Here is a 72089-nt window from a genome sequence, read left to right as displayed (position 1 = left end):
ATGTCAATTATACCTCAACAAAGTTGTTAAAGAATGAAAAGTCAAGTATATTCCATTAAATCAATAGATATTTGCTGAGCAGCTGCTCAGCACTGTGAACTATTCAAGATACTGGTGATAAGAGTGGTGAATAAGGCAGAAGTGGTTCTGATGACACAGACGTTTTGTTGAGGGATGGACTTGTTATAAATTACAATGAGGAAAGGGGTGGAGGGATATTTTTTGGTGGGGTAGGAGTATGAGAGGAAATCAGAAGTTCAGTTTAGTGTGAGATTCGATTAGACATGTAAATGGAGATACTGAGTGTGTAAATCTTAAGAATAAGAGAAATCCTAGGTGCAAACATACATTTGGAAGCTATGAGTAAGTAGATAACTACTTTAAGACATAAAATACAATTAGATCATTCAGAAAGTGAGTGAAGATAGAGAAAAACTGCAAGGAAATGCTTTGGAACATGCAGCTGTTCAACCTTTCAAGAGGTGAGAAAGGAAAGGCAGAAGAGTGAGAATGAGGGGCTAATAGTGTAGGAAGAAAACTGGGAGAGTGTAATGTCCCAGAAACCAAGGAAAGAGTATTTCAGGGAGGAGGAAGTAATCAGCAGTGCCAACAGATTCTGTTAAATAAGTTAAGGAATGAGAATTGACTATTGAGTTAAGCAATGTGGAGGCCCCCAGCAAAATTCTATTTGGAGTGGTGAATTTAAGAGAGAATAGGACATAAGGAACTGGAGACAGCCAGTCCAGATAATTCTTTCAAGGAACTTTGCTTTAAAGAGACCAGAGAGCTGAGCTGTATGATACCAAGAGGGGGGACATGAAATCCAGAGTGGTTCATTAGTGATAAAATGAGAGAAATAATAGTGTGTGTCAATAGGACTAGTCTGGAAATAGAAAAACATGATGCAAGGGACAGAAGGCAACTGAGTGAGAGGCACTCTTGAATAAGTAGAAGAGAACAGGCTCTAGCTCAGAGAGAAAGGGGTTATTGGGCTTAAGTAGGTGTATGGACAGCTCCCTGACTATAAAATAGGAGCCATGCAGACATTAAAACTTCAAAGTGGAGAGATAAGAAAGTAGGAGTTTACAGAACTTTTACTTTGAATGACTCTATGGAAGGCAGTGGTATCTGTTCTTGCTCTACAAAGGCAGAGTTGAATAGTTGTGATAGAGACCATCTCACCCACAAAACCAAAAATATTTATGATATGGTCCTTTTCAGAAAAAAGACTTGTGGAAGAGAGTGGAGCTTCTGAGTTCCAGCTTAGTCGTATATTCAACAAATCTTTAATAAGTGTCTACTCTCCACCATGTTCTTTGAAAAATAGTGGGACAGAAAGAGCTACCAAAGTTGACATTATCTCCCATTCCTTCCCTTGCTCATGATGTCTGATGATTTTCCTGAACACACCATTGAAACAACTCCTGCCAAGATCGATGATGATAACTTAAATGGCACATACAAAAGAGAATCTCTGTCTTACTTATTCTCTTGGCCAATTTTGAATATATTAACACATATATAGACCAGATGGACCCGTATTCTCAAGACTAGAGTCATTCTTCCATCCTCGTTATGTGAAGTATTTCAGATCATCTTTCAGGAAGCCAGGGATAATCACAGATAACTTGAAAATTACTATTTTGGGAGTTTGGAAATCATTAACCAAGTTGAAATAATGGAGGTATTAGGTCCATAGGAAGAAATCAAAAATAGTAATTTGGGCTAGAAAGAAATGCAACCTTAAGAATAATTAACATGCAGATGATAGTTGAACCTATGGGAGTAGGAAAAAAAATGAGGAGCCTATGGGTTAGCCAAGGAAGTTAAAAATGACCAGAAGACCAGTGGAGTATAAGTCAGTCCCACTCAATTCGCTGACTTTTCCCCAGGGCTCACTACTTGCCAGGAAAGACATGGAATTTGAGTATGGATAATAATAAAAGAGGGATAAGGAGCCAATTCCAACATTCTACATTACTTGGCAAAAAGAAAAAGAAAAAAGGTATAGAGTAGTACTTCACTGAATAAATTTAGAAAACATACTGTATTCAACTATATTTTGAACACATTTCTATGACTATACATTATTTAATGCCTTGTCACGACATTACCACAGGCAAGCCACTCAAGCCACGTTTTTATTTAGGGTTTTTACACAATTTCATTTTTTTTGAATTTTTGTGCAATATATCAGAATATCACATTCTTTTCCAAACCCACTGCTATTGGACATTCCTCAAAAGCGGCATCTTGGCTTCCTTCAAGCCACTCTTCATATTTTACATCTGACTCAGCACATGTCAAGAGTGACTCTCTTTGCTGAGTGATGACCTGATTGGTTTTTTTAAGTTTACTACTTTCTTTTTTTTTTTTTTAGATAATTATTATTTATTGAAGGGTAGTTGACGCACAGTATTACATTACATTAGTTTCAAGTGTACAACACAGTGATAAAACATTTATATACATAATTCTAGGTTCCAGCTATCACCCTACCAAGCTGTTACAATATCTTGACTATATTCCTTATGCTATACATTACATCCCGGTTACTTATTTATTTTACCATTGGAAGTCTGTCCTTTTTTTTTTCTTTTTTTTTTGTGAGGGCATCTCTCATATTTATTGATCAAATGGTTGTTAACCACAATAAAATTCTGTATAGGGGAGTCAATGCTCAATGCACAATCATTAATCTACCCCAAGCCTAATTTTCGTCAGTCTCCAATCTTCTGAGGCATAACAAACAAGTTCTTACATGGAGAACAAATTCTTACATAGTGAATAAGTTACATAGTGAACAGTACAAGGGCAGTCATCACAGAAACTTTCGGTTTTGCTCATGCATTATGAACTATAAACAGTCAGTTCAAATATGAATACTTAAGTTTACTACTTTCTATAACTTACCTCTTATTTTTTAGTCTTAAAATATTGTTTCCCTTGATTTAAGACTAAATCAAAGCAATGTTGCCCTTGTGATATTCTTTCCATCTACTTGCTTCAATTTATAATGAGCAATAAACCTGTCAATTTCTTAATTCTTCCTTTCCCTACCTCTCTCTTTATGACCCTGAAATTTGTTTATAATGGGGGAAGCTGTTAGGTGCACCACTGGCAGGCTGGGTTCTCAGAAGCACACAATTTCACAGAAACTTTGGGTATTTCTCTTGTTTTTATTTTTTAAAAGTTCTTCTTTTAAATAAAGGCAAGAAAAACAGCTACATGTGTGGCTGATCTAATTAGAAAGTTAAAAGCCATGTGATACTGATTTTTTTTAATTGTGTAAAATAATTTAAACTAAAAAATAAATTTTTACTTTGGCTAAATGTGTTTTCTAATACATTTCAAAACATTTCTAATACATATAAGTAATTTTATAATTTATTATTTTGGCCCCAGATTCTCAGTGGCAGTATGGGAGGACAAATTGCTGTTCTACCAAATGCAATCCCTCTCTAAAATGCTATTAATCTAGATCAGGGCTTCTCAATCTAGGCATGATGGACATTTTGGGCCAGAAATGTTTGTTTGTGAGGGGCACTCCTGTGTATTATAGGATGTTTATCAGCATCCCTGGCCTGTACCCACTAGGTTCGAGTAGTAACCCCCAAGTTACGACAATCAAAAAAGTTTCCAGCCATTGTCAAATGTCTTGGGGTGGGGGGAAAGGGAGATGAGAATGTCTAATGTAAATTTAACAAAACTGATTTAATGGTAATTACTGAGGGAAGTTTTACCATTAAAATTGATTTAATGGTAATTATTGAAGGAAGAATTTAATGAAGAGGTTTTAGAGTTTTGGCTGGTTTTACTTCTGCTCCTTCCTCCTTTTCTTCCTCCCTTTTATCCCTCTTTACTCTAATGGATAAACACTATTCAACAAAAATGTTACATGGAAGTCCATTGTGTGAAAGTCTAACAGGTGGGCTCCACTTCTTGAAATGGTGTGATCTGGAGAATTATTATATTTATCATGATTTTATTTTCTGTATTTTTATGAACTATATTATGAACTATAACCAACATTTACATTTGTAGAACGCTTACCCTCTGGACTCTGCCTTATTGTCTAACTATCCAGTCCAGTGACCGTTCAACAGGTTCTGTCTATACCTTGGCTTCTTTAATCCTCACAAATGAATGAAGTATTAACACCCTGAAGTTACAGAAACTTAGCTATTAAGTGACTGCCCAAATTCAGTTGTTATTTTTTTCCATTGTAATATACTTTCTTAAACTGAATCTCAAATAAAGGTGAGCCACTATATTAGGCTTAAGCTCTGTATGATGCATACAATGCTAAAGATGAAATGCTGCCATCATTTATTTTATGGATTAGCTTCTACCTCATCCATCTAAGTTTTCCTTGCCATTAGTTTCCCTGGCATTGATGGCATTCAAACTATAAAGCAAATATAAATGTGTCAGTTTTGCTCAGAAACATAGGATGACCTCGCATCACTTACCATATGTGACTTAAGCTCCCTGAGGTAGCATACAGGGTTCTCCACGATACAGCCTCTGCTTGCCTCTTCAGATTTGTAATTCACTCTAACAGCATCCAGTCCTCAGGAGGAGAAAAGATGGCATATAATCTTTCCCTGTCCACTTCCCCCTTCTCATCTATGTGAGTGTTTCTGAAACAGGTGCTTGTACGCTTCTGTTTGGAAGAGACCCTTCCTGTTAGCTGATTCCTTTTCATCCTGTAAAACTTAATTAATGAATTGTCAGCCTTGGTAGAACCTTTCTTAATAACTCTAATCTTAACTCTGGGTTATATACCTTTCTAGTCTTAATACCTTTATAATAACCTGTTATCTATCATTACTCTTAATAGACAATAATATACTATCATCTGTTTTGATGCTTATCTCCTCTACTATCTGTTACTTTTTTTGAGAACAAGGTTGTGTAATTAGTTTTATTATCAATGCCCTGAATAGAGCTATGAGTAATCATTGTATAAATCTTTGTTGGATACATGGATTAATTTCATCTTAGGATCCTCAATTTACAACTAGGTTAAATTTTTATAATGATACTAAGAAAGGAGTTATCTTTTTAAAATAGGACAGTCTCCCTTGCTTTCCTAGAAAGCTCCATCGAGTGCAAATCTCAAGATAAGAAAGTACGGAGAGATCTACAGAAATTCATCACTTCTTTGGAAGGACAATTATACAGCACATTTTTTCCTTACTGATTGCCACAGGCAGAATCATCTTTGAGGATAAAAGATGGCATATAATCTTTCAGACAGTTTTAATAATAATCATAAATAGAACATGACTCATTGAGCCTTTAAGTGGAAGAAAGAAAAAACAGTTTCAAATTGCAGTTTTCAAACTACATGGTCAGAAGACTGCACGGGAAGCTCAAAGGGAAATTATGTCCTCCTTTAACCAGGTAAACTTCTTTCTTTGACTCTGGATATGAAATCTAAACTCTCTCTTGATTATACCTGCAAATTAAAGCTGATGTATCATTCATCAGGGATAAATGCTGGCTGGTCTATTCTCAGAAAGCACCTTTAGGCTAAAATCCCTAAGGCCTGTGTGCACGGTACTCAACAGTGATGTCATGTGTGAGCAATTATAAAATGAGTCACTGTGATCCTTTATCTTTGCAAAAGCATTTGTTTTTGTAAACTATGTTTTTCAAAATGATCTTTTCTTCCTCTGCTCAGTGGCATCCATGGCTCAGCATTCTACTGTCGACCTTCCTTGAGGTAAAAATAAGTGCCTGTACTCCCCCAGCTGGTCATGTTTGAACCTAATTGAAGGACACCTCTGCAAAATTATGTGAGAAATTTGGAACTAACATGCCTGAAAAGCCTATCAAATGTTAGTCATTGTATCATAATCCTATGAAGTAGAATTATTATACCCGCTTTACAGATGAGAGGAGCAAGTATTAGTACAGTCCTGTGAGTGCCTTCACCTACCTCCCAGAGTAGCCTCCATAGTACCTAACAGAAAGGAATGTTTCAAGGCCAGAGGACAATTAGGCCTTGCAGTCTACTCAGCAAGAACTAGCAGGGATGGATGTCCAGAGCCTATGGAGGGCTCCCAGGAGACTCACAGAGTTCATTCATAAACCCAAGATCATATAGATGATAACAAATCAAAGAGTCCTTTTTATCTAGGCCAGTTTGACCATCTCTGCTTTTTCTGTTCCATCATATGAAATTCACTTCAGATTCTGCTAAGTGCATTCATACTTGCTTCATTTGATCCCCATGCAGAATATTATGGTCCATCGTTTACACTCTGTCTTGCTAAATCTCATGCAGCATGTTCTATTTTCCTTGTGGTTCTAATCACATTTTACATACAGACTACATTTTAATTAAATGTTCCCCAATGTTCTGCTTTGCTAGTTACATAAAAGTAAAATCACTGCTTCAGCCTCTTGCTTTGAAATTATTTTTATGAAAGATGTTATAGAAGGAAAAGAAGCTGTTTTTTCCTTCAAGGGTTTTGAAATCTTGTTGGGAGAAGCAGAACATAAATATCTAACAGAATAAGGGAAAATTATTTATACATACACACAAATTGGTGGTATGGATTTTGGAACTTTAGATACTTGGGAGTCTTTAGTAAATGGGATGGTTCTCTGGGGCTGATACTAAACTGATAAACTTACAAAGAAGGGATGCCTTGCCATCTGTCTCCTGAAAAAACAGATTTTTATTTGGCAGATGGAAAAAGAGTGTGGTGAGGACCTCTTGCAGTATCGGGGTGGGAAATGACTGGACACATCTGGGCTCAGTGTGATTAATGAAGTATGATTAAGACAAAATCCCAAATGTGTTCCAAATTGCATCCCTCCAGTTGTAACACCTTCTTTGATTTCTAGACTTATATATTCAACTGCTTACAAGACAGGGATATTCCATTTTTTTCAAAGGAAACTGAAATTTCACATATTCGAGACTAAACAGCTCATTCTCCTTTCCACACCGTGAAACTCCCTTGCTCCCAGGGCTCCTGGTGTTGAAGGCACCACCTCACCTCTAGGAGAACAAGCCAAGAGCCAGGAGTGAAAGCTGATACTTTTCTTTCCCTTCAGTCCTTACAGATGACCCAGTATTACTTGAGGATCCCATTGTTCTCCAACTACTTTCTCTTTTTCATCTCCCATTCATGTGCTTCCTAATTCAGTTTACAACCACAGGTTGCACAGAATACTGGAAACGCCTTCTAATTGTTCCTCCTATAGTCAGTCACACTTGCCTTCTTCTAATGTGTTACAGCATGGCAATTTTTTTTTGAAAGTAAAATAAATTTAACCCTGAAACATCTCTGCCAAAAAACACTTCAACAGCTCCGCAGAGGACACTGTAAAACACCTGTGAAGTCACAAATCGTCTGGTTAGGCTTCCATTTCCAGACTAGGCTCACACCACTGCTCTCCTGCTTGCAGGGCCCTCGTCTTCTCTGGCCTTTCATTTCCTCTAAGGAGAGGAGTCAAGGGCCTTCCACGTAAAGAATGCGGAGCACTGGGGAGGTGTCTTCTCCTAGTGACCTGAGGTGAACCTGTGGTTTTTTGAAGATCTTACTACAGTCATCGCTGCTTTTGGTCTATCATCCTGTCTTAAGGAAACCCTTCTCTACTCTCTAGATTAAATCAGGTTATATGTAGAATGACTTAGAGTCAATAACAGTAATAACAACAACAACATAAAAAGCAGAAGTAGATGGTTAGAAGTTTGTCTGGGGCTTAAATTTGATTTTAATTATTTTGACATCATAGAAGAGTTAGAAGAAACCTATACACCCTTTTCCTAGAGAAAAAAGAAATATTCACACACACACACAGAGACACAGATTTGTATAAGAATGTATAAACCCCTTCCTGAAGATCATATATTAGGTAAACCCAATTTAACAATTCTGACGACCCTTCACATTCTGTGGTTAAAATGCAGTTTCTCAATTCCCACCACAGAAACCTGGATTAAAGAGATATACAGTGCACTTCAGGAATTGCTACTTTTATTTATTTATTTTTTAGACACCTACATGGTCCCAGTACTGTGACCTTCACACTAGATTTAAAAAAATGCTACTCTAGAAAAATCATCTGATGATTGAAATATAAACAATGATACATTCTTTGAAAGTGTTCTGGTTATAAGATAACTATGGGGAACTATAGCTAAAATATTGATTTGTATATTTGAAAGTTGCTAAGAGAAGAAAGAGATCTTTAAAGTTCTCATCACAAGGAAAAGAATTTGAACTATATGAGGTGACAGCTTTTAACTAAACTTATATATACACACATATTTATATACCTCAAATAACTATGTTGTGCACTTTAAACTTATATAATGTTGTATGTCAATTATATCTCAATAAAACTGGGAAGGAAAAGAAAAAGTATTCTGAATCAGGAAGAGATGAGATCAATAAATTTAAGGTGTCATTCATTTGCTACTCCATGTGAATTTGTGGAAGAAAGCCTTGCATACCAGCCTGCACACAGCATAAAATACTGCTTTGAAATATTCTCATGTTGAGCTTCTTTCTTTCCTTATGCACATCTTCATTGTAAACCATCATGGGTTTGCTTTGATTAACTTGTTGCCTCTGGGTTCAATAGACCTTCCACTCTAATCAGTAACCTGACTTCTTTCTGCTCTGGCATGTTTTATTTAATCTCCAAAAAAAGGCACTGCTTGCAACTGATTAGCATCAGCTACTGGAACTCTTTCGAAATATGACTTTCAAAGCAATCCTATCTGTGAGACATTACTATGTCAGCTTCAAGTTCCTGATTGAGACATCTAAATTGAAACGAGGAGGCAAATTTATGGATCTTGTGAAACTATGCTGGTTGAATCTAACGTGTAAAGTCCTGAGGCGTTGTATTACCTAATCGCTGCCTTTATGACTAACTACCGTCATTATCACTGCATTCAGCACTGGCAAATTTTCAGGGCAAGAGGTACCCAAGCTTCAAACTTAGAACACCCAGTGTATTCCCACTTAGTGCAGATCTGGCACATAGTAGGTGTCTCAATATGTTAAATGATTATGTATGTACATTGAATACCCAATGAAGGAATCTAAAAAATGAACAGTGATTTTTTTTTTTCCTGCTTTCTACCCATATTCTCTTGCTCAGGCATCTGGAAATGAGTACGGCACAAGGGCTGTATAGTAATATCTGATCATAGTCTGACTGAGTGATCTGGATAAATCATTTCAGTTGTCTGCTTTCTCACTTATTATAAAACTTTCATCAACAGAAGTCTAACTAATTGGAAATGTCTATTGTGTAAACACTTTGGAGAAACTGGTTGTTCTTTTTATCCATTTAACCAACAAAGGAGAATTTAATACAAAAAGCAGGCAAATATATTTGAAAATAAACTTCAGTGCTCTTCCCTGACTTCTGTACATTTTAAATTCAGTTTCTTATGGTTTTATAGCCAATGGCTGCAGGCCTGAATGAAAAGCTTCAAGTTCAAAATCGTGATCCTTCCTCCCACAGATCATTGTAATGTATCTACAATCATTCCACAAAGAATCACTTTTAGTCACCACACTCTGCCTACTAAGGCTGGAAAGTGGCTGGCATATTTTAGATTTTTTCGTAACAGTAGTAGAAAAAGTAAGTTCTCAATAGTTCCTTACCTACATTTATTGGGTCTGCCAAGTGTGAATTAGTTTTATCTTCTGTCTTCACACTGACCACTAACTCTCTTCATCTTGTACCCCCTGTGGGAGGAGGTCTCACTTCCCTGCTGCGGTAGGAAGCCTTGATTCTCACATGCTGCCCCATTTTCTCCTCTGAACCCATGTCATCCTCTCTTCTCTTGCTCTGATTATTCATGATACTGCCCTGTCCCACTCTACCTTGAAATATACACACATTCCTCCTATGTGAATAAATGACAATAACCACTAGAAAAAAAGTTACTGCTCTACTCTTCAAGGTATGCCTTAAGGTTTTTCTTTCACTACCATTGTACACCAACTCCTGTGTCTATTCTCATCTTTACTTTTTCATCATTTATTTTGATCCTTTAAACTCTGTACTCTTAAATTTCTAGGCAGAGTAGCACAGTGATTAAAAGCACACATTCTGGTGACAGATTGCTAGATTTTCAATTACATTCTCAACTCTTTACAGTAGGGTCATATTGGGCACTGAATATAAAATCTTGATGCTTCAGTTTTTTTGCACCTGTAAAACAGGGATTTAGAATGCATAACTCAAAGAATAATTTGGGATTAATTGAGTTAAATCAGACAACACAACTAGAAGAGTGCTTGTCACACAATAGGCACTCAATATGCCTTAAATCAGTCATGTTGCTCTGGTCATAATCCCCATACCACCATCACCATCACCACCACCATCACCAACACCACCACCATCACCATCACCACCATCACCATCACCATCACCATCACCACCACCATCACCACCACCACCACCATCACCACCATCACCATCACCATCACCACCACCATCACCACCACCATCACCAACACCAACACCATCACCATCACCACCATCACCACCACCATTACCACCATCACCACCACCACCACCATCACCACCATCACCATCACCACTACCATCACCACCATCACCACCACCACCACCATCACCACCATCACCACCACCACCACCATCATTGTCCCCATTCTCATCATTCTACCAAAGCTGAATTATCAACAATGTTTAGATAACACTTAAGTTTTAAAATCAATAGAAATTTGGCAATCTTTGTTCTTTGCGATTTACATTTGCAAAATGTGGTCCTGTTGACCATTGTGTCAGTACAAGTCCAGCGCAGAAACAGAAACCAATCTATGTATGTCAGCAGTATGGGCTTGAATACTGGGAATTAGTTGCTTACAAAATTCTTTGATGGGTTGAAGGTGTGGAAGTCAGAAAAGACACCACTGTACTATTGAATCTAAGTGCATGTCATGGTTGATATGACTTAGAGATCAGGAGATGGCTTCTCCTCTTGCCTCTTCCATCATTAGAAATACCATTCCCACTCAGGAAGCTAGGGTTTAGCTCCTAGAAAAGTAAATCCTATGACTGAACTGTTTCTAGTCATATTTCATATTATTGCTTGTTGATAGAAACTGAAGCAGGAAGGAGATCTTATACCTCACATCATCCTTGCAAACCCCAGGCAAAGGAGTTTGAGACATAGTTTTCAGCTTCTTTTTTTCTTTTTCTTTTGTCCAGAAAGTTCTGTCCTGATTAACTTCAACTGTCACTTCTGTATAGCTAACTGCCACATTCCTATTCACAGCTCTGACCTTCTTTCTCTAATTTCAAATACATAACTTCAAGAAATATTGGAAATTTCCATATGTATATTATATACCATAACCTCAAACTCAATATATTTATTGTATAACTAAACAAAACCAAAACCAAACACAAAACTCAACCCAACTGTCCCTGTACATACAATTTTAAGAAGTGATATATTTTTTTCCAAGTATTCAGGTCCAAAATCTATGTTTATCACAATGTCAAATTTCTCCTACTCTTTTTTTGATACATGGCTAAGTGGCAGAAAATCTAAAAGAAGGAATAGATTACATGGTCTTAAAATGACCTTCCATAAATCCCAAATCTCTTATTTTGGATTTTTCTTCTTTTTTTTTTTACCATTTTCTTAGAAATGGTCAGTAACAGCTGGAATTTATATTCCTTATCATAACATGATATCACAGTGCTTTGTTTTTTTTAAGCTCTGAATTACAGTGGATTTTTATGTTTAAACATATGCAATTGGGAATGCTGACTTCTTATAATATGGAAATTGAAGAGTCTAACAAAGGTCACTGGATGGAGAAATTATTACAAAATATGATGTAAATTTACTGGTTAGGGGTGAGATAAAATCAGATGGATTCAAAATTCATCTTTGACACTTTCTAGATCTATGACCTGGGGAAGCTACTTCAAATCATTAATTCTGGGTTTACTTCACCATAAAATAGGAGTCAAAATAGTACCCACATCACAGAGAGATCATTATGAAGGTTAAATGTGATAGTGCTACAATAAAGTTCTTACATGTGGTTCCAGGCTCAAAACAAAAACAAACAATAAATTTTGGTTAATGGTAATGTATCACTGCTGATATTGATGCCATCCTCCTTTCCTTTGAATATATTTTCAATGTTGTAGTTGGTGTTCGAAAGTAATTATTATACTTTGTAGATTTACAGCTATAAAACTGATTAGAAATGCTTAGGGACCTGGGGTACAATTTAGTGTAAAATCTTAGTTTCATGAAGGTAACAGATGCACACGTTGCATAGACTGGATGATGATATGAAATCAGCGGGCCTGGCTCTAGTCTCCACAATCAATTAATAAATAATGGTCCTTAAGGTGATTATCCTTTGTGTGTGGGGGCATGTGGTGGTAGGTGGGGAGATTTAGGTGCTAATCAGAATTGAAAACCATTAGCCTCAGTCACCAATAAAAATTGTTCTCTTCTACTAAACATAATGGTAGACTATGTTGATAATGATTACTAAAATGTGTTATTTTTAGTTTAGCTACACACTACAAATATGTGAAACTGAGTAACATAAGAAAGTCTTAGAATACTAGAGAAAATGTTAAACTTCCCCTTAGACCTCTATTTCTCAGTTTAGATAGTAGCTTTGATTGTTCATTGAAATAGGACTGAAAGGGCCCACTAATGTAATTTATTACAAATCACCAGGGATTATACAGACATGCGCTTTGTGTCAGAGATGGTCTTACAAAGATATTGCAACTGAGAAGGAGTTCCCTGTAACTCCATACCTTGAGTTGCCTCAGTAAAAATCTCTTAAGTAAATGAATTAATTTATTAATTACCTACTTAATTTGAATTTAATTTGCCATTAAAACTTTCTCCTCCAATTTCAATTCTGAAAAAAGAAAACTCTATTTTTTACATTAACTTTCAAGTAACTGAACTTTGTCAAATGAAGGCAAGTTCCTTCCTGTCTAACTCAGCAGCTTTCAGAAACATTTTTGTCTATCAGCAGCTCCTAGGTGTGCCCACAGCGTACAACTGCCAAGGAAATCTGGGAGGCCACAGAACAGGGTTGGAGAAATGAGGACGTCATAGGGAGGAGGAAGTCATCACCAAGGCCTGAGCACATGCTGTTCTTCATCACGCCCTGGGACATCCCACCACAGACGTCCTTCTGCCTTCATCTGGGAGAAGTAACAAGCTGACAGTCTCTGCTTCCTCATGGCACCGAGAGACCTGCTGAAAACTGATATCGTTTGGGCTTGTCTTTCTGAAGGACAAGAAGCATCACATCCAAGAGAGTCGAACATGTTCTCTGCACTGCGATGGGGGTTGGGAGGCACCAGTGGTGGGGAGGCTCTGCCTGCTTGGCAGAGCCAGCTCCTTAACGGGAAGGCAGCAGGGTTTTTGCAAGGCAAGAGAGCTGGGGGAATGCTCTGAAAACACCACACCTCTGCCTTTTGGCACTTTAAATCAGCCGAAAAACATCCTTTGGGGACTGGGTTTGGAAAACTTTTATCCTTGCAAGTTCTAACAGAAGGTGTGCCACATAGTTAGGGCTTAGGAAGTAAGCTGCAGGAGGACATTCTTAAGGAAACGCCGATGCTCTAGGGAAGATGGAAGCCACTTGGAAAAGACGATGAAGGCTATGATGGAGACACACACCAACAATATGGAGTTGGCAGTAGAGAGGGAAGGTAGAATGCACAGAAAAGAAAGCCTCATGGGAATTAGTACAAGCTGAAAGAAAGGTACAAATAAAATGCTCATGGGTCAAAGAATGGAAGAACAATGACATCCCTTTAGGAGAAATTACCAAAAGCATGATAGAAGAGGTGCAAGCTAGAAGTAGTACTCAGTAAAGCAAAAAGATGGTCTACTTAAAATACCACCACCACCACCACTGAAAGGGTAAGTTTGAGGCTTTCCCTCCTTATGGAAAACAATTATGTGTCATGTTATTTCACTTTATTGAATTAAAAGTAATTAGAATCCATTCAGCTAAAATGTCCTACTGGAATTTTAAATGGGATTATATTACATTTATAAATTAACTTGTAGAGAATGGATATCTTGCAAATATTTAGTCAGTCTACAGGCTTAACCCACTGAATTAACTTTTTTCTCTTTTTGACCAAGAGGAGTATGTTGGATTTTTGCTTTCTCATATAATATCCATTTCCATTTTCCATAGAGCAGTTATTGGAGTATGGGGATAAGATCATAGAATGACCCTGTTCAAAAATACTGTCTGCTTCTGGGGTGAGTATAATAAAAACTATGTAATCTCAAGACAGAAAATGTATTTTTCAGTGTGATTCACTCTTGTGTTTTCTTAACCTTTGCCACACTCATTGTTCTATATACACTCTCTGCCTTCTAAAGTCGGAAAACAAAAAGCTAAGACTCCCTGATTTAGGGTGGATTAAAGGGATAAATTTGTGTTCAGAAATGTATTCCCCACCAAGAAAATATGTTTCTACCTAACTCACAGGGGCATGGCCTTTGAGACTAGCCATTTCTGTGGGAAATAGCAATTACAATCAATTTTTAAAATTTTAACTAAAGCATGCTTAAAAGGTAAAGCTATTTGTCTCTGAACCAATAAACTCTCTCTGAATTAAAACACCATTCCCAAAGCATTATGGTCTCTGCAAAAGGAGTTAAAAGTCATCTCCATATAGCTTAAGTATTGAATTAACATAAATATTTTAATAGATTAACTGTTTCATGGACACTTCAGAAAAAATGCATGCATATCGGTGGTTTTGGATTCAATTTGAGGGATTTTTTTGAGATCTGGATGTCTCTTCTTGGACCAAGGACGATGGATGCCAGCTCAGGAAACCATGATCTATATTGTCCAAGATTACCTTTCAAACTGTCTGGTACAGGTACAAATAACAGAGATAAGCCCTTCCCCAGTGTGAGATGGTCAGAGCATCTGATGAAAACTGGACAGAGTCTGGAAATAAGCAGTATCTATGATTAAGGACTCAGAAGATAGTGTTTTCCCAAACCTCCCCCCACAAAAAAGAGATAAAAAGTTTTTAAACAAGTTGCTTAAGCCATAGTCATACACTCTGAAAAATGAACATTTATAAAACAATGAAAAATTTGATCAGACCAGCTATTTTATGTGTCCAAAACCTAGATAATCACAGACAAACGTTAATTTTGACTGAAATAATCAAAATTTTATTTTATAAATTCAACAGTATTCATCATCATATCTTGCTCAATAGAAGCTGGTCCCAATGTATCACAGCTTCAAAAGAATGTGATGTGAATTACTATCAATTTTACTTACATATTTTTTAAAAGTCCATCTATTTTATTTAGAGATTTCAAGTCAACTTTTATCATTATTATTAACAATCAATCCTATACCTTTAACTGAAAATGACTACATGTCCTAGTGAGAAGTGACAGGCAGAATTAATTGTCAGGCCAGAAAATTAAGTTTCTAAGAGTAAACAGCTTGGAAGAGAGGTTTGGGTTTGGCTGACAGCTATGATTTCCTATGTGGGGTAAGACTAACGCTCAGAGAATCACTTTCAAGTCTTGCTCTCACACCCTTTCTTGTCCATCAATTCTAAATTTACCTTGCCTTCAACTGTACCGCTACAGGGCTAGGTGGTTTACCTAGTGATGTGACACAGATCCTTACCCCTGAAGAGTATGAGCCTCCGGTCACCATGCCATCCTGATGCTATAACTAATACCTTCCTTCATTTGTCATAAAAATTAGCCATGGGTGTAACAAGAGACACTAAAAAGGGTCATTTCTATGCCAAACAGCTCTTTCTTTGCTAGGATGGTGACTTTCTTCCTGTGTGTGCAACTCACATAGGATAAGGTATCCAGAAACACCCAGGCCATAGCTATCACTTAAATATAAACAGGATCTTTGCTGTTCCACCTGGCAGAAACATCACCCTTTAGGAACCAAGACTTTTAAACTCAGAGTCCATATTTGTGGGTAAGGGGAGCACAAATTACTCATGAAACAACTCATTAGAATCATGACACTGTGCGCATTCCTACTTACACACCTTAATTCCTACACCTAAAGCATTGTATGTGGTGGGGGCACGGTGCCATATCAAATTCAGTGTATATACTGAACCCAGGAGGATGGCTCGCAGTCCTCAGAAGGCATTATCTTTCAGTGCCATCAAGAGCCGTTCCTCCATTCTATCAGACCAAAAACTTACAGTCAGCAGTACTAACCATAGGGACACTAGATTCCATTGCCATGTGCTGAACTACAGAAGACATAGTTTCTCTCCAGAAAAATCAGGATCTGCATTGTGATTCTCCCATCAGGGTATTTTTTAACACTACAGATAAATCCAGTCCTCTAGCATCTGCCAGACTGATGGCCCAAACAGCAGGGCCACTTGTGCTGTAGCTTGGACGTGATACTAACTCCTTTTTCTGCTCTGGATCCCATTTAATCTTGGAAGAGCAATTAACCATATACACTTTCAAGGTGTTTCAGGGTCTTTCCTCTGAGAAGGACCAATTCCTATTCAATTAGTGAATTTCAAATCTGAAAATTGATTCGGGTCTGGAAAATTAACAAGGGACAGTGATATTTTGCTGGAGAGGCTGCTTGTGGAAAGGAAGTTGATTACTAATCATCCATCCATGATTTCTTGGGGTTATTTAGTTTGAGCATTGACTGTATATTCACCTTGTCCCTAATGATGCCATATCCATTAGCATCTCAAATATTATTCTGTGGGTCAACAATTCATGACGGAACTTGCTGCTCGCTGCAGTGATTTCATCTGCCTTATGCCATGTTTAAGTACTATCACATGACTTCTTTATCCTGAGGATCCATCACTCTCCCAGTTATGCGTGAGGCCAGTTCTGCACTGGTACTTATTACTGTCACCATTCTCCTACAGAGGAGAGCCACCACTGATTTTCTCAGTGAACAAAATGCCCCTCTTACCAGAAAATTACTTAGTTGCTTTGGAAAACAGGATATTTTACAGGTGTTCCTGCAGAATTTAGTTAGCTGGAAACTGAGTGATCCTTACATAGTCCGTTCACTGGAGCATGTCTACTTTTCTGAGCCCTTAGATCATTCACGCCATCATTTGTCATGGCAATTCTGACATTTCAGCTTGGATTACCATGAGTTGTAATCTTCTCCAAATTTTTAAGAGACATCCTAACAATGTGCAAAACCCCACCTCAAAGGATTTTTGCCAGAAATTAAATATGATTGCTCTCATATCAATAAATTCTTCCTTATCAAGTTTTATGTTCTGCCCTCTTCTTTGCCCACATATATTCTCTAAGTTCTCTCTGTATATAGTATAGATAGTTCCTGAAGTTTCTTTGGATATATTCCTATATGTCCATAATAGTCCCAGTACTTTCCTGTACAAGTTACAGTTGTGATTTAACCTTAGCTTTTGGTTCAGTAGCTGGAAGGGAAGGAGGGGGAGTTCCCTGGAGGTGGCTCACAGTCTTCTGCAAACAAAGAGGCATCTGCATCACGTTCATGTCATCATCAGGAGTGAGTCTCCAAGAGGAAGGGGTGGACCACGTTCGCCTGTCTAGAACACTGAAGAAAGAAATATGACCAAATCCTACTAAAACTCTTGCAGTAAACAAAAGGTAGAGGAATACTTCTCCACTCATTATAGAAAGCTGATAACGACAACCCAAGGAAACTATAAACCAATGCTTCTCATAAACACAGACACACACAGGTGCATTGATCTATAAATATAATAAACCCCATCGTTGAGGAAGAGTGTGCCCTCCATAAGGAAGCTGAGCCCAAAAGCCTAAATACATTTTTATAATACTGTGAGTTAAAATTAATATTAAAATCCTATAAATCTAAAGGAAACTGTACCATAACTACTTCATGTATCCTCACTTGTTTCATTAGTTTGGGTTGGTTTCACATACAGTTTTATGTTTTGTGTTATTCTGATAAAACTAAATGTCATCTGGCCATTCTTAATTAGCCACTGAATCCAAAATAGAACTACCAAGAAAGTAGCAGTATGAACCTGCTGTTTGTGGAATTGTGAAAGAATTGCCTCTTTTCTTTAAAAGGAATATGCAGTATGGTCTATTAAATACAAAATGAATCATGTTTTATTATGAATGATCTACCTTCAGAAGAGATAGACTTCAAGTTGCAAGATTTAAGCTCAAATCTCAGCTTTTTTGAATAGAATGTTGGGAATATTTCGCAGGTTTCCTGTTTAGGAGTATCTAACACAAGGTAAATTGTCCATGGATATCTGTTTATTATTTAACTGCCACATCATATTTGTTACTTCTTTCTAGAAACACACATTCAGAAAAAGATCTGTGGTAGCTTGAAAGAGCACAAAAATAGAGAGTTAGTCTTTAGCTATATTGTGGAATGATCTTTGCAGTATTTAATTTACAAAATAGTTTTGGTTCAGTGTCACCTACTACCTATACATCTGAGCAGTTATCTGAGTAACGGTTTCCAGGATCAGGGCCATCAGAAAATTCTCTAATTTATAAGTTTTTCTCTGGATACACTGCAGCTGTAGCTTTTAGAAACAGACAAGAAGGGAACCCAAACCAAAATCCTTGATTGTTTGAGTTTTCCAATGAATACTATTTAAGATGTTTCCTTCTGTTGATCCATTCTGTTTGGGACAACATAGCCAGACACTAGACTTTAGATTCTATATATTCCTTCATGATATTTAGTCCTTCACTTTAATTTAGGTGTGTGTGTGTGTGTGTAATCCTCATAGCTGAAGCTCCATTTAGATACAGGAAAGAACCAACTTCAGAATTTGCCAATCACAGTTCTGTTTTTTTGAATATTGTGTCTCAATTTAAATCTTGACTAAAACTTTTACTATTTTAAATACAAATCTGCAATCTGTCATTTCTCACACGTAACACTCACTATTCCCTTGTTTATCCCTGAGCCACAGATGCTTATGCATCTGCCTGTCTTTCCTACTTGCCTCTAACATCAAACTTGCAAATAAGCTCAACCAGGCTCCAGTTTCACTTCTGACAGTTGGTTGTAGTGTGACTTTGGCCTTTCTCTTGGTTTCTCTGAGTCTTACTCCCCTTCTGGGATTTACACTTCCCTGGGCCAGCCTCAGGCTAAGAGATAATGAGTCCTTTTTTGTAGGACAGAAATTCGGTATTCCAAGGCAGATATCTCTGCCAGCCCTGTTAATGAATTCTACTTCTCCAAGATATAGGTACTCTAGAGAATATATACATTTTGTGACAAAATTCTTAAGCATTTTTTCAACAGTTTAATTTTCTTCATATATATGTCTTTCTTTACCAGTGCATACTTATCTAATTGTTTCATCTCTTTTGTACACTTATATATTCTGCTAATAATTATGCATATGTATATTAAAATCAACTGGTATTAAACAATAAATGATTGTTTAATTTCCAATAACTCCCTCCTCTGTGTCTATTCTCTTTTCCCAATCTCTTCCTTTACATGCTGAGTACTCATCATTTTCTTTACTTTTCCTGAAGTTATTTCTCCTTTGTCATTTTCTAGATAAGTTTGTTTGGTTCAAAGTTTGTTTTTCTTGAGAAATCCACCATTAATTAACTCTTCCTTCTTGGTTTTTAACAAGTTCTTTAAATAAATTGTTATTCCTTTTTTGCAATAAATATGCCATATAAGAGATGTCCTTATCCTCAGAGTTTATAAATACATGGATTATGTATGAAATTACAAGGAACTAAATTTAAGAAAGTCTTAAATGGAAATTGAAGCTGTATCAATTAGAAAGAAATCTGCCTAGCTTTAAAAGGACTTCTAAAAATATACCAACCTATATTTCTCAAATATACGTGATTGAATGTACAATAGCTATGTGTACACACACTTGTATGTTCACATACATATAGCAAACTGACATGTCTTCGAAGGAATGGACATAATTCCTGTTACTGTGTTTTCTGTTCTGTATGTTTTATATTAAATTCACTGAACAATTACTTTATACTAAGAAAGAGATCTTAATTACTTTTTTTCAATAACAAAACTCACTTGAAGTAGCTTAGTAAAAAAAAAAAGAAAAAGCACATGTGTTTGTGTGCCTGCCTCTGTGTTTGTGAAGGAAAGATGGAAACTCTAAGTTGGTAGCTGTGTCTTTCTTTCTGTTGCCTCCCACTCATATTCTCTCTGTTACAACTTCTCTTTCTGTATTTGACTCCCTTTCTGTAACCCAGTTTTCTCTGTTCCATATCCTCTGCTGAACACAGACATCCTGTAGCTCCTTAATTCATATGTCTTCACCCAAACGTGCACTGCTTATGGAGACTAATTAAACTGGGATGTCCAGATTCCATACTCCTATGGCAGAATCTAAGTAATTTTAACTTAATTCATTCTGAGGAAACTCTGAGCTAAAATCCTTTCAACCCAGCTTTTCCAAGTTTATACACAACCATTAACGGCTCTCCTTGTGGATTCTCCTCTGACTACTGGCTAAATTAGTAAAAGCTGATCAGCATACCCTTTCCACAGTGTGGTAGATATGAATTTTTATTATTTCCCACAAATAAATGTGTGAAATGTAGGCTCTATCAAATGACAATTGTTAAGAACACAGTTACGCTAAGTTCGCTTTGTAAGAAAAAAGCAGTGCATGTATTCTCTGTGCAGCGGTTACCATTTCCTCCAGCCATACTGCTATGGCTGCACGTGCTTCGAAGTGGCCTCTCTCTTCTGACTGGAAGAAGGTTGAAAGGGTCCCCATGAGACTCAGGCATCAATGAGATGGATTCTACCACTCTTGCCCTCTGTTAGTCTGTGTCAGCGACTGAGAGAAGGGGAATTCTGGGTCTTCCCTCCGGGTAGCGAGTCCCTCCTACTGTCCAAAGTATGAAGTCTGGGTCTAGACCTTTAGCCATCACTGAGATATTGCATTTACCTTCTGTCCATACCTGTTCTGATGAGCAACAGGCAGAGGATCAGTGTCACTGACGCCAACAACAGCCCTTCTGGAAGGCTGTGCTTCGGTGAGTTCAAGGGGAGCTGCTTCTCAGAGAAATGGGGCCTGGATTTTTGGCAGACAGCCAAAGAAGTGTGTCTACTACTCACACAAGTTTGACACTAAACTGTAATTATTTCATGTATTTAAAATAAATCCCTAGCAGAAATGTTAAAATGTTAAGAAATCAACAGTATATAAAATAGTATATCCAAACAGCAAATGACCTCTACTAAACTCAACCTTCCTGCCAGAGCACTCCAGAGTTGGCCCAGAAAGATGTGGCTTTCCACGGTATTCGAATCCTTGAACCATACTAAATTTGTACTTGTAAAAACCGAGTATTTATTTCAGATTGAAGTGTTCTACCTTTCAATTACGTGTGTATTTTTTTAATACATATTTATGGGCATCCGCTAAATTCTAGGCTCTGTGCCAGGGAAGAGGGGATGGAGCAGTGAAAAAAAAATGAGAGCAAAGTATCACTTTCCCACATCCAAGGGACTCAAATTAGGATGCTGGTTACCGCCACATATTGGCAGGAATTTGGGAAGACAAGTCATTCTTCGCATTGCTGGTGGCAGTGTAAATTTTAGCAATTACACTGCTAAGCAATCTGGAAAAATTTAGCATAAATCAATATTTATTTATGAGGTCCAATGATAATACTTGTGACTTAAAGACACAAGTCTCCAAAGAGATGAACAAATATGTTCACTATGGCATTTTTTTTAAGTTAGGAAGTGAGGACTTGGAGGCAAACTAGAATTATATTAGTAGGCAAATGTACAGTGGTTGGAATACCAGATGTATATATAATGATAAACCAAAAAAAAATAATGCTGAGTCAAAAACAAGTGAGAAGTGTAAACTAAAATATTATTCATACATATTGAAAGTTATATAGATATAAAAATTTTTAATGAGAAAAGTGATATTATCACAGCTTTTCTGGGACTCTCATTATAGCAAAGTTAAATTCATTGACTCTGGGGATTGGAAGAATAATGTTACACAGCTGATATAATGGTTACTCATTCTTCCTGGAATCCTTTTTAAATGTGCTAGCAGAGAATTCACAAATAGAAGAATTAGGTACATCAGCCTGTCCTGCACCTGTACCTCGTAGGGTGAGAGATATTGGTTCTTTCCAAGTTCTCTCAACATGTCTCCTGCGGCCTTTCTTCTTTTTCTCCTGCCCCTTTTCTTTGAACACCCCTCAGGGTGGTGGTCTTGCATGAGAACAGATAAGGGTCTCAGCCATATCCACTACTAGTTGCCCGGAAGCATTTGGATAGACGTACTTGGAACCACCTTGGTTTATTTGGCTTCATGACAAGACACAGCAGTTTAGCTATTTATTAACATGTTGCTCTTCTGCATTGCCCTGGACATACTCTGGGAGCAGAGGCATCACCTCATCAATGCCACATTATAAACAATGCTGTGCCCACTGTATTATGCTTCCTTTGAATGGCACTCAGTTTGGAAAGCAACAATTGTTTGATTTTTATAATGCTTTAGAAAATATAACATTAATATCTGCTCCCTCATTTTAATTGTTCTCACAGTCCTCAGGGCTGGGGTTTTGTCTAAGTGACTTGCCCTAGCTTTTGAGACCAGTCAGTAGCCTAGTGAGAAAGTTTCTTCTCATTATCCTACCCTATCCAACAGAATCCTCTTTCTAGCCAAGAATTTCCAAAGTAGGATTCTCCAACATATCTCCACTAAGAAAATTGCATTTTATAACCTTTTGGACTGAAATGCTCAGGAGAATTTTCTTCTTTTTAGTTGTTGGTTTTTGTGTGTATGTGTGTGCATAATTCAAAGTTTTCATTCTAACAACAAAACCTATGCCCTTTCCTACTGTCTTCTACTTTTCCATTTGCCTGTTAGTTTCTGGGTTACTCTTTAGCTCCATTCATAGACCTTTTCCCCAGGCTTATCTGGAATCATGGCACCTCTTTATCATTGAGGCAGCTTATTCCCACCAGAAGGTGAGCTCAGGCTGCTTCCTGGGTGCCGAGAGAAGCCCAGGGTAACAGGAGGGCCGTGGCCACTCCGTGTGCTTCACCATTCCTCCGCCTGCCGCATTTGATCCTATGGGGACTTGGGGAAAGGGGGGCACTTTTTGGTTATCACATGGTGATTGAGTCCTGTAGTAACACAGACCCCAAAATGAGATGCATGCTCTGATTCCCCTCTGCTGAGTTAATTATTCCTCCTGTGGTTCCTGGAACACTTTCTACCTACATCTATTTATATTGCATTTATCACATCACATCCAAATGCATTTTTATCCACTTAACGTGCGCTTTTGATGAAAGAACATTAAGAATCATGGTCCTTTTTGAAAAGAGCAAGCTTCAGGCCCATCTGGGAATCAGGATAAAATTCCCAGATGCAAACAATGAGAACTCTAGTGAAGCTACAACCCTGAGCTTTTCCACAGCACCTCCCAAAGATTCTTTCATTTCTTCCTTAAAACAATCCTATCAGAAGCTTTTCCTTAATGTATTCACGTAGTAAAAAATGGGTAAGAGGCTCAGAAAGGTAAAGACACATATGGTGAACTTGAAAATTATTCTTGAAAATCAAATACCCAAAATCTGAACAATAGAATTTTAAGTGACCCTTCCAAAAAAATATTAGAAAAATCTGCCATGCTGCTCTGTGCTGTGTGACCTTAGATACGGATCATCCGGTAGGGTGGGTGATTGCCATTTCACATGGGATATACAGCCATATTCTCGTTATCGCCTTCCTGAGGAGGGGAACCAGCTCAAGGGCTTTCTTTTACTCACACAAGCAGCCCACCTCACTCCCACGCCCCACAACTCCACAAATCCCGAGGAAAAAGCAGGGACCACCTAAACATTAACATCTCTCCTAGGGCAGGTTCCTTAGGTAGGGATAAAACAGCAAAAGGTTGTGACTGGGTCTGAAACCGAGTATTTCCAAGCCACCTACCTGCCCTCTGCCCCCAGCCCCACTCCAGGGCTCATCCCGTGTAGGAAGGCAGAAGGCAGCATTAGGCAAACAGAAGCCAGGCACCTGGGGTAAACAAAGGGAGAACATATCCCTCTGAAGTGATCTCAGTAAATCAGCCAGTTCGTCAGACCTTCTACTGGGGCATCCTCGTGGCACCATGTGAATCGTGAGGTTTAGAAAAACCAGTCTGTGCATTTGGGGAGCACATAATATTTCTTCTCGGGGCCTAGCAGTTCTCTGCTGTGGAAGAACAGTTCTGGCTTTTCCTGCAGGGCCAGTCGCTGGCAGAAACACGCACCCCACAAGGTCCAGATGATTCTTTGTTGGGTGGTGCCTGAGACACCAAACAGAGCCCATGGGACAAGGTCTTTGGGGTTGGAAGAGCAGTATCCTGTGATAAATGGCAGATTTTGTAGAAAGCAAACTTTTAAACTTTGAGGAATGGGGGTTCCACCTGGAAATCCCAGCTCACACATATATCTTATTGATACAAATGTTTTAAACATACTGTCACCGCCACTGCCATCGGTCCCCTGGAGGGCTCTGCTGTCTCCTCCACTCTGGATCATCACCCAGTAGAGTGACTTCTCTTCTACATCACCTTGCTGTCTCATGGCCTTGACTGCAAACATTACCCTAACATAAAGTCTAGATCCTTTTGGTTTTCCTTATTACAAGATTATACATGGTCATTAGAGAAAATTTAGGCAAAACACATCACAACAAAAGGAAATCAGAACAAGAAATCATAAAATCATCCATATTATTAGAAATACCACTCATATATATTTTGGATGACAAAGAGACGGTCACTGATGTCCACTGTGGGATTATGAAGAAGGTTCTGGTTACCAGGCATCAGTTTTGAATACTGCTTTTTCCTCTTTCTCTAAATCAAGTATATATAGGTTTCTAATGATGGTAACATTTTACTGAAGGTTCAAATAATAGTACCAGGAGGATAGGGGAAGAAAATAAGAAATGAGGCCTCTGGCATAATTATCTTATTATCCTGTATCTCACAAAGTACAGAGGCTTATAGCCGAATCCTCGGAGGAGGCTTGCCCTCCGTCCTCCAACGGGCTCCCTGAGCTCTGCAGGGCCCACGGTCTCCTTCCAGTATTTTCTTTCCCGCTTGGAATCTCTGTACTACATCCTCTTCTGATGTGCCACACCTTCTTCCAGGAAAATAATATTCCAGTTGCCTACTTATTATCCATTTTTCAGGTCTTCAATCTCAAGAGCTACTGGAATTCTCTGAAAGTTGATGACTTCCCTTTCTACCCAGTTTCTGCTGGTTTTGTGATAGGAATGAGGTGGAGTGACGGCTAGTGTCTTCACCTCTGTGAGGAGAACCAGTGGGGAATATCCACTCTGGTAAGTGTTGCACGTTTTCCTAAGGTTTCTGAATCCTAAACCATATAACCATTAGGACTCATTGCCTTGTGAAATGTATCTATCTACTTAACATGGTGTAATTCATCACAGCTATTTAACATAATGCAATGCTTTTTTTCTGCAAAGTAGTGACTCTGACCCAAGGAAACATTTTTATCACCCTCCTCCCCTCACCACACACACCTCAAGGGAAATTCATATAGCTTTGTCAGTTTTTAATGGGAAGCACTTTTTCATAATACTTAGGTTTATGCCTGATTGGTTTGAGAACTTTCCAGGTCACCTTCTGTTTTCTCCTTCATAAACATTCGTCACAACTACCATTACTGGTTGCTTTCTTTGCCCCTTGTGTTACTTAATCACTCTTAAAATTCTCAACATGTTGATATCCTCTCACTCTCTCTCTCCTATTCCATTCTAAACAATGCTGTGATCACTCTCCTAGTAGCTTAACACTATCAAGGTTGGCATTTGAATAATGCTCTAGTATTAGAAATGCTCCATCAAAGGCTTCAAACTATACAAATCATTAATCCAAATGCCCAAATTTGCTTGGTGTCAAATTATATCAGTTTTTGCTTCTAACAGCTATTGTTTCTGAGTTTTGGGGACATTGGACATTTTGGCTTGTTAAAATCTTTGTCCATTTGGTAAGCAAAACCAGCATCTAATTGTCAAAAATCATGCATTTGTAAATAAAAGAAAATAATTAGGGTAAATTTGGTGAAGAGAAAATAGGAATCAAGTAATGAATGTGATAACATGTGTGACTAAGTAGAAGCATATCTTTTAAGAAATACGTATGATTTTTTAAAAAAGAACTCAGAGTCCAGGCTTAATACTTTCTCAAGCACCCTGTTTTTCTCAGATCTGCTGTTTTAATCTATAGCTTGTTATTTTAGAAATTCTGGTAGGCAAACTATATATTTTTATAATTTTAGTAAATGATAAAGCATATTTCTAGTTGTGCCACACTTGTTCGATGTATGCTGTGGCTGTTATCTTTAAATGCTGATGAGGATATCAGGGCCCCCCAAAAGTTCAGTGATGTCACGCAGTTATATAACCAGCAAGCGCCAGATCCAGGCTGGGGAGGAAAAGCTAAGAATCCGAGCCTCTTTTTGCTCTACCTCTTGGGAAATTCCCACATTAACACTGGCTCAGGGAGGAATGAATAGATTCTTTCAGAAATAGAGTTGTCACAGTCTGATCTAAGTTAGCAAGCTTTCATTTTGCGTGGACAAAGAAAACAAAATGTTCTGCTGGCTTCTCAGCCTGAGGGCCTCGGAGAGAAGGAGGCTGTCTAGAGCGGGAATCCTTTCCGCTACACTGAGCATGAATTAGCCAGCTAGAAAGTACACATTCTGCATGAATATGGGTACATCCGGGTTGTTATTTACCTTCACTGGAGGGCAGGTAACCCAATGCTACCACAGACTCTGTTGACTTTAACAGGCAGAGGAGAAGAATGTGGATTTGGATCTTATATTTGTACAGCATCCTTCAGGCGAGACGTTCCCAGAAGACTGTGGGAGCCAATAGTCAAAATTCCGATAGAGCTGTGAAACACTAGCTATCCACAGGTAAATATGCAGGAGACCTGGACAACAGCAATCCCCTCTCTGCTTTGCAGCTGAAAAGGAAATATCAAGAGGCAAGGCTCATAAATAACTATTGCTATTTGATTTGGGGGATAAAAGCTCCTGGAAATTATTAAAATTAAGACCTGAGGGCTATAATTTAGTTTTCTGAAATTTATTTGAGGAGGAAAAATATCCAAGGTGGTTCAGTTGTAGCCAGGATCCTGTTAGTAGTTCAGGGTTTTGTAGTTCAACCTGTCCTTAGTGTTTCAGACATTGATCACATATGCTTTATGCTGAACCCAAGCAGATAAGTAAAAGTGTCCCTATTTTACAGGACAATAATAGGAACTCGTGTTAAGTGGAAAAAATAATTGTTAAATAACATTACTTTCTAATGGAGGTAGATCCTGGCCAATGGGAAGCATTTTGTTTTAGTGTATACCTTGATGGATTTGGATATAAGGAGAAAACCATAGTGGTTGCCAGAGTCTGGGGGTTGTGGGAAATGGGGAGTTGATGTTAATGGGTAAAACGTTTCAGTTATACAAGATGAATAAATTCTAGCTATCTGCTGTATAATATGTACCTATAGTTAACAATATTGTGCACTTCAAAATCTGTTAAGAGATTAGATCTCACGTAAGTGTTCTTACCAGAAAACAAACAAATAAACCATGGGACACACGGAAACTTCAGGAGTTGTTGGATTTGTCTGTTCCCTTGACTTTGATGATGGCATTACGGGTGTCTGCATATGTCCAAGCTCACTGTGCACATTCAATGCGTGCATTTCTTTGTACATCAATTATACCTCAACAAAAGTGTTAAAAAGATAAAAGAAAAATGAAAAAGAGTAAACAGGAGAAGGAGGAGGAGGTGGAAGAAGAGGAAGAGGAGGAGGAAGGGGAAGAAGAAGAAAGAAAATTCTGGAAACCATCTGTGAAAATTTCCTCTGGCTAGTTGAAGGTGCTAACAAGCAGGTGACATTTATTTGTGTCTTTGTGTTGCTGTGATGTTAAACTGTCTTAATCTTTAGAAAACTCAGGAGATTCTTTGAGAGGTTGTTTGAGCACTCACAGATAGAAACCGGGACGCAACTAAATGATCAACTCTTTTCTCCCACAAAATTCATAGCTTTCTTTGGATCAGATTTAGGCTTCACAACGCTTTGAACTGGTTGTTCAGAACACTACTATCTATATCTCCAAAGACAAGAAGACCCCAGGAAAGAGCTAGGCTACCCTCAGAAAAGTAGTATGCGTGTATACGTATGATAATCTGAAGGAAAGAAAGAAAGAAATGGGCTGTTTGTCAGCTGTTCCTATGCCTCTGAATCTAGGGCTTTCATGTGGAAAGAAGGTAAAGAATAGGATGAAATATATATAGTGTCTAATTATATAAGGCCTAATTATAAATATAGCAATTAACACAATGGTGATGGATCTAGTATCAATACAGAAAGATAAACTATAAACTCAATCATCACCTCCACTCACCCTCTGCCTACTACCAATAACATCCAGCGCTCTGGATCTGATGGTTACCGACCATACAATATCATTTTTAAAATGACTTGGTTGTGAGCTGCTTTGAGTCTGCAGCTTCTGTTTGAATAGAGATGAGATTATCCTGTGGTATTCTTGCAACAACAATGTTTTCTTTAGCCTCTAATATCTGGAATTTGGGAAGATAGAAATAGGCCACAATTCAGATATTGGGACTAACCAAGAGATCATCTCTAGTCTGTGATGATCTGAGAAACGTATACGTAGACATATATACATACATATATATATATAGGGTTCAGTACTATCCACAGTTTCAAGAATCCACTGGGGGTTTTGGGACATATTCCCTACCAAAGGTGGGGTGGGGCTATGGTATATTAATTGATTCAGAAAATCTGACTAGGAAAATTTAGAAAATCTTCACTGAGGAGGTCACATTGAGTTGATGTTTCTGCCCTTTGAAATTAAATAAGGTTGGGCCATTTGTTGTTTGCTACTTGGTTGCAAACAACAGAAATAATACTTAAATTATTTAAAGCATATCCTCAAGAAACTTAACATAAAAAAGTATTATTTTCAATTCATTTCTCCAAATTATTAGCACAAATTTTCCAAGTTTAAAGGGATATGAAGAAGTCCAAAACCTTCTCTGGGAAAAGTTTGCATCTAAAAGTGGGATAGTTATAAGAGAAGTACAAAAAGTAAAATATTGGCTAATTCCTTCAAAAACTATCTATGGAAACTGGTTATGTATTTGAGCTTTCTCTAGATGCGAAGGATATACCTGTAAGTAATAATGATAATAATAGATAATATGTATAGAGAGTTTCTTAAAGGTCCCAGAAGAGTTTATATATTAGCTATAATATGTTAAGAATCCCTCAAGATCATATACCATAGGGGTTCAAAATAGAGTGAAATACGTGTTCCATTTAGGGCTTGAGAAGGCATTTAGGCATAGGACCTTTGATTTAGTTATTGAAGAATAATATTTATCTGAGAGGAAGAAATTGGAGGCAAGGCAACAATATAAGCAGAAGAATAAAAGACCAGATACCACCTGTATATCTAAAATGATTATTTCTAACTGATACCCATTTTCATTTGTACAAATATTGATTAAGTGAACTTATATTTGGGGCATTCTGCTATGTAACCTTCAAGGTATTTGTATTCAGTGGTTACCATTTTTAAACACTTGCCTATTCAGATATTGAGAAACTACACTGTGCTTGAAATTATGTTAGGGTGACACAGTGGTGATGAAGATATACATGATCTTGACCTTTTCTTATGAGGTCCCCTAAAGGAGCATCTAACAAAAGTATTGGGGGGATGATAAAAGACTTCCAGGAGAAAGTCGTATCTGAGCTGAAGTGTGAATGGTGAGTGAAATGAAATTGATGGAAGCCATTTCTTGGTAGATGAGTCAGATATTTCTTGAGTCTCAGTCCTGCTCTAGATCTGCCTACATATGTGAAAGACAGAAAAGTGTGTCCTGCTATTGGATTTAGATGATACATTTTCAGAGGTTATGATTTAATGCTAGAATTTTATCTATGCAATAGAACATTTTTCTTTAGAATGTTGTAGATTGGTAATGATGACAATGAAGGAAAAAAAGAAGACAAATAAGGAGGAGAAGGAAGAACAGGAAGACAAGGAGAATAAATCACTGAATTTCATCATGGAGAATGTTAGCTTTTGCAACCATGATTTAAGATTATTACCTTTAACTCCCCCAACAATAAAGTATCATCAAAGAGAATTGGCTGTCAAATTACTTCACAAATTAAACTGCAGTGTAACATATCTCTCTGGGAACTAAAGAAATGAGAGACCTAATTTTTTATGACATTAGAGATCATTTCATCCAACTTTCTCATTTTACATATAATGAAACTAGGGCTGAGTGGGTTTCAATGTCAGTTGCCAAATTCCACAGTGGATTTGCAGAAAATCTTATTGAAAAATAATAATGGTATTCTGTGGAGATAAAGTGGTAAAATACAATAAGAAATGAACTCTGAGAAACAGAAAATTCAATAGTATGTCTGCTTCCATTCTCCAATATTTTCCGGCAAACCACAGCATCTTTAAAAATGCTAAATATCATATATTTCCATAGTGCTTTTCTTGCTCTTTGTTTTTCTCTATTTTTTTGCCCAAAGTAATTTAGGATATAGCTTTCAGTCTATACCCTTTCATATCTTTCCCATCTTTGATCAGTGAGCCTCAGTCATCCATAAAATTTAGGCAACTTGCTTCACAAACTGTGATGTGGAGCCTATTGGATCTTGTAAATCACCGAATGTCAGCTGAGATAAAGGACACGGAAAACAGGTTATTTGTTCAATTTCTTGTAAGTGGTGCCACAGTGACTGAAAAGGAGTAGTTAACACAATAATATCTTAGTGTTAAAGTATTTGTAAAAACTTTTCTCTCTTAAGTGGGCTATAGCCTGAAATATTACCTGACTACCAAAGGTAATGCCATGCAGCCAAAAAAAAAAGCCCTAAGATTTTTCATACAAATTAGGTTGGCTTTTTTTTTTAATTATCATAGAATTATCTTAAAAATTATGTTTACTAAGCAAAATGATGAGGTTTGTTTTTAAACAGCACAGTACTACGCTAAGATTTTTACATGTCTTGTTTTATTTAAATCTTATATTGATTTCAGGGGAATGATTTTTATTTTAAATATGTAGAAGTTGAGATTCAGAAACAGAATCACCTTACCCTAGGTCACACACAAATTCCTTTCACATTTAAAAATAAATGTCTTTATCTTGGCCTTTGTGACCTGCATGATTCTAAGTAAATCTGGTGGTAACCCATGTTTCCCACTTCTCTCATCCCAGTATTTACCTTTCTTTCTGTGTTTCAATTACACTGGCTTTCCAGATTTCAGATATTTTCACACATTATGACCTTTCCACCTGTTCTCTCCCCTTGCCTCTCCTCTTTAGTTGGGGTGTAGCTTTTATGCCATTTCTTCAGAAAGCCTTCTCTGAACTTGGCTTGATCTTAATAATAAAATAGGTTGGAAATGTTTTCACCCTCTCAGAAACCTATTACTTAATACTTATCACAATATGTAATTACACATTTATTCTTTTATTTCACAACCTCTATGAGGGCAGGGACCTTAGAATAATATCTGGAATAAACCAGGTGCACAGAAAATGTGAATAAATGAGCACACTTATACATGGAAAAAATTAATAAAAGGAGTTGAAACCAGGTGTGTTTCAGAGTTCCCATGCCTCCACCCTTTTATGTTTTACTCCACTGCCCAGCTAAGCCTTACTCACATTTAGGCTCACTGGGATATCTCCTTTCTCTGAACAGTGTATCTTTCTGGAACTTACTATGAATCAATTAGACTTATTGGTCAATAATTCATGGGTTTATAGCTTTTTTTCCCATGTTGGTTGTAACCTACACAAGCCATAGTTTGTGTCTGTGATAGTGCCAAATGATCTCTCACCAGTGACTCCCTCATCTTTCACACGACACAGGATACAGTGCAATTATCAGAGAACCAAGAAGTGAAACCCACTCTGTCCAGAAAGGAGGAGAAGGAAAGAGATATTTGTGGATACAAGTAATAATTCCATGGGGATAATGATGGAAGAGAGAAAAGAGAGGAGAGGAAGGAAAATGAAAGAAAAGAGCTAGAAGAGAAGAGTGTAAATGGTGATTAAGGATTACAATAGTGATAGCTTTTGGATGTGTCAGGTTGGTTGAGCTAACATCCCCAGTGATTCACTCAAATAATAATAGAGACATTGCTGAGAAGAGATTTTGCAGATGTAATTAAAGCCCTTAATCAGTCAACTTTAAGTAAGGGATATTGATCATAATAATAAAAATAGCCAGTTGTTTTACCAGCAAAAATAATTTATTTGAATATAGCTAAATAATTGCAATTTAGAGCATGCAAACCATAGTCAAATACAAGGAACAAAGGAGAGGAGCATTCTTTTATAGAGAAAAGGGGGAAGTTGGGAGGGGTTGTTTTGAGCAAAAGTCCATTCCACTGAATCAAAATGGGAGTTTAAAGTGTAGTAGTTTCTCATTGGCTGGTAGGTGGCAGCTTCTCATTGGCTGAGCTGTTGTTGGGTGAGGAGAAAAATCTTCCTTCCTTGTAAGCCTTTTCCTGCCTAGGAATATCAAGTAAGCTACAATGGGTTAGCTGCTTGAGAGCCCAGTCTTCAGAGCTTCCTGACTCCATTTTCAATAAGATTTCCTTTTATTATTTTTTCACAAGCTAATTAATTATCTTAGATAATCTGGATGGGTCTGACTTAATTAATTGGAGAGTTTAAATGCAGGGCTAAATCTTCCTCTAATAAAAACTTAAGAAAAGTGCTTGAGTTAAAACCTTGTTGAGTAAAATAAACTGGCTATCTTCCATGAAGGAGACACTTTGAATGATATTTAAAATTTATGGAAATTTACATATTACATTAAAATCACTGAATGAATCTTAAGGACAAGAAATTAATGTTAATTGAATACTTGAGCAGAGTATTTTATGAAAGTAGTCAAATGCAGCACTATAGAGAAAAAAAGCAAAACTACAAATTAGAAAGGAAGGTGTGAGAACTTATCAGAGTCTGAGAAAATATTTCTCCCCATTCTCTTAAAAAACAAAAGCAAACAAAAGCAAAAAAACAAAAACAAAAAGGGTTGTTCAATAAAACACTAGAGAAAAACTACCAAAGTTCTACTTCCCACTATTTCCCATATAGAGATTTGGCTTTGGGGGACTAGAAGCTGCCAAATTTGGGTTCCTTTATCTTGGCAAGTGCCGTGGAGACAAACTTCTAAGACAGCAAATCCTACTGTTCTCAATCTAAAATAGGTTGTTGCATTTAAAGGAGACCTCGGGGATAACTTTCCCAGGGGTGTCATTAAGATGGGGTCTGAAATATCCCATGCCTTCTGAAATTCCAGTGTATTTCAGTGCCATACCACCACTGCATTTTATAATGCCATGAGAAGGACAAAAAAAATAAGTGCTTAGGGAGAGAGAAAGGATGAAGGGCTAAGTCAGGAAGAACTAGAAATAAAAGGACCTCAGAATATGGGAAATTCTCCTTTCAGTGAGCATCACACTTAGGAAACATGGCCAAATTACCCAGACCACCCATGCACCCTAATTCTGAGCAAAGAGCTCTATGACATACATTGCTCAAGGGACAGCAGCTGAATGCACATTCCGAGGTCTTGGCACCTACATTCATTTAGCGCAGGTCCAAAAATCACCACTCTCTGGGCCCTCAGTAGTATGTAGAAAAAAGCTGGAGATATATATCTATATATGGGTGTGTGTGTGTATATATATGGATCAAATAAGTATAGAAGAGGAGAAAGGAAAGAGGCCTGGCTCCAAGAGAAAGCCAGCTTCTTCCAGACACTGTTAATGTTGCTTTCTCCCCAGTCCCTTGCTAAAATGACAGCCTGGAAGTCTCACGGTGGGCGGTGAGAAAGCAGGGAGGAACATGGCAGGGCCTGTTTGATGAACACCCTCTCTGTGTCCCATTGTTTTTGGATAGCCCAGAAGACATTTGTTCTCCATTTACTCTTCCATTCTGTGAACTGCCTTCTTTCTTTGTAGTCTCAGACCCCTACCTCCTTCTCCTTAGTCCAGAATGACATATATAATGCCTCCTTTTCCTGACTGTCTTTGGAATCTCTCATATTTACTTGGATTCCCCTTACATACATAACTAAATTTGATTTTCTCCTGTTAATCTGTCTTATGTCAATTTAATTCTTTGACCAGCCAGAAGAACACTGACAGGTAGAGGGGAGTTTTTCTTCCTCAACGTATGTAACTAAAAAATAAATAATCAAAATATAAAAAGAACTGCAAAATAGATTAGAAAAAAACAACACAACAGAAAAAGAACATTTACAAAAGATTAAATTTGAGTGGTCACTAAATAAATGAAAAAGTGTTCAATCTTATTATTATTATTATTATTAATAGGAAACAAATTAAAACCACAGGAAACAGCACTATATATCTAGTAAATGGGTGGCTAGTTTGAAAACAATACCGAATGTTGACAAGGACTTAAAGTAAGAGAAAGACTCATGAATTGCTGATGAATATATAATTTGATAAGATCATTTTGAAAAGAGCTCAGCTTTATCTAAAAAGTTTGATAATATGCCTATTCTATGATCCAGTATTACCATTACCAGGTACATTCCCTACAAAAATGCCTCCCCATCTGTAGCACATTGCATGTATGTGAATGCTCATGGCAGCACTGCTTATTACAAACAAAACTGGAACCCAAATGTCCATCAATAAAAGAATGGGTCATTAAATTATCATGAGATTTAAGAATGAAAATAAATGAATAATATATTCATTTATATCAATTATAGCTAACAATATTCATTAACCTTAAAATATAAGTATAAATATAAATGTCAAATTGTGAGAAAAAATGTCAGACCCAAAAGGTTACAATATATAATATATAATGCAATTTATATGAAGTCCACATAATATCCTTTTCATGAATAAACAGGGTACCTCTATTTATTTAGGTGTTTTTAGTGTCATACATATATATATGTGTATATATATACACACACACACATGTATAATATATATATGTATTATATGTACATATTATATACAATACATATTTCATGTATTTTTATATATTATATATTATATATATAAAAATCTTTAGTTAGAAAATTATATATATACTATATATAATTATGTAAAATTATATATTTAATTTATAAACATTATATAAACTTTATATATAAAATTATATATACTAATATAGAAAATTATATAGTATATATAATATACAAATTATATACATTATATATAAAATTATATATAGCATATATATACTATAGACTATATATATAAAATTATATAGTATATATACTAAATTACGTATATATTATATATAAAATTATATATAGAAAATATAGATAGTATATATAATTATATAAATTTTATATAATTTTTATGAAGTATATATCATAATTTTCTATAATTATATATAGTATATATGTAATTTTCCAAATAAAGATTTTGCAGTTATTGTGCTATATTCTTTGAACATTTTTTATTTCTTTAAAATGTCATTTTAAAAATTACACTCACTTGTTCTTTCTTGATTTATAGGAATTAATTCAAATTTTGAATATTGCAACTCTAGTCAGCAATCGTATCTTATTAGTTCCAATTATTTTTATGTAGATTATTTAATTTTATTAAGTAGAAAGTCATCACTTCATAAATAATAGATGTTTTATTTCTTCATTTCTAATTTCTTTTATTTTGCTTTATTTATCTCTATCTCTTCTGAGATGTTTTGAATTTTGAGTCAATGTGGACATAATAAGTATTTTGACCTTCCGATTAAAATGTTTTTGTTTTTTAAATCTCTGTATTTAAAAACTCTTTTCCCTATCACATGTGAAAAATGAACTATATTTCTCATGCATTATTTTTATTTAATCATTGACAGCTTTGAGTAAACTTTCAGTTGTTTATTAGCTCTTTGTATTATATTCTAGGTGCCTGTTTTTTTTTCCCTTGTCCATTTTTCTTTGGGATTATTTATTTTAAATCTACTTAAGTATATTTTTCATTTGTTTGTTTTTATCTACAAATGTTTTGCCTACAAATTGTGCGGCATGAGAAATAAATATTGACTATATGATGATTTATAATACAATTGTGATTCATAATTTTATGGAGCTTACAGTCAGAAGGTGAACACTTAGACATTTTGTGAAGTTAGCAACATCATATACTTGTAATTTCTTCAACTTGCCTTTCAATGTTATGTCTTTCCCTCCCCATCCTTCCTCTCTCCTTACTCTTTTCCCACTACGCCTTCCTTCCTTCTTTCCTGTCATTATTACTTCTTCTCCCTCTTTCTCAACTCCCCTACCCCCCACCCCCTGCCTTTTATTTACTTCACTTACTCTCTTTCCCATCTTCTCCAATTCTTTCTAACTTCTTTCACTCCCACTAGCTCTCATTAATTTTTTTCCCTTCCCTTTTGGCCTTTCAGCCATTTGGGTTTCACATGAAAATGGAATTTATAAATATATTTCTCTATGAATTATGAGTTTAAAGTTATGCTTCAAAAAGTCTCCTCCTCTAAAATAAAATTTAATTGTTAACATTTTATGTTGATAATTATGATTAACAATGATTACATTGGAATATATATCTGGAATTTGTTCATCATATGTAGGTTCAGCTGTATTTTTTACAAATGACCAGCCGATCTTTCATAACATCAGTTACTGTGTAATTCATTTTTTAACACAATATTGGAATTCTCTTTTCAGTTTCCATATTTCTCTGAGTCTAATGCTTAATTTCAATTTGTTTTATTGATCTTACATGGATCTCTTTGTGCCATCAACTTACATTCAAAATTACTGAAGTTGTTATTATCTGGTGGTGTTCTTTCACTTTCGTTGCTCAGTTTTTCAAGTCTTCATTTTTTAAATTTCATATTTAGGGTACTTCAGAATAATAAGATTATCAAATGATTTGATACTGTCTCTCCAAATGCTTTGCTGCAGGGACTTTACTTTTTATATATGGATGAATGCAGAGTAAACTGACATCTTTACAAACTTGCATTTTCCTAATCAAAAACAGATAAATCCAATGGTTTTATTTTTTAGCAATGCAGAATATCAGATATTCAGAGAAATTTTCTAGGTATAGAATACCTAACAATGTCCAATAGATCATTAAAATATGGTTGAGCTAGCAGAGAAAAAGAGAGTTTTCAGAAAAAAAAGAAATGTGAGAACACACCAATTCAGGTAGGTGAACAATCCATAAAGCTTTTTGCACTTGTCCTGGATCATCCTCACGGCTCAGAAGAGTTGGTTTATATGGATTACCACCCTTGAACTAAAAGAGAAAGCCTGAGAGGCCCATGGCAAATGAGAGCCTATCTGATCCAAGAGCCCTGAATAAGACCTGAACCCTGAGAAAGGTAAGCCACAGGGAATGAACCAGGAAAAACAAGAACAAATACAAAGCAAATGCTTATACTCAGAAGAAGACGGGAATGTATTTAGGCATGTGTGAATAATGGCCAGAATAGAGAAGAAAAATTTCCCACTGAGGTTTCCTAACCACAAGCCTGATCGCAAGCCTGTTTGGAGAGAGAATTCCCTCTTCTTTCACAACCTCAAAATATGACAAGCAGATCATTTAGATTAAAAGGACCCAGCTAGCAATGCCTATATGATTCTAAAGAGGCAAATACAAACCATCCCTGGGAAAATGAGCTAAATAAATATAAATAGAGTCAGAATTTAAGGATAGAGTTTCAGGGATTATTAACTCACAATAACTATATAAGGAACAAGAAAACCAGACCAAGATTAAGCTTCAATATTAAATGATAGAACCAAAGACAAAAACACTGCTGATGTTGGAAGTACCATACGGATAGAGTGTATAGGATAATTGCTTCTAATATGTTTAAAAGTTTATGCAGAGTACTTACCAAATCCAAAGACTATCAGTAATAGCCTTTGGAAAAAATAAACAAAAAATTGCAAGAAAGTTTAAAATCACAAAAGAATTGAAATTAGAAATTCAATAGCCAGATTAAGCATCAAGTTAGACAAAGTCAAAAAGAGAATGAAGTAATTTGAAAACATAATCAGGAAATAATGCAACACTGAGGGACTAAGTGATACAAACCATGTAAGAAATATGAGCCAGATTATAAAATAAGAAGTATTCTTAAAATCATCTTTCTAGTTGGAATTCCAGAGGAGCCAGAATAATGAGATCAAGGGTATATTTGAAATACAATCAAACTTTTTCCACTCTTGAACAAAGATAGAAATCATTATATTCAAGAAGCTCAAATATTATTAACAAGGGACAACTAAGAATATTAGAGTAAAACCAAAGAATATGACATTAGAGATGAACAAAAAAAGCAACTAAAAATTTTAAAGTTTACTGGTCAAGAATGAGGTAGATGATTTTGCAACAGTTAAAAAAAAACCTTAAAACAGTGGAATAATATATACAATATGAGACAAACATCTTTCAATTAGAACACATTTCAAGAACAAATTAAGAATTCAGATATAACAAAAGCTGGAAAGATTTACTCAAAAGTATTAAAATGTACTGAAGGAAAAAGAAAAATCATGTCAGGAAAAACAAAGAAAAATGAAAGAAAAAAGTAAAAAGCAGCTAAGTCAAAAAAAATTAAGTTATTAAACAAAACAACAATCGTAGATACAATAACAATAAACCTAGGTATAGAATACCTAACAATGTTCAATAGATCATTAAGATATGGTTGAGCTAGCAGAGAAAAAGAGAGTTGTCAGAAAAAAAGAAATGTGAGAATGTACCAATTTTTGGACTTAGATTTTACAAGATGGAACTTAGTCAATTGCCATAGTAGTTCCTTCAGTACAAAATACAATCCACATTAATGTATTTTAATATCTTTGCATTGTTTGGAATAATAATATGTTTGTTCAACTACATATACATTTTGGTAAGCTAAATATTAATTTAAATATAACTAGTACCCAGTGCAGAAAGAGTTTGTAAAGACTTTCAAGCTAATAAGGAGAAAAAGTAGGGAAATGAAAAATAAAATGCCACATCTAAAGAAAAGGTGCATTAGAGGAAAATCAAGACAATTGTTTCCCAAATGTTTCAGCTGGGCTTCCTCCCTAACAGACAGACTGCCTCTCACCTTGTTCTATTTCCTGTTGCATTTCAGTCTAAATTAGGGCCTACAAGGTGTAGCCAGCCAGACCCCACCCATGGAGCAGCTGTTTCAGGAGTTTGAGTTTCCTTCCAATTCTCTGCCCAGCTCTTGGGTTAAGCTTAAAATTACTAACTTCTAAATCACTTGGCTTAGGTGTCACCAAGTATGATACAGAAAAGCCTAGAAATTTCTGGTTTCTGTCTATCTCTTTGAAACACACAGACCCAACTATAAAATATGGGTCCTATTGTAAAACCTTTGATAAAATTGCCAATGGGGAAATAATACCTGGATTTCCAAGAAGTGACAGTAGCATCTCTTTGAAGAGCAAATCTTCAGGTAGTGCCTGAATGTAACGATGAATCACATCTTTGTAACAGAATAAAGTGCTCGCTGGGTTGCATGGAGTTGTGTGTCTTCCAGAAGCAAGAAAACAAACTCCATGAAGCTCACTGAAACTCAAGCCCAGTTTCCCAAGTTTTTTTTCTTGTTCCTGCTTTTAACAGAACATAGTCATCCAAGAATTTTTGTACCAAATTGTCTTTGCTTTCCTTATTTCCTATCTAGATTTCTGACCAAGTGTCTTCTCCGATAACAGGTTCTGACGTCTAATCTATATCCTTGACTGTCTACCTTGGTTTAGCCCTCCTGTTCAACTTGATCTTTCTAGCTCCACAATATTGGTGGTATCAATAAAGTATTCAGAGTTCTGGAGACAGAGCCAAACTGCTCGAATTTAGACCTGACCTTTGCAATATACTAGCTGTGTCTGTCATATTAGGGCAAACACTGAATCCCCTACATGTCCATTTTCTCATCAGAACAATAGAGAAAAATAATCTGAATCAGAAAAACAATTAGAAAATGAAAAAAGGTCATAAACATGCAGTTCACAGGAGAAAAATTGCAAATGTATATACTGGAAAGACACAATTTTTTAAGAGATGCAGTTTTCTCCTATTTGATTATTAGAAGTGATAGATATTGGTAGTATCTCATGTGGAGAGATGAAGAAATAAGAACTCTAATAAATTCTTTCTGAGACCTGAATTCTGACTTTTTAAAAATAATAGTATCTCTCCAAAGAGGTATTTTTAAAGTGTACTTTAGAGAAATATTTGCACATGTTGACTGAAAATTTCATTATATTAGGAAAAAATTGAGAATTTACTAAATTCATCAATAGTAGAATAATTAGATAATTATGCTACAATAATTATCTAATCATGCTATATGTATTATTAATTTAATATTTTCCTAATAAATGAAGTAGAAAATCAGGTCATAGAACAATACATAACTACAATATATGCAACATAAAAGAACCATATACAAATAAGTATGCTCATATTTAGTCAATCTCAGTGTAAACAGCCACTTCCCTAAGCCCTGCAGATCAAGGAATAGTTGGGTATTGGCTCATGTATTTAAGTCAATGCTTCCCAAACTTGCCCTGATCAGAAAATTTCACAGACTAAATAAAGACCAAGATAGAGTTGCCAAATTTTATTTTGCCAAATTAAGTCACTAAGACACAAAAAACAATCATGTAATTTCACCATCAATTTCTTCAAAAAGTGTTCTAACGCCATAATAGTAAAATGAATATTTTACTCAGAATAAATAAGAAGTCTTCAAGCTGAAAAAAAATGATTTTCAAGAAAAATTGACAATTTTATTTTAGTTTCCTCTGTTCTTATAGCATAAAATTTGGTCATAGATTTACAGTTTGTCATTTAAGAAATACAAATTTAGATATTTCCTTTTTATTTCTGAATGTTTCCAACAAAGAGAAAGAAAGAAAAAACAGCATTTATGCAACTGAAGAAAAAGGTAGGCTGAAAATCAATCTTAGCTGAGAGAGAAATGTAAGCAACACTTAATTGAAAGGTGTTTTAGTATTAAAACCAAGAATTGCCTTGCTAATAGTCCATGCCAATGGTTCTCAACTCAGGCTGTCCATTGGAATTACCTAAACAGTTAAAAAAAGAAAAAAAAACACTAATCCTATCTCTAGAGATTCTGATTCAGTTGGCCTGGTGTAGGGCCCAAGATTAGGTGTTTTTAAAGAATTCCTCATGTGCTTCTAGTGAGCAGCTATTTGAGTCACTGGTAAAACTACTTTTTTATAATAGTAAGCAGTCAATAAATAAAGTGAACTATAAGCATTCACTTTGGGAAATATGTTTGGAAAAATAAACAAAATAAACAGGAAACATAAAAACATGAGTTTTTCATAAAGAATATTCAAACATCTTGTCTGGCCCTTGTCAACTAGGGGTCAGATAATTTAAGTGACTTAGAATCACAGAACAACATTAAAACATTGAAATCAATGTAAAATATATACATAAACTTCTGCCTTGCTGTTGCAGATGGTATTTCTTCTAAATATTATGATTATAAAGGTATTTATAATTATTATATAATTAAGTATAAAGATAAGTATAAATATTATGATTATAATTTCCTGAAATTAATGAGGCAATCTCACATACTGATTTTAAGGTTAAGAAATAAGAATTTCCTTTTAAAGTAGTATTCATTCCTCATGGAAGAGATAACATTAATACAGGTCAAGGGTATATTTCTTGAATGGTTAGAATTTTGGGACAAGTCTAAACCCTGGTAGAAAACATAGAGTGCAGTTGGGAGCAAATTTTCTATTTGAACAAAGCACTCCAGTTAATTTTTAGGGCAGTTTTTCTCAAAGTGTGATATTTTAAATTACATCTGATTTAGTGTTATATGATAGTCCAAAATGAAAATTCATCATCAGAGTTCCCTGTCATGAACTCCCTTCATGTTTCTTACTCAAACCAAAATTCAAGAACCATTGCTCTAGGCCTGCATCATCACGTGGCCCCAGGAGCAGACTTTGAAAAACATAGCTCTGTTTATGATACATTTTTAAAAAATTGTACACAACTTGTCTATTTTTCTCACATAGGAGTCGAATGAAGTATTCAGTACAAGGCACCATTTCTGAGCAGGGTTTTAGCTCAGCCCCCGCAGTGTGATTCATATTCAGAAGTGATGCCTTAGAAATCTCAGTTCCACTACATAAAGTATCTGGTGCTTACTGGGTAGGGAGATTAACAGAAGAAAACACTCTTTTAATCTTTTCTAGACTTCCAGACTCCTACCATCCAGAACTCCTGTCTCCTGCCAAAACAGAGATAAAGAAGCTTAATGATGCACCATTCTATTTCTAATTTTCCTGCGGCTTTTTAAATTCATATTAGGGCTTGGTCCTTGAGTATTTGTTCTCTAATCTTGTAGCTGATGTATTTCCATGGGAATAGTAAGAAATTTCTAAAGTTGTAATACTACTGCAGAAATAGCTATCTAAAAAGTAGGAAAATATTACTCTAGAAAGGTATAATTACAATGGCAAGATCAATCCTAATTTGACTGTAGTCTTGCTTAGAATTTGTGGAATACCTTTGTATCTATAATCACTTTTTTTTAATAAGCAGAAAACAAATCCTACAAGTTTTCAGAAGAAATTAATTTTTTTTTCTCAGGGTCAAGGCAACTTTGTCTCCTATTAATTCCCAGATCAGCTTTGTGTTTTTTTTTTCACTTCAACCAAGTGAATATCTACTAGGTCCTCAAATATCTAACTTTTATTCATATTTTCAATATTTTCTCTGCCTTCTTAAATTCAGCTTGTTCAGAGTCTACCTTGTTTTACAGCCTGGATGCAGCTTCCACTGCATTTTTCCACTAAAACTGGGAGATTGGTATTTGTGTTTCTTGGAAGGAGGAATCTACAGGAAAAATATTGAATGCAGAATATCTTACACACTTCCTTCCCAGAGTCAGAAATAGTAATGCGACGGGTGTAAGAGATCCTATCTTAGGCAAACAGAACTGAAAATAAAGTGGTGTTTTATTTCTGGAAGTGAACTTACTAATACATATTTATGAGCCTTAAAAATATCTATACCCTTTATATAACTAATTTTTCCTTTAAAAGCTGGTATTAAAGAAATAATCACAGAGGTGTTATAAAGGCCCAACATGGGGTCACTTCTGCTGGGCCAAGTCACCAAACTGGGGTTTCATACCTAACCTCATGGTAGTATCAACTTCTCCCAGAAATGTTGTCAGGAATCTTCTGGTCAGCTTCAATAAGATAATGTCGCATATGCCCTCTCCACCCGCAAAGGAAGATGAGGTAATTCATCTAATGAGACCCATACCCTTGCTTCCTCTCACACACACAGATAGCATGGGAATGTGTATAGCATCATCCTTTAGGACGTCTTAACTAGATGTATCCATGTATCCATATAGCTTGATGTATTGATAAATGTAACCTTCTTTCTGCACATATCCCCTGCTGTAGAGAAAGTATTGAAGATGTCTCCAAACGAAGGGGCTTTAGGACAGTTTATCAGAGCTCACTGATGGGCTGCTCTTATGTCACAGTCCTCAGTAAACTATGAATAAACTCTATCTTAAATGTAACAGTCACCTTGGTTGCAGTGGAAAGAGGCTATCCACACTGTAACTGTATCAATTCAAACTGATATTTTAATAGAAAGCTATTGAAAACACCTAAATATTCAGCATTACAAAATTTATATCAATTATGGTTCACTTACTTTATAGATGATTAACTTATAAAATTATGCCTTTAATAGTATTTGACTACTTGATAATTGCCCTCCATATAATAAATATGAAATAGAAAATTGTAAATATAATTTGTCCTAATTTTGAAAAAAATACATGTATGCCTGACACTATTCTGGGCTCTGCGAACACAGCAGAAAAACAAATGGACAACTAGACTCTTAGAGTATTTACATTCCAGTAAGATGGGAAGGCAGAGAAATGTTAAGGAACCACACAACCTTCAAATAAAACTACAAATAAAAATATAATTTCAGATATGAATAAATAGGACAATCTGATAGAGAAAAGGTTTTTGTGCACTTAAGAAATGGAGATCAAATAAATCCTACCTGACACGGTGATTTTTTAAAAATCTTTACTGAAGTACAATTTCATATAATAAACTGTATCCATTTAAAATGAACAATTTGATGAGGTACACTGTGAAATTACCACAATAAAACTATGGACCAAAAGTTTCCATGTGCCTCTTTGAACTCAATCCCTCTGCCCCAAGATCCATTAAGTCATTAATTAATTTTTTCTTATTATAGAAATAATAGTATTACATTATCTGGAGATTCATATAAATAGGGTCATACAGCATGTGCATTTATCATGCTGTAGTATGATTCAGTACCTCCTTCCTACTTAGTGCTGAGTCATGTTCTATGGCGTGGATGTGCCATAATGTTTGTTCATTCCCTCTTGACGGATCGCTAAGTTGCTTCCAGTTTAGGGCCATTACAAATAAAGCTCCATGAAAGTTCATGTACAAATATTTGTGTGGACATGTTTTCCTTTCTTTTGGAGAAATACCCAGGAAAGAAATGAATGGGTTGCAGTATAGTTGTAGGTTTAAATTTTTTCATCAACTTGTAAACTTTCTTCCAAAGTAGTTGTGTAATTTTACATTTCCATCAACAAGTATGGGAAGTCCAATTATTTCACATCAGGACATTAGAATTGTCAGTCTTTTCAGTTTTGCCCATTCTTGTCATTTGTTATTGATGTTAGTGATTTTAATACTTTTCCTGTGTTTGTAAAGGTGGGGCATTGAGGTTCAATTTGCAGTTTTTGATGACCAGTGATGTTTGGTATCATTTTATGTGCTTATGATCATTTATTTGTCTGTGCATTTATACAGTGAAGTGACTGTATAAATCTTTTGCCCTTTTAAGAAATTGCATTTTTCTTTCATAATCAAATTGTCAGGGTTCTTTATATATTCTGGATATATGATCTTTGTAGATATATGTAGTAAAAATATTTTCTCTGGGAATGTAATTTGCCTTTAAGCTTTCTTCACAAATCTTTACTCATTTTAAATGTTGAGGAAATCCAATTACTCATATTTTTTTTTATGGTTTGTGCCTCTTGTGTCCTATCTACATAAACTTTACAGAGATGTATTTAAATAATTTGAGAAATTTTATAGTTCTTCCTTTTCTATTTAAGTCTATGATCCATTTCAAGTTAATTTCTTTGTATGTTGTTTGATGATTAATTTTTTTCCATACAAATATCCAAGTGTATGCATCCCTTGTTGAGAAAAGTATTTTATCTCCTTTTAGTGGCCTTGACATTTCTTTTGAAAATCAATTGACTTCATCATATGTAGGTTTAATCCTGGGCCATTTTCTCCCCTACTTAATCTATATGTCTATCATTTTACAAATTAATTCCTATAGCTTTATAGTAAGTCTTGAAATTCAATTGTTTAAGTACTCCATTTTTAAAATTGTTTTGGCTATTTTAAGCCATCTGCCTTTCCACATAAATCTTAGGGTAAGATTGTCCATTTCTATTTAAAAAACTGCAAAAAAAATTTTTATGGGGATTGTATTAAACCTATAGATCTGGGGAGAATTGGCATAATATTGAGTCATCCAATCCATATTTTTCCAATTATTTAGATCTTCCTTAATTTCTCCCAGCAAAATTTCTAATTTTCTGTATAAAGATCATGTATGTTTCCTTTGTTTTTCCTACATATTTTTTTAGTTTAGTTTGTTTGTATTTTGTTCATTTCTGCTCATCTTCTCTCTATGATTTATTTTGCTCTTTTTTAGCTTCTAACCTTCTAATTTTGTCTTTGATTTTAAAACCTTCTTATTTCTTGTGTACTTAACTCCAACAACTGTTGAACTGCATTCCACACATTTTCACAAGTTATAATTGGATTATCATTTTGTTTGTAATACTATATTTTGATTTGTTCTTTGACCCATGAATTATTTGAAAATGCTTTGCTTAATTTTCAGAAAATGAGTTTTATTATTTTATAGCTATTAATTTCAAATTTATTTTACTGTCATAGGCCATATGGTTGGATACCATTACATTTATTTGAACTTGTGTTATGGTCAAGATATTGTCCATTTTGGTGAATTTTTAATATGTATTTGAAAAGAGTATATTTTGAAGTTGTTAAGTATATGACATCATAAACAACAAATAGGTCAACGTGGTTAAGGGTATTGTTGAGATAATGTATTTCTTTCCTAATTTTTCAGCCTTGTTTTTCTGTATCACTAAGGGACAGGTGTTAAAATCTACTATGACTTAATTAATTTATTTATTGAGTACTGCCACATTTTGCTTAATTTTCTGAGGTACTATTATTAAGTAACTTATGATGGGCAATTTTTCCTAATGAATTGCTCCATCATTAGGAAGTTCCTCTTCATTTCTAGTAATATCTCTTGTCTGCAGTCCATTTTATCTAATATTAAAAATGCCACTGCTGTAATAAGATAAATACTTACATGGTATATCCTTTTGCATTCATTTACTTTGGACACAGGTGTATCTTTATATTTGAAATGTGTGTCTTGTTAATAGCATATAACTATATTATGCTATTTTATTCATTAGTCTTCTTTATTCATTCTAAAAATATCTGACTTTTAGGCAGTATGTTTATTCCAATGGTATTTAATGTAATTATTGGCATAAGTCTATTTAAGTCTTCCAATTTATTATTTGTTTCCTCTTTACCTATTCATTTTGTTTTATTTTATTTTCTTTGCTATTGTTGGGCCTCTGATTTCCCCTCCTGACTTCTTTTGGACCATGTGAATGATTTCCTGAATTCTATGATAATTTTGGACTATTAACTATATGTCCTATTTTTAATGGCTGTAATACTACAACCTATGTAATTCTCATTATACCTCTTAATATATAGAAATATTGAAAATATGTAGGTTTGTTTACCCACATTCATGTTTCTTTGTGCTTTAGTTTGTAGTTCTTTTTTGTCTTTAGTTGAAATGGTTAAAATCTGCTCCTTGCAAACATGTGTCAGGAACAGCCAGAAACTAGGGCAGAGTTTACACACAAAACATGGGCTCCCTTCCTCTGGTTCTTTCTGTAATAGAATTCCCTCAGTTCCTGGTATGTGCCAGGATGTGTATTCAACCCACTTGGAACTTCAGCATTTTTTGTGCCATATTTCAACTGGTTTACTGAAGGGATAATTTTGAGCTGATCCTAAAGGGGAAATGGAGGCATTAACAGCAATGATGGGGAAGAATGGGGTCGCAAAAGGAACAATGAACAATATTTTAGCCTAAGAATCCAGAAACCCAGGAAGGATCAGCTACTGAGAAATCTTTCATCTTTTTATTATCTTTAAAAATGAAGATAAGCCCTCTGTCAGAGTTGCAGAGTAAAAATCCTTCCTATTTTAGAGTAGGATTTCTTATTAAGACATGTATTTAAAGAGGGAATTAGCAAAGATATATTATGCTAATCGTTTTAGGGGCTTAAGAATTTATTCATTTATTCATGAATTTAATAAGACGCATTGAAATGGGATAAGACTTACACTTGAAAGAATGAGTGATGAGTAAAAAGATGATTCATCATGGGCTAAATGGGCTGCTTTTAGGCAAATACAAGATCCAATCAAACCAGGCTCATGTCCTCAAAGATTTTAGGCTAGTTTAATTCAAGATATGTTTTTTCCTTCTAACCCATTTCCTTCAAAGTTTCCAGTAGACATATTCGACCCTTATATTACTAAGCTACACTTCATCTTTAATAATATCAACATTCATATTTTTCTCTGGCAGAATACATTCATCTGAAAATCACAGTGTCTAGAGTGGAAACAGGCCAAAAGTGTTTGTGTTTCGGAATTTGAAGTCTGTAAAAGCAGTTAGCATGAACTGCTACAGAGGTCTGAAGAAAACTACTGGAACCTCTTGTTCTGAAAAACACATGTATCCATTTGATACAACTATTTTGTCCACAAATTCCCTGAAACCTTTCTACAGATCCCTCGGGTTACCAGATTCTGAGAAAGCGATTCTAATTGTAGAGATTTTTACATCCTTTCAAAGTATTCTACTACTATTTTATGTCTGGATGGTCTCAATCTCCTATATTTTTGAAATTTGAATCTTGCATTATTAAAAATCTAGCACTATCCCTTAGAAATGGAACTTAATTTTTTCTTGCCTTTTAAAAACCTAGTTTTCTCTCTTTGATGTCACAGCTGTATTTTTTTTAGATTTTCTTTTTGGTTTGGCAGCTATGGCATGCTAGTAACTGCTATAATCCGTAATATTTTCTGCACACATTAATTTTAGGGAAAACATTGTCAACCATATTAAATTAGAGAAAGATCAAATTTTAAAATGAGAATCAATGAAAACTTCTGGAGTTTGGTAATTGAAGGAAGCAATATATTGCAAAGGATGATCCGAGGACAGAGAACCAATAAATTGAGCCCTTACTCAACTGCACTACCACACAGTAGCTAAGTCTGTTCAGAAACCATAAGAACTTGAAATATTTTCTCTTATTTCTCCCTTTTCTTCCTTTTTCTCAGCCTGTGGGAGTAGCCTTTAAATATAATATATGGAAGCCCCAAATATGAGGTGAAAGTAACATTTTCCTAGTATAACTTTATTTCGCATGTATACTGAATCAGTCACCATCCTAGAACATCAATTTTATTTATAATGAATATTTGAAATATAGAATTTTGGAAGGTTTAGTTTTATTCACTCTTAGAAATGATACCCTTCAAAGAAAAAGTTAGCAGATTCTCTGGTGGACTGATACAAAGGAATGTTCAATTTGTCAACCTTTTGCAAAACATAACGAAGGTGACTGACAGCTAAATCAAATAGATCTGAACCTAAATACAACTCTGCTGATTTTAAGTCATGTGACCTCAGACAAGTTACTTAAACTTCCTAATTCTTTGTTGTGTCTTTCAAATAAGGAAATAATACTACCTTTCTAGGATGATGTTAATGTTAAAAGTATCAATAGCATTTAGCACATAATAAAGAGGCAAAAATTAACACTTCCTTTTCTTTCTGAAATAGTCACTTTCTGTAGGTTGAAATTTTATGAGCTGTGAATGAATGTGTTGTACCAGACTCACCCCTCTAAGCAAACCCAGAACTACAACAGTGGGCTCCACAGCTCATCTGAGCTTTGGTACCTGGCCCGCATAGCTTGCCTATGTGCCACTTCCTTCAGCAAAGCAGTATCACCCGAGACAGAGAACAAATCCAGTTCCCATACATTTTATCAGAGTCTGTAAGTGGCAGGAAGAACTGCAGAAACTGATACTGAAAACTGAACAAAGGTTTGGTTCTTTAAATATCTATGTAAAGGAAGAAGTCATTGCAGAATCAGCACACAGCATTTTCCATGAATTTCCATCTCTCCATCATTATCTCAGCAACATTCCAAGTAACACCTAGCATTACTTACTACCAGGACTCAGTTCCCTTTGTGTTCCTGGGCTGAAAACTAGTTTTGAGCTTCAATCTCTGTCAACCATGATTCAGCTATGAGCCTGCCCTTTAGAAAGTCTACGAAGAATAGTTGCCCAATCCTGGAAACGAGAGAGGAGATCATTCAGCTGTGCCTAAGATGTGGTAAGAATTCCTGTGATGAAAGCTTTGTGGTCTGAAAATTGAGAATTTCATGTGGTCTTCGGGGTCTCTTTGCCTACTAATTCTTTTGAGCACACTATATGACTCATTTTCCTGATGGGACATTTCAAGCACTTTCCAAATAGTTGGTACCTAATGGGAAAATGAATTTAAGTATCATTATTGTTGCTTATCTCTGCCTGTTTTCTAACTGAGGAAGACTTCATGGGAATACAGAAAAGAATGGGAGAGGAGCAGTTTGTACTGCAACGTCCAAAACTTCATTGGAATAGAGCACACGCAGAACCTGGAACCAGCATGTCATTAACGGTACTGCTCTAGATGTTAGGCTGAGTATGGAAGATGAAAAGATAAGCACCACCCAAATCAGGTCGAAGATAATCTTCATATCCTAAACGAAGCAGAGGAAGAGGATGAGAGATGGAGTCAGGGAAAAATTAATGGTAGAAACTAAGTATTTACATGGCTGTGGGAAAGTCTCCCTCTTAGAAATAAATTAATGTTTTTTTATTGATTTCTAATCTATAAAGTAAATTTGAGAGATGACCCATGAGGGTTTTTTTTCTCAATCTGCTCAACTTCATCTTCTTTTAAGGCTTTACTACTCTGATTTAAAAATTATTCCTCTATCTAAGAATCGTCTCCTTTTATATTTTGCGGCTATGAGGATCAACATGGTCATTGCATTACCCTGGAGAGGCAATTTTGTAATCAGGAGACATTTTAGTCTCTCCCCCAGCTTGGCCATCAGCATGCACAGCATGTCCTATAGCCTGGGAGGCTCTAGTTTTCTCAAATGTGGAAAAAGTTCAACCCTCCAAAGGCTAATTCATCAGAGCTTCATTTTGTTGAAAACTAACTCAATAAATAGATCAATCTACCCAAATCTTACCTGATGATGATGAATATTCTCATAGATTCAAAACATTATTATTAAAAGAATGTTCTTGAATATATTTAATCAAGGCCAACTTGTAAAAAGACATTTTTAAAAGGCAGCTCCATTTGTCAAACCTGAAGATTACTGGATGATTTAGTTTTTCTCTTAAATTCCATTTTCTCAGGATTCGCCTAAAATTTCATCTCCTATGTGATGCCATTTCATACTGATTTCTTTTTAAAGTTGTTTCTAATTTTTCCAACATGTTCACATTTTTTTTTGAGGAGTCTTTCCAGATTTCGCTGATTGAAAAATTGTCCATAATCTCACATTTACTTACAAATAAAAACTTGTTCCTTTTAACTATTTGGGCAACTTACAAGGCTTAATATTAATCTAGATGATTTTAACTGTGTTTAAAAATTTCTGCAAGGGGTTGTTAGGCTGGTTTTTATATTTGCTATCATAGCAGCTAATTAGAAAGTACTCATTATTCCCTGCCAACTCTCTGGTACTGGATCTTGAAAACTGGTATAGAGTGAGGATCCCCTCTGGTGGCAGGAAGTCAGACAGGAGATTCAAAGTAGAACATGGCTTGGCCTGCCAATCCCAGAGAAGCTCTGGTACTAAGCAGGGCAGAGAGGCTGGCTAGCAGCAGGAGGAGGACTTAAAGGTGCCAGTGTCCTCAAATCAAAGCTCCACCTCCCTCACTTTAGTCTTACCAATCTATCCCACCTGAATTGCTAAAGACTTTAGAAGTAGATTAAAATATAGACGTAGATTAAAGTATGAACTGGTGAATTAACTGAACTGGTTTTTCGTTAAATGGTCCTTTGGGAAAAGGACCTCTCAGCGAATCAGTGTCAGGATATCAATTTTAGTCATAAAATAAAATGCTCTCTGAGACTTAAAAATTGTACAATTCAAATGAGCACTCCTCTTAGAAGAGATTGCATATTTTCTGAAATTGTAATTTCATTGCCTCCCCATTAATTATCTGTGCACTCAGCAAACATTGCCTGAGTACCCATCATGTGTCAAGTATTATTTTGGGCAATGGAATGCATTTTGTGAAGAAGTCCCCAAAGGTATTTCAATATTTCAGGTAATCTGACAAATCTGCACAAAATGCAGAAGGAGTGGGAAAGGTGGTGTTGGTTAATTCCACTCTGCCAGTAGAAGTGGAGTTAAAGGAGGGGGAACTGGTAGCCAGGAGAAGTTTCATGGAAGAGGCACCTTCTTATGTGATTTTTGGCTGGAAAGAAAGAAAGAGCATCAAAGTTAAAGGAAGTACACAACGTGCAGGTGGGTGGTTAAAGGGCAGAGTGCTGGGGATGATGTGGTGAGACAGTAGACTAGCAGGGAAGGAAGTAGTCCAATTAGAAAGAGTCATGAGCAGTTACGCAAGGTACAGAAAGCTAATAAACCATTTTGATGGTGGGAATGTAGTATTTTCGGCAAATGACTGGAGTGGGCTGGAGTTGAATTTCAGGCAGACACCAGTAAAAACACTATTGCTATAGTTATCAGGGATGAACTAATGCTTTCGTGCTGCCATGTGCAGACTGATGAAAGAGAGATTTAGGAGTTGTTCCAAGGTGGCTTATAACATGGTCCAGTATCACAAAGAAAGGAATATAAAAACAAGCATTATGGGGAAGAAACTCTGATTTGTATATGTTGATTATCAAGTTCTGGGATATACTGACTAAGTTCATGGACTATCCATTCATCGTGACCTGCCTATGGAACTATCTCAGACTTTTTCAGCATTTCAGCTGTTATTACTGAACATGATCACACTCTTTGAAGAGATAGACTTTCGGGTCAGTGTGTGCATTACATGCTTATTTGTATTGCTTACTTTTATTCCTGCCTCTCATCTACTCTTGATTAAGAAAGAAGAGAGAGGCAGATCCTAGCTAGAAGATAAGTCTTTACAATATTAGAAATCTTGAGGAAGTTACTTATATTATGCTAATAGAGGGGAAGATTAGGAGCTCATCTCAGCTGGTCTGTGAGCCAGTAAGTTAATAGGATGTACTTCTACATAAAAGAGAATCTTCACTTCTAGTGCAGATATTCCAAAAAGTTCCCAGGAGAGGAAACCAGTGAATTTGAGCAGGGCTGACCCTTTTCTCAAGCAAACTGTTAGTAGTTAAGGTTTTTGCCAGTCACCACTAACTACGTGTGTCTAGCTGGGTCTCTCTCCAGCCTATTCCAAACATCTTTAACTCTACACCTATTCCTCTGTCATCAAAACCAATCACTTCACTATTTTAGAGTTCTACTAATTTAATCAGTAGCTTAGTGCCCTTCTACAGGACACTTATTAAACTAATGAGAGCAAAGTATGCTAGGGTACCGGATATGATGTTATAAAACAAAAAAGGCAGTGCAACAATTACTCAAAAAGAGGAAGGTTGTATATTTATCACTCATGTAACACTCCAAAGCTGTCAGGGATGCATGGTGGCCAGGCAACTCTGCTCAGCTGTCCAGGGTTCCAAGTTGATTCTCTCTATGTTGCTCCCTTACTCCTCAGGGTTTTGGGCTTTGCTGCACATAATTGAAGCTGCCAGCCTCTCAGCCCCATGTTAAGTTCCAATATCATGGAACATAAAAGAAAGCCCATGGTCAGTTATCTAAGGAGATGACCGGGAAGTTGTGCACATCATTCTTGCTCTCACCCATGGTTCAAACTTAATCATATGCCACACCCACCTGCAAAGGATCCTGAGATGTGTTCCATCTAGCCAGTTATATATACCCAGATAAAATCAGGGAATTATATTATTAAAAATCAGAGAGAAAGAGGGGATACTGGAGTAAGTGAGCAAGGATAGTATTTATTAGAAGGTAAAATGAACTAGTGGCCAGTATTTCACAGCATTTTAAAAAATTCTTATTTGATATCTTTGTTTTAAATTTCAAAAGAAATCAATTATTGTAACCAAAGGAAAAAATAATAGAGTGCTTGCTTTGTTTTCAAAAGACTACCTAAGATTCTAATAATTGATCTAAACATTAACAAATTTTAGTATTTGTATGGGTTCACACAGTACGTAGTGTCTCTATATCAGAAAAGTGATGCAATCCAGAATGTGTAATTTGCACTATGTAAAGAAATTTATACATATAAATATATATATATGTATACATAACCAGATACATAACTACATGAATATGTAAGTGTATCTATATGTATGTGTGTATATGTGTGAGCATATATACATATGTAATGAAAAGTGAAACTGTTGGATCTAGTGAGCTCATCTATAGAGACTGTGTCAAGTGAAAAGAGCAGAACAACAGGTTCAGATGAAAGAAAACCGAACTTCAGACAGAGCAATCTGAGAAGAGACCAAGAAGAAACAAAGCAGGAGAAAAACTGTGATTCATGAAAATTGAAAGAAAGAAGTTTGAGACATCCCGGATGCCAAAAAATGAGGACAGAATCTAATCTAGTAGGTGCACCCATTAGGCGATAATAGGTAATCGTGGCAAAAGTTAGGGTACAGGATATGATGCTAAAAGTCAAGTCCGTGTGGTATGGAGCCATAATTCCAAAAGCCTGACAAGTAAATATGATTACATAGACCAAGCAGGTGGTGGAAAAGCTGAGGACTGAATGACATCAAAGTGAAAAACAATTAAATATACCAAGATGCGATGGCTTTAGACCTGATTTGTAACTTACAGAACCATGAAAGATGTATCTTGCTGGGTTTTACTACATTCTGGCACAGACTTATTCTGATGGAGTTAAATTTTCATATTGGAAACATAAACATGATTTGGAGAAATTTTCTGGTGAACTTAGTTCTTTCTCACACCTGATTGAGCTAGAAATGACTTTGAATCAAAAATGCCCATTCTGCCTTTCTGAATCATGGCTATCCTGTGAAAAGTGAGTGAATATATTTAACACAGGGTGAACTTTAATGGTATCATTTGAAATCAAGAATGAGATCACATAATAGGAGAGAGGCATAAGGTTTCAAAGGAGGTCGTTTTTTTTAAATTACTACTACTTTAGAATGAGAACACATTTATTCCCTAAGAAGAAAAAGCCAGTAGAGGAGAGACTGAAAATAAAAAGCAAAAGAGAAATGAACTGAGAGAAGAAGTAAGGGACCGGGGAGAGAGAACAAGGAAATAATCCATGTGCAGAGGGAATTCTCAGTGTTGAGTTGAAAAGAACAGATGAGAGAGAAAGTTTAAAAGTTTAAAAGGGAGAAGGGACAGTTCTTTGTCTAGGATGGGATGGATTTCCACACAAGAAAATCCCACCATTCATCTCAATGCCTTCTTGCACAGGTGAGAAAGCCAGCAACCAGCAAGTATCTGAAGCAAATCCTTGCGGGATTTTCTACTGGCGTAGGTGTGTTTAATAATTTTGTCATTTTTCCTATGAGTTCTTTCCAGGTCCTCCTTGCCCTATTTAAATTTTTGTGTCCTGAGTCAGTCCTGAGTTTCTAATGGAACTAATTTAATAAAATGTTATGGGACTAGGGGACTGTGTCCTTTGGCATATCTCCTAGTCATTTTTTTGTTTTGCTTTATTAATTTTTCTCTCTCATAACTTATTACATCTGTTAATCAGAAATGGTCTATCTCTAAACCTCTAAATCTCTCCCTGTTATCAGACAATATACAGAGAAAGAGCCCAGTCTGAGAAGCTCTGCATGAGGCACATGGCAGCATCTGAGTTAAACACACCAGGTATCATCACTCTAATTAAACTGAAAAAAAGAAATGTCCTCTGCATTATCAGATCAAATCTTTACTTGTAAATAAAATAAGAGATTATTTTCTCCTGCTCCAAAAAAGAAATTCAAGCCCTGTTTTACTGAATGCCAACCCACTGACTCAGGTTTTTACAGGCTTGCTCATCAGTTCTCTGTTGTTCCTCATTCACCAACATCTGAACATTCACCATTTACGACATCCAGAGGGAGTTTCTTGGTAAATATCAGGCAGAGGCAGATGGGATCTACTGGGACCCAACCCAGACTCTGCTTTTCCAGATCACTATCTATAAAAGTGTGAGTGTCATGGAGAAAGCAGAGATCTGCTATGTTTTTCTCAATGGGTAAAGATAAAACCATAACACAAAAAGGAAGGATACTGACCACAAAATACACTCTTCTAGCAGGAGGATTGTTACACCATCGGAAGCCATGAAAGCATTATCAGGAGAAAATTTACCACTGCTTTCAGGAAGCATCTAAGCATCTTTCTGGCAGAATAATATTCCATTGTGTATATGTACCACTTATTCTTTATCCATTCATCTACTGATGGACACTTAAGTTGCTTCCATATCTTGGCTATTGTAAATAGTGCTGCAATAAACATAGGGGTGAATATGTCTTTTTGAATCAGAGATCTTGTTTTCTTTGGGTAAACACCTAGGAGTGGAATTCCTGAGTCAAATGGTACTTCTATTTTTAGTTTTTTGAGGAGCCTCTATACTGCTTTCCATGATGGTTGAACTAATTTACATTCCCACCAGCAGTGTAGGAGGGTTCCCCTTTCTCCACATCCTTGCCAGCAATTGTTGTTGTTTGTCTTTTGGATGTTGGCCATCCTAAGTGGTGTGAAGTGATATCTCATTGTGGCTTTAATTTGCATTTCCCTGATAATTTGCAATTATGGAGCATCTTTTCATGTGCCTCTTGGCCATCTGAATTTCTTCTTTGAAGAAAAGTCTGTTCTGATCCTCTGTCCATTTTTTAATTGGGTTATTTGTTTTTTCAGTATTGAGGCTTGTGAGCTCTTTATACATTTTGTATGTTAACCCCTATCAGATAAGTCATTTACAAATATATTCTCCCATACTGAATGATGCCTTTTATTTTTGCTGATGGTGTCCTTTGCTGTACAGAAGCTTTTTAGTTTGAGGTAATCCCATGTGTTCACTTTTGTTACCCTTGCCCAAGAAGATGTGTTCAGGAAAAGTTGTTCATGTTTACATTCAGGAGATTTTTGCCTATGTTTTCTTCTATAAGTTTAATGGTTTCATGACTTACAATCAGATGTTTGATCCATTTTGAGTTTACTTTTGTTTATGGAGTTAGACAATAATCCAGTTTCATTCTCTTGCATGTTGCTGTCCAGTTTTGTCAACACCAGTTCTTGAAGAGGCTGTCATTTACACATGGTATATCCATGACTCCTTTATCGTATATTAATTGGCATATATGTGTGAGTTTATATCTGGACTCTCTGTTCTGTTCCATTGATCTATGGGTCTGCTCCTGCACCAGTACCAAATTGTCTTGATTACTGTGGCTTTTTAGTAGAACTGAAAGTTAGGGAGCGCAATCCCCCAGCTTCGTTCTTCTTTCCCAGGATTACTATATAGATACCCACTTGGCATCAATCAGTTGTAAGGAAAACCCAATACTCTATATGTGTGTGTGTGTATGTGTAGATGCATATATATATATAATATGTAATACTATATATACTATGTATATATAATTGTGTGTACTATTTATGCTCTTGATCAGTTTTACTTTTTTAACATAAAAATGTTTATACACTTTGATCCAGTAAATCCATGCTTAGAAATCTATTCTGAGGGAGTTCTTAAAGATGAGATCTGAAATATATACTCAAGCATACACATGAAAGCATTATTGGTAGTGGTCAAAATGCAAAGCATTCAAATAAGTAAAAATAAGGAAATAAGTGATGTTGTTAAAAACCCATCCAAAATCTGGTATGTTACAGCTTTTGCTTCTTCAGCCTTTTCCTTGCTGTAACCTATTATTTATTGGTCCAAGCTTAAAGAAACTGTGACTGATTTCCTTCTCCAAATTTTGCTGGCAATTTAATTTCCATCACTCACTCAAAATAAGGAATTTTCTACTGGATGAAGGAAGAAGTCCACCTCCAAATTTTAACCATTATTCATTGATAGAGCATTTCCCATGTGAATCAGAAAAAGACCCTTTCTCTTTTATTTGTCCTTATAGGCATCACTAAGAGAGAGAGAGAGAAGATTTGGTATCTACTACAGCAGAATCAACTTCAGCAGAAGCTTTGGAACAGGTGAAGCTTTTTCCGTCTCCTTATCCTTTACTTACACCACCCTCCTTTCTACAGCCTAATCTACAGCCGCCACCACCATGTCTACAAAGGGGCTTTCTGCCTTTATGTTGACTCATTGTCTTGACTCACAGGGTCCTTTCTAGAACATTTCATGATTCAGGTGGCCTTTTCATTAGATTTGTTCCCTAAACTAGCTGCATCTGCACCACCTGCCTTGGGCTTGAATGATGCCAGTACTTAGAAGGAAGCAGAGCAAGAGAGATAACATCATTTGTATCTCTGAATCCAACCAGTCCTGAAAGTTTCTCTACTCCTGAACTTCCAAAATACAAGAGTTAATAAATCCTCTTAGCTAGCTTGAGTTGGAATATTATCAACTTTCAAATCAAATAACTAACAAAATACACAGAAACTGAAACCAGGATTGCAGTGTTGAGAGTAACATACTCCAAAACAAAGAACTGAAAGAGATAAGATAAACTGGAGATCCTTTGAGGGGAGAAGTATGAGGGAGCTCCATTTCTAATTACACATTCAAATTACAACTGATAAATTGTTAAACTTTTATCCAGATTTCAGTCCATGTGCATATCAAACCTAGAAGGGTAGACAACTTGGTAGAAAAATGTCAGATATTGGGAACTATTAGTTGTTCCTTAAAGCTTTTGATAGAATCTTGATAGAATAGAGCCAACTTCCATCTAAAGTATCATGTTTGACATTGGAAACAGAATTACATGTAGTTCTTTTCTTTTTATTGGAACTTAACAGGACAGTCGTTTTTTACCTGACACCAACAATCCTATAGCCTTGGGTGTCCAGGAATAAAACAAAAGAGAACATAGTGCTCTAAGGTGAAGTCAAATGGACAAACAAGCAACAAATACACTGGGGGTTAATTTTTGGATCCAAGAATAGTAATAAAAATGTTATGTTGATTCTTTTTACTCCACCCCTCCATCACCCCCTGTTCTTGACTCCATAAGACAGAGTTAATAATTGCTTCCATTTTCTGGGACACACCCCTGTGACAGGGAAACCTTGAGCTATGCATCATCACTCATGTCTGTTATTTTACAGTCTCCATGTAAAAACAAGAAAGGATGTCATTACTCTGAGGGTGATAGGAAAGGATGAAAATGACAAAAGACATTGCTTAGAATAAAGCAAGCACATGACCCACACTCAACAATTATGGATTTACAACATTTCTATAATTAGTTTCTAATCATGGTATTTATTATCATCAAATTTAGTAGCTACCTAACAGAGTTCTACATTTATGTCTTAGAAACTCCAAATAATTTTATACAAAAGCCTGAATTTTGTTTTTTTACCTGCAAAGCAGTTCCTAGGACTGCATACTCTAGCAAATCGAAATGGATGGTTTCCTGTCCCCTAGTATGTTCACTTAAAATGCCCTGAATTATGTCATCAAACAGCAGAGATAAATACAATTAGCCCAGGAAGTGTTACCGTGTGCTGCCAGATTGTTGAACCAGGGAACGCATGCTATTTCAGAGGGGAGATTATTCCTTGTCCTGTGTAAAAAGCCTGTGAAGTCTTCTACACACCAACATTCACTGTGCTTTCTTTGCTTGTCCTTGGAGTTTTAATGGTGTTCTTCCGAGACCTCTATATTTCGGAAGGTTTTTCAGTGGTTGTATGTTTTATTTAACAGCCTTTGGTGTCCAGGTGTGATTTGACCATAGAGGCATGAAAATAGCCTCAAAATTCTTTACTTGGAGCTGGAGAAAATACCAAATGTGACTATAGATTGTGTCCTTAGGTGAGAGGATAATAGAGAGAGAGAGACAGAGAGAGAGAGACTCTGTGTGTGTGTGTGTGTGTGTGTGTCTGTGTGTGTGTGTGTGAGTGAGTGAGTTGTTATGCTGTTAATCTTACGTACCACCTTGGCTAAGCTCTGGTGCCCAGTTGTTTGGTCAAACACTAGTCTAGATGTTGCTATGAAGGCATTTTTCGATGTTATTAACATTTGCAACCAGTGGACTTTAAATAAAGGATATATCTTCCATAGAATATAGGAACCTCATCCAATCCATTGAAGACCTGAAGAGCAAAGACTGCAGTTTCCCAGACCAGCAGGAATTCTGCCTCAAAACTGCAACATAGAAACCCTGCCTGAATTGTTAGCCTGTTGCCCTGCCCTACAGATTTCAGATTTGCCATCCCCAGTAATATCATGAGCCAGTTCCTTAAAATCTCAGCCAATCTCTATATATTAAGGTATGTATATTCTTAAGTATAGAAATGCAGAAATAAATATATATAAATAACTTATATGTATATATATGAGTACACTTTGAAAAACAATTTGGTAGTTTCTTAAGTCTCAAACATGCATCTACCATATCATCCAGCCATTCCATTCCTGATAATTACTCAAGAGAAAGGAGAAAATGTCCATACAAAGCCTTGTACATGAATATTTATTATAGTAGCTTTATCTCTATTACCCAAAAACTAGCAACAACCTAAATGTCCTTCAACATGTGGATGAATAAGCAAACAGTGGTAAAAGTCATACAATGGAATATACTCAGCCATAAAAAGTAGGTGGAACTATTGATACATGCTGCTAATGGATGAATTACAAAATAATTATCCTAATTGGAAGATCCCAGACAAAAAGGGGTATGTACTGTGTGATATCATTTATGTACATGAGTTTTCATTTCCTAGATTTGTATGTAAAGGTGTGGGTAAAACTGTAATATTTCCAGAATCTCTCACCTGGCTTTAGTGCATCTCCATATCAACAGGTGTTCCTACCGGTTGGAGAGAAGTAGTTCATCTCCGTATCAGTGGGTAATTACCTGGGCGACTGAGGGCTTATCTGAAACTGAGAGGTTGGGGGAGGTTTCCCCTTGCTTCTGCCTGAGCAGGAGGGAGACCACCCCGGACCGCAGTTTGTAAGCAATAAACGGGTTTTAAACTTTATTTCTCCCTTTGACTGATTTCACTTTCAGCTAGGTATTTTGCCCCAGGATTTCCTCTCCCCAGAGTTACAAAAGGGTATTACACAGTATGTACTTTTCAAATTACAATTGTTGGTTTATAAACATGCCTCTCCACGTCTGTCTTCACTTAACTTTGAGTTGCTTAAGGGCAGCGGAAAAACAAATCTTGCATTTCTGTTCCCTGTTCTTATCACTGTACTAGCTAAGTAGTAGGTTTTTAGTAAATAGTGACTGCATTACTGAATTCCTAAAAGGTAGTAACTTCTAAATTCCTATGGATAAGTTGATTTACCTATTGCCTTTTTTAAGCAGAATCCAAACTCTACTCCACTAAGCTGTAACCACTATTTTAATAAAGATTCAAACTCAAGGACAAAACACAAATTCCACTTTAGGAAAGGAGAGGACCTTATGGGCAAAGTAGGGATGGGAGCTGGTCTCACTGTAATATTTTCTATTCTTCCTTTAATTCATTCAAATGTTGAATTCAAACACTTTGGTCTTTTCCTTCCCGCTCATAGGAACCACCACATGATGATGTTGACTGTCTTTACTAGTGCCCTGTGCAATCCCCAACTCAGGCTGGATGCTGAAGCAAATGCCAAGTATTGTTTGTGAGACAGGGATGGGATTTAGAACCACTGTTGTTTCAAGAACTGGCCTTCTCTGTAAACTGCCTGCTATTTCAAAGAAATAGTATGTCAACCAACATCAAGCGAAGCTGGCGTTAACATAAGGATGAAACAACTGAGGCAATGAGTGCATTACCAGAAACTAGGAATCACTATGGTGAAGTGGTCCCCACCTACGTAAAAAGGAGCCTTTAAAGAAGACTGTGCAATTTGCAAATCTTGGTTGAGAATGTGCCCTTTGAAATTCTCCTTTGGAGCTGAATTTTATGATTGCTGAAGATAGAACCCTAAATAATCCCTGTAGTAATCATAAGCATTTTTCCCCCCTGAACCGTGCACAAATCAAGTTCTAAATGCCATTATATCCATTCATCTCTTTAAATGCCTTGGGTTTGTCATTTCAGAACAGAGTTCCCAGCTTGCTTCTTCTTCTCTTCTTTGGTATTTGTGTTGGTGTTTGGGACATTTAAAAATATTTTTAAATTTATGAAGGTAATAGTAGCAATACTGAGTTGGCAGCACTGTATTAATAAAGATCATTTTGTGTAGCTTCAATATCCTTTCTTTAAGGAAACAGAAACTCAAATACTGGGGCCTCCATTAATCTTGCAAATGAATAGCTTAAAAAAAGGAAAGAAAGGATACTGTGCAAGCCATCTTTCTGGACAAAATTTCAACACTCACACTTTAAATTACTAACAACTTGTAATCAACTATGTGCTGGATACTGAGATACAAACATGTATAACAGAGGAAGCTTTAACCTAGCCAAGAGAGAGGTTTTGGTAAACTGCTAATTGCTATCGAATGTTAATAGTACACTAATTATGTGGAAATCCACATGCAGGGGTTCCCAAATGTTTTCCATCCCTAACACACATGGAGGATAAGACATAATCCCATCAGTAACAGCTGCTCCTGAAGAGAAAAATGAGGGGAGATGGGAGTAAAGAGAAGAGTGTATGCCAACATAATAAAATGTAACAAATTTCATCCACATGGCAGGAACACAGAAGGTAGGAGATGAAGAAGGGGGTGTTAATTGTCTGGAGACCTGGTGGGTCTGGACATCTTGTATATCTGTGGATAAAGTAAAGATTCCTGTGGCCAGGATTCTCACCTGACCCTGGTCAGCTAGCTCACTACACACATGTGGGCAATGTGTCATTATAGACTCTATATAAAGAGCCCTGCCTAGTGCTCTGGGCAACATGGTGGCAGGGCTGCAAGGCTGCAGGAGAGCAGAGCAGAGGCTGGAGTGGTGGCAGTGCCAAGGACAGAGACCCAGAGGACTGCTGTGTGGGCAGAGAGGCCCAGAGGCAGAAATTGGCTTGCTGCATGCAGACTCGCTCTGAGTGGATGGGATTCTAGTGATTGACCTGCCACCATGGGAATAAAACTGGGTATAACCCTTTCACCCCAAGAATGTTCTACTGTCATTTCTTTGGTCACATTGAATCCACAGTGAACTTGCCCAGGGCTGAAACCCACTGGCAAGACAATATCATAGTAAAACGTCTGTGCTTAACCAAGATAAATGAGAACCACAGGAGGATTTTATATGAAGATAATATATTTCTACTTAGAAATTTGTATCAGGTAGCAGTATAGAAAACATTGTTAAGAAGGGCAGATACAGCTGGGGCATGGATAAAGCTGCACTAGGTTTCAAAGGCACACCACCAATATTACATTTAATGCTGCATTTACCTCATGAAGGCAACAGCCCTGAGGTCAAGCCCAGTTGTATTCTCAGTCATGCCCAAAGTCATCTTTTCAATTAAGCCAGAGAAATGTGGGGACCTATCTACTAGGTACATTGACAGAGAAAACCCCAAGAATTCTCTTTCTGTATCTTCCAGGACACCTAAAAGTAACATTGTAGAATCCCCTCCATGTGTGACAAGGTTGGAGAGTTCAGTTACTCCCATATTCCTGAGAGGTACAGAGAATTAGAAAACACTAGCATTTATTTCTAGGATTTCTCAGAGAGGGCACTTTGCCTCTCAAGTTGCGCAGGATGTACACTCTGTCAGAAGGAATTTATAGTGTCTGGCTATGGGATAATAATTCCTACTTTGCAAAGGTGTTAAGAATTATAGAAAATACTTTTGAAGTGCCTGGAATAATGCCTATTTTATAGTGGGTCTTCAACAAATTATAATAACTTGTACAAATTATTCTTTAAATTCTGTAAATTTTTCATATAAAAAAAGAGGCCATGAACCACAGGAACACCTGGGATAAGGATGTCTGATCTAAAGAGGAAAAGGATGTGAGCAAGGAGGATTCAATTACATTATTCATAATATTTCATAAAATTTGACAGAACTTCATGACACTCTGGAACATATGGTTTTTTTAAAACCATGCAGTAGCAAAAGATATGAGGTTGGGAGGAGCTGGAGCAGATAAGAGTCTGTGTGGAGGACTGTGCTGTCTGTCAGGATGGTAACTATCAGAAGAGATTAGCAGGCATCTAAGAAAGATAGCAGGAGTTGAAAGCACCAACAGAGGGAAGATAAATGTCAAGAAACTTAGAAAGGAAGGGTAAAACCCACTGTTATCACTAGACTTGCTGAAAGACAGCCACAGTGTTCCTATAAAGAAGCTTCCGGAACTGAAGTAGTCAAAGGAGGTACATGAGGAAGCCTGGGAAATCCTGTGCAGTGACAGAAGTTGAAGAAATCCACTTTAGGAATCCCCTTCAGCAAATGAACTAAACAACCATGTCTGCAAGGAGGGCCTTGTTCTTGCAATTAAACAAGCTGCAGCCAATTAAACAAGCCAACCGCAAACCTCCAAGACTGGCATAAGAAGCTTGAAGCTCATCTGTGCTTATATTCACATTTTCTCCCTTTTCATACCTCTGAGATTCTCTACACAAAGTCAATCTTTCCACCACCCTTGGATCAGTATCACTATATAGAGATTACACATCTTCCTTGGAAACTCTGAATTTAAATTCAGGAAGAGCATGCATTCATCCACTCAACCAGTAATCTAGGTTTGTGCTGGTTTCTGGGGATAACGGAGTAAAAAAAGATAGTCATGGTGTCTACCTTATGTGACATTGCATTTTAATGAAGGGGCCTAATATTAAACAACTATTCACACAATCATATATTTAGTGATCTCTAAAAGAAAATAATGGGGATACAAAGAGAGCATATACCACTTTACTATTACTTTTTATTCCATAAGCAATGGAAAGCCTTTGGATGATTAAAGTCAGGACCTGCCGTCTGCTTTTTTTTTTGTAAAGGATTGTATTTTTTATAAAGGATCACCTGGATTTTTCAAATACCTACTGACTGGAACTCACTTTAGGTTGTCAGCCTGCCATTGTCCTTCACTAGAACACCTTCACCTAGAAGGCATAGGGGCTCCCCTGCTGCTGTACTGACCCAGCAGTTCTCTTGCTGCTGCCACCTCCCCTCCCTGCCCTGGTCTTCTGAGCTCCAAAGATGGGTACGAGACCATGGTGGAGTGAGAAGAGAGGCCTTCTCACCAATTCTGTGACTCAGTACTGCTTTTGTTTGAATCCCAGAAATCCTTCTCTTTCTTTAGAACTCAAAACCTCTCCAGAAGATTAGGACAGGACAGAAGGCACACCATGCCTCTGTTCTCCATCCTTCTCATCTTACATAGCACAGACCCTGCGAAAATACGCACATAAACTTTCTCTGTTTACCTGTAGATAAAAATATCTTTCATACATATCAGTTCACATAAATGATTCCTTGTAAAAGAACTTCTAAGAAACATCTATAAACATAGACTTAAATAGAGAGACTTAAATATATTTATCTAAAGTCATTGCCAGAAAGGTGAAATGCTATGAAGATGGGTTTAGACAAGTTGACATAACCTTTCAAGTCTAAAGAATTTATGTTTACTCTTTTAGAAATTTGTGGAAGTATACATCTAATTTAGGAGTACATTCACTAATTCTATTCTAAGAAATTTATTGTTCCTACAGGTCCTTTGATAAGAATGTAACATAGCAATGAATGGGGGTTTAACTAAGGAGCATCCTGCCTTACTCTGATCTAGTGGCTGCACCCACTCTTGTATAAGAATATAAGATAGATTTTTTAAGTTGTTTTTTACAAGTTACATTTTTAAGCTAATGTATTAAAGTTATATTTTAACTTACTGCCACCATTCTTTTATAAGTAACAAATAAAAAGGTTTTTTGAATCATTTGTTATAGAATCATATATATTATACAAAGTAAAACATATACTTATTTTTCTATCATTTGCTATCCGAAATTATACATATATTATCTATCACCTTTTATCTATTGGCCTTTCTCCCTCCATTTAGATTGTTAGAGTTTCTATTGCCTGCAAAGTTTTAAACAGCAGTTTTAGATTGAGTCTCTGACACAAGAACATATATATTTCTGCATTTACTGGCATCGTTTAATTTTTCATAGTTTTTACAGTTTATGTAATGCATTTATTTAGTGAAATTTAAACATAAATTTTCATAATTTTGATGCTATTATTTTTAATTGCGATTTCTAACCATTCACTGATAATTTTTTGAAAATCAGTTTAGATTACTGATCTTAACTTCATTTGGGTACTAATCTTAATCCTATTTTTATGCTTCTTTTGGATATATTTTGTTCATTTCCTAGTTTTTTAAAATGGAAGTATATATCACTAATTGGATAACTTTAAGCTATAAACTTCCTATACATATCGCATTAGTGTTATTCCATAAATTTTATATGCTGGGTTTCAATTTTCCTCCAATTTGAAATATTTTTGTATCTTTCTATAATTAGCTATGTGATCCATGGTTTATTTTTAAATGTAGAGTGAAAATTCCAGGTACCTGGCCATTTTCCACCTATCTTTGTGTTCTTGATTTCTAGTTTATTTTCACTCCGGTCAGAGAACATTCTTTATATTATTTTAGCCCCCTTTAATTTATTGAGACTGTCTTTTATAGTCTAGTATATATTTTGTTGATTCTACCATGTACAGTTTAAAAATAATGTATTTTATTTATATTAGGCCAAATCGGCTGATAGTGGTGTTCATGCCTTATATATACTCACTGATTTTCTATTATTTATATCATTTTTTAAAATTGGTGTTGAAATCTTCATGTGTAATTGTGGATTGATTTCAGGTTATTTTATTAGATACATAGTTGTGAACTGACCCTTTTATCATTACATGTATTTATCCCTCTTTATTCTTGATAATATTCCTATTCTGAAGCCCACTTTTCTTGATAGAAACACCACCACAATTCTTTTTAAAAAATTGGATTGTGTTTTTCTAGCATATCTTTTTCAATTCTTTTAACTTTAATATATATATTTTCATATTTAAAGTGATCTTCCTGTATACAGCTTATAGTTGGTTCTGGCTGATATATCCAAATTAATATTCCTTTTTTTTTCCTGGGTGTTGCCTAAAACAGGGATTGGTAAACTTTTCTGTAAAAGGCTGGCTTATAAATATTTTCATGTTTTCAGGCTATGGGTCTCATCATAACTAATCCATTCTGTCAGTGTAGTATAAAAACAGCCATAATCGATATGCAAGCCAATGGACATGGCTGGATTTGGCCCTTGGTTGGCAGTTTGTTGACCCCTGGTTTAGATTGTTGAGATTTAATGTGATTATTGATATGGTTGGAGTAAAATCCTCCCAGCTGTTTTCTACTCATTTCATCTGTTCTTTATTCCTTTCTTTTACTTTTTTTCTGCTTCTTTTGGGTTGAGTATTTTCTTATTGCTTCATTTTATATCTACACTTACCTTATTAGTTAGAAGTCTTTTACAATTAATATATTTCCCCAACAGATGTTCTTGAACTTACAATATGTGTATTTAATTATGGTCTATATTCAATAATATCATGACATTTGGCCATAATCTAAGGACTTCAAACAATATATTCCCAAGGTATCCCTTCTACCCACTGCACTCATTTTATATTACTTTTTACTTTTACACATGCTATAAACAGACATTTGCTATTTGTTTTAGAGTCATATTTATGAGTGATTAAATGGACAGAAAATTATTTTATATTCTCTTTATGCTATTTTGAACATTCTTCATTTCTTTGTGTAGATCTGCTGCTTTCTGTCACTTGATACACGCTAGCTGAGGTGGTGGGGCAGGGGGGACAGGCATTCTGTGGACCTTCGGTTCGTCATCAGCCTTAGTGTGGCATCTCAGTTTGAATCTATTACTTACACCCAGTCAGTAGAGACCTCAGAGTAATATAAAATGGGAATTTATAATATAAGGAATGATTAACTATGAGCAAGGAATTAAATATTACTAGGAGAAAAAAGAGACCATAAAAGAATGTCCTTGGATTGAAGGGGAGCATCCCAGGGTCCAACGAATACTGAAGAATTCAGTCCCTGACGAAGAGGACATGATTGCAGCCCACTGGAGAATAGAAAAATCTACGGAGTTACTTCTAGGCAAGAGATTTTCCACAGTTGGCACTGGGATGTTTGTGGGTTGAGATTGGTGGACAAGGAAGTATGGGCTGGGAATAATGGCAAACAGAACGTTCCCTGCTAGAGTGCCTGAGGCCACATTGGGAGGGCAGGAAACCACTTTCTAGGGTGCTAAAGAAATTTGCTGTGAATCCACCAATGGGGGTGCTTTTGAACTTGCTGGAAAGCTAGACAGGGTACAAGCTTGAGCGAACAGAAAGCCCCGGGGAGGCCGTGTGCTGAGGAGGAAGGGGGAGTATATCACACTCTCTGGGAAGCTGGCTATGCAGTTGGTAGAACCAGGAAATGGATCATCCGAGATCCGACTAAACATGGAGAAGCCAGCTGGCCACCCACGGAATTCACCAGGAATCTGCCCATGTGGGCTGCTGCTAAACTGGACGAGAAACTGGACGGAGAACTCGTGGAAACATGCCCAGATATTGCTCTTCTCCCAGGGAAGTCAGGTGTGGCATCTGTGTAAGACTCCATGGAGCGGAAGTACAAATGCTGAACTACATACAGGGAAGGCAGCTGGAGCTGCAGATCTTGTAGGTAAACTGTGCATAGGTGGTGCCATCGAACCGTCCAGGTCACCAACTGGGCTGCAAACCCAACTGGAGTGGCTGCTGGAATTCCCTGAGGTTGGCTCTCCCTCGGGGTGGTGTACACCGGGCGCCCAGCTTCCAGCAGCAGAAAGCAAGCGCTTCAGAACCAGAATGAAAGCCCCATTCTCCGAGTGTCCCTCCAGTGCCCTCTGCTGTCACAACTTTTTTTAAGGTCCAGTATTACAGTCCAGGCAATTTGGTGAATTTGGAGCTGAGAGGTAAGAAATTAATAAATGGTCCAGTCTATTCCTAGGTTCAATCTCAAAAGCAGGATCAGATCAATCACAAATCGCGTATGTATGAATTTTCTCCTCAGACCACTTTGGGTATCAATTCTGTATCAGTTAAGGTGTAGTCAGGAAATGGAAACCACATAATAATAAAAAAGAATTACGAACTATTCCCAACGAATTGACTACCAAGCTGGAATAAAAGACAACTCCAAAGAATCCCCTACTGCTGAGAGAGAGGATACCCAGCAAGATACAGACTTTGGAGGGGAAAATCCTTCCCAAGCCTGGGATTCAGGTTTCACTGGAGTGTATGGGGTTCCAGCACGTGTGTTTGCTCAACCGTGCTGGGTCAGAGCTGATCCACATCCTCTGGGCTGAAGCAGGTAGGTTGAAGCTACACGCTGGGGCTGGCAAGTTAGAAACCTCCCTCTGGAACACTGGTGCTTTGAGGATGGTGGACAGAGAGCCATGGGCCCGGAGTGGCAGGCAGTGATTCTTTTTCCCCAAAAGCGTATCAGCAGACGGAAGGGAGTAGGCAGGAAATTCATCAGGAGGCTGTAGAGCTGTCAGCCAGGTGTGTGGAACCTGCAGGGCTAAACTGGCTGAGCACCAGCTAGACTCACCAAAAGTCACCAAAAGGTACCAGCAGAGGAGAGGGTGCTGTGAAATTCTAGGAATATGCCAGAAAGATCAGAAAAGGTGCCCGTAAAACCCACTGGGTAAAAACTCCATCGGTGTCGGCACACCAGCCCTCACCACTGGAGCGAGAAGGGCAAAGCGACCCGAGTCAGGAAGGGAGGCCCCTCCTCCGCCAGTGTCCTTTCAAGGAAAAAATGTCCCTGTGTCTCTCGGGACAAGGCAGAGTGGATTTGGAGTTGAGCAGTAGGAATCCATGACCGGACACTGGACCACCAGGAGAGGTCTTCCTGCCCATTTCCGTCTGTGAGCAGGGACCAGTGATGCATTCCTTCCCCAGCTGAGCCGCGGGGTTCTGTCCCTTCCCCCAGCTGCATGGGTCTTCCTCCTGGTCCCAGCTAATCCCCTCACCCCAGGGGATGGGCTGGTCTTCCCTCATCTGCCTCAGGAAGATACAGGAGATGCAGGGGCTCTGGCCTTCCTGCTGCCATGCCGGTTCCCTCCACCAGGCCTGCCTCGGAAGAAGGCTTTCCCAGGTCTCTCCACTAGCCCTCAGTTTGTCTTGTGGGCACCCACCGGGGTCCTTCAGAAAAGCCTCCCAGTGGGTGGAAACCTCCCTGTGTCTGCAAAGCTCAGGTTTCCATATTCTCAGACTAGTCCACAACCAGCCATTAGCAGTCTGCTAAAAAAAAAACTTAGCTCAATTCTTCTTACTTTTGGATGTCATCCAGAACCCAGAAACTGCTCCAGATGAACAGGCCCTCCTATCTGGTACCTCCTGAGGGGTACCTATCTTTCCTTCGGTGGAGGGTTAGTTGGATTCCCTGTGATCTCAGCTGTCTGATGAATTCAAGAAAAGGTGTGATTTTACAGATTATCTAGTATATGTTGTCAAGTTGGAACAGTGTTCCTTCTAGTGTTTCACATTGTCAGGAGAAGGGGAGAAACCTTCCCGTAGGTGTATGTTAGAATACTAGTTAAAGAATAAATACAAGTAATGCTTAAGAAAAAAAGTAAAACATTTCTTACGCCTGCAAACTGGAAGTTTTTGGATCACTATGATTTCCATCATCTGAGCACCTACCAGTTATTTAATGTCCCAGTTAAAATGAGCTCTTTCAAGTTTAATATGGTAGGTTTATGTTTAATACAAACAGGTTTGACTAAACCAGAACCATGAGGCTCTTATTTAAATTTCCTTTTAGAACATCTTGTTTGAATTGAGCATCTGTATTATTACAGTGTATTTACTTTTTGGTTCATTTATTATTAATTATTTATGTATTCATTTACTCATACATCTACATATTTATATTCACATACCTTACACATGACAATATTCAGTATTAGAGAAACAAAATAGGCAAAAATTAATGAGAAAAGCATATAAAAATGCCAATTCCAAATCACAACTTAAGCCCTGACTTCCTTGAAAATGTTTTTTTTTTTCTCATATGATCTTTCCCTTTTATCTTGGTTCTCAACTTATCTCCTACTCAGTGCTAGGTCCTTTATATTCTCTTCATCAAAATCTTGGCAGGCAGTTTGTGTTTTAAAAATAAAATAAACCTTCCTTTCCTTTTTAAAAAAAATCCAGCATGTTTCCAATTATTCCATAATTTAGCACTCCAATAAGTGGATACCCAGAAATGCTTGTGCTCCATTGCATTAAATACAGTCAGATCTTCCAACATCCCTCAACTTAAATAATGTCTTCTAACTGGTCTCCATCATCCATTGCTGGCAGTCCAATTCATTCCATTGTGTTCTATCTGATCAGTCCATAAAGGAAATGTGAACTTTAATTTCTTCAAAGTTTTTCACAGTAATGGAAAGGAAGTCCACAGTCTGAACTGCTTCTAAAATTCCCTGAATGATCTGGCTTTTACATTCCAACCTTATTCTTTACACATACTGAGCCTTTTTTTAATTGTTTGGAAGTGGCAGTATCCTCCTCTGTGCGGTATTATCTATGTGAACAGCTGCTCCTTCTGGCAATAATGCTTTCCCCAGTGAATAATCAGTACTTTTCCCACTTTACACCTAATCATCTTTTTCATCTCAAACTAAACAACATACTTTACCCAAAAAAAATCCTGTTCATTTTTCCTGGTACTGTGTGCCAAGAGGGTCACCTAATCATTCCTAGTCTTCTTTCTGGTAAGGATTTGTGCATTACTGTCACTCTTACTAGAGTCTAAGCAAAGTGAGGGCAGAGATGGTGTCTATCTTTAATACTGCCAAATCTCAAGATCCTCACAGATAATCTGGTACAGGGAGGGTAACTCAAATTTTAAAATATGTCATAATATTTAAAACAATAAAGAAATTCTTGTCCAGCTATATCTTTGCCCTAACTGGCCAAGTTTTAAAAATCTGTTCTTAATATTTTAGGTGTTTTTTTTATAACCCTCGTTGTTTCTTATTAGTTCTTTATAGTGTGACTTAGGATGTGATTCTCAGTTGCTCTAATTACTGCCTCAGTTCATTATCATGTTGGTGAGTATGTCTGGTCACTCATAATGGGCTATGTTTCTGACAGGTGAGATTCACATTCAGAATAAAAAGATACACAAAAATGGGTATTTTCTAAATAAAAATAACTGTGTTAGATGCCACTCAGATATAAGAAGCACAAAAGAGACATTGAGAAAATACAATGTTTCCCTATCTGCCAATAGGTGAGAATGTATGAAGTCAGTGATGGAAATATACTCAGACACCTTTTCTC

The 72089-nt window shown here is 36.5% G+C and overlaps 1 long non-coding RNA gene across 2 annotated transcripts; it reads left to right on the top strand.

Annotated features, from left to right (window-relative positions):
* Nucleotides 1-13170: 13170 nt before the first annotated feature.
* On the top strand, nt 13171-62760 carry LOC130682835 (uncharacterized). Of its 2 annotated transcripts, XR_008996199.1 has the most exons (7): nt 13171-13939; nt 14223-14290; nt 25249-25398; nt 26875-27002; nt 57707-57782; nt 59821-60029; nt 61285-62760. It is a non-coding gene; the product is annotated as an uncharacterized LOC130682835 (long non-coding RNA). The 2 variants fall into 2 exon arrangements; XR_008996198.1 differs by lacking the exon at nt 26875-27002.
* The last annotated feature ends 9329 nt before the right edge of the window (nt 62761-72089 follow it).

This window comes from Manis pentadactyla, chromosome 3, assembly GCF_030020395.1.
Source record: "Manis pentadactyla isolate mManPen7 chromosome 3, mManPen7.hap1, whole genome shotgun sequence".
In the NCBI taxonomy this organism is placed as follows: domain Eukaryota; kingdom Metazoa; phylum Chordata; class Mammalia; order Pholidota; family Manidae; genus Manis; species Manis pentadactyla.
Note: the sequence above shows the minus strand (reverse complement) of the source record. Positions and strands in the feature narration are given on the sequence as shown.